Consider the following 72,089-nt stretch of genomic DNA (forward strand, 5'->3'; position numbering starts at 1 on the left):
TGACTGAAACACTTCTTTAGGTGCGTATTAATTAATATGGTCCATAAAATACACTTTTGAATGTTCAAACCTCTAAGTCAAAGAGAGTGTGTGAGTGTGTGTTCCATGTGGAGAGATGAGAGAGGATGGGGCTATGGATATTTTGTCTCCACAGCTTTTTTGCTCAATATTTTGAAAAAAATATTTATGGAAGCCAAATTTGTAAAAGTGTTGTCATGAAGTAGCAATGATTTTTTGCAACGAATAGGAGCATTAGTAGGCTGAATATGCACTCACAATGTTGTTCTTGTCTTATTATTAGTTGTGAATATTAGTTTTTGATGCTAAGAGGTGCATCCATTGAGGTCCTCTAAGGGGGTCTTTAATCTCTCTTGAAGCCCAATAGAGAATGTGAGTAAAGTACAGTACTCGCATGTGCCATGAACTGCCAGGGGTATACCGTGCATGCTGAACACTCCCAACCCCCACCATTGTGGAGGAGAAGGATCCGGTATTGGGGCCAGCCACTTCAGAGGGATAGAAGAGTCGATGTCGTCTCTGCCCCTCGGATCCCAATAAGGCCTCTCTTCTTAGCATCAGGGCTAGCACTCTGAATGCAAGACAATCTCCAAGTGACCTGGCAGAGCCCGTACGCAAGGTTCCCCAATGATACATGTGGGCGAGCCGCCCTGAGCATGTGACCCCACGCGTTAGATGGACCAAAGGATTCTACATTAGAGGTTGTCGGAGCCGCTCCTCGAAGGCTTATGGAGCTGCCTGCTATATAGGGCCGACATGCAAGATACTAGCTACAAATCTATCCTCAAATGCTCGGCTAAATCCATGTGCCCACATCTTTGGGAAGATCCATCTCATACTCTGAGAACAGGGGCGTCCCAGGATCGGAGTGCGGGTGGAGATCCTAGCCCGGAGGAAGTCTTTCTAAGGCTCACCACCCAGAACAAAACCTTGAATAATCAACTTGCCCATGGCTTTGAACAGAGAGGTTGATGATGCCCAGGCCCCCTCTACATTGCCAGCGAAATGATCACTCTCTAGGCCACCTTGGCCCTGGTAGGTTTCCCATCACTACAAGCCTACATAAAGTTCCGCAACAAATGCTAACTAAACCATGGGAGAAAGACCAGACTAGGAGGTTGTTGGCGGCCACCCCAACAGTGGACTGCTGCCAACAAGCATATCCATTGGGCAACAACTCTAGATCTTTCTTGTAACAACCTTGTAATTGTTCTTGCCAACGAGTAATACCCAGGCGAATGTAAAAGACAAAGAAAGTAGATAGAGAGGGGGTGTGGCAATATACGGGCTAAGCCTTACTCAGTAATACAGAGGATTGTTGGCATCGTCTTCATCTATAGTGCAAACGTGTGTGATTCTTAAGTTATGTCATCACTCTCTCTATTTTGAACATGTCTTTTAACTTGTGTTTATGTCCAGAGTCAATCCTATCCGAAAGTGACTCCCTTCCATAGACAGGATTAGGAGCCATGTTTAGAATCTCTCTAGATGCAAGAACTAACTATGGCCCTATTGCAACCAACTACCTTAACCTAGGAAAATTAGTGATGCAACGCGTTAGCGTTATCTTATCTTGTTGGCCATAATAGTATTAGTCGTGTCTCCTCGGGAGCCGACTAGGTGGTCTGGAAACATGCAAGGGCCGCGAGTCTCGACCGGGCAGCACTGACACTTTTGGCGATCCTGCTCGGGAATGGCAGGCCAAGTAGGGAGTAGAAAGATGAAGGCTAGTATATGTTAAGTCATGCATGGTCAATAGGAAAGCACACACTAACTAGGGTTAGGAATGCTAACAAAAGAGGCATAAGAGCACAATGGAGCAGGAATGGAGAATGAAGGAAGCTCAAACAGGAAAATGCAGTACCACGGTAGACAAGTTTAAGTTGTAGAATAGAAGCACCACTGCATCGTCCTCTATGCCGACCAAGAAGATTGGCAATTGGGATTCCACAGCAGCTAGAAAGACTTATTCCAAAACAACAGAGAAATCAGGAAGAAAATCATGAGGAACCTTACAAGAATCCACGATAGCAGAAAGACCAATTTCGAAACCACTAAGGAATCAGAAAGAACATCGTCTAGACAGGAGTCTGGAAGCTCAAGAAGGGGAAGAACTGGTAGCTGGGGGCAGGATGTCTCTCAAATACCCAAAATTCAAAGGCAAGAGTGAGGAGGATCTAGATGCTCACATCTCTGCCTTTGAAACCACGTTCTAGACAAACAGAGGTCTGTTGGGGCAAAAGATGGAATATTTCGCCACAACATTGGGCGGCAAAGCCACTAGCTAGTATGCCCAGTATAGTCTGGAACACTTTCAAACATTTGAAGAGCTGAAGAATGCTTTCCTAAAAAGATTCACGAAAGACAAGACCATAATAGAGGTACTAGAAAATCTATCGAGGATGACACAGAAAAAGAGGCCGATAGAAGACTATTCGACGAAATTTAGAGCAATGCTGATGCGCCTGTTGGAAAGGAGATTATAGTAGCAAGAAACCTAGAGTAATAGAAGCATCGCAAGAAAAGAAGAAAAAGAGAATCTGGAGAGCATCCGAGATGGAAAACTGATAGGGGAAGTTAGGAACAAGGGAAAGAAGCAAATCAAGAAGAAGAAAGAACATGTGGAGATGAGCCCACTAGCAAGGAGAAAGGCAACAGTTCCAGAAAGGAGTATGACTTATGGGAGGATCTCAGCAAGATGAAATTCAATATCACTCTGGAAGGATGTAGCTTCACTGCTGTGTTTATTGTCTTCAAGATGATTGAGGTAGCAGGTGCATATCCTATGCTCCTAGGAAGGCCTTGGCCGCGGAGTGAAAGAATAAAGCATAACTGGGAGATGGATAAGATCACCATCAAAAGAGGCAAAAAGAAGGTCTTCATCTCAGTGGTGGTAGGAAGAGACAAGTTCAGCCTAGGAAACTGACCAATGCATGTAGAAGGCCTGAAGGTGTCGAATATAATGATGAAGAAGAGAAGATCTTGGAGAATCCAGATCTGATTTCCCTATTTAAAGTGGACATAGAAAGGATCGTGCAAAGGTATGACCCAGAGGTCCTACTAGCTGATCCTGAGGTGATAGAGTCAATAAGGAAAGCGAGTGTGAGGAGGAAGAGGACGCTTAGGATGATGTGGAAAAGCTGGAGGAAGAACATGAAAAAGACATGGTGGCTCGAAAACAAGAAGAAGATGAGCTCAAGAAAAGAAATATTAGGGTGTAGGAAAACGAGCTTGAGGGGGTGAATCTGGGGGATGATCAGGAACCCAAAACAATTAAGATTAGTGTTACATTGAATTAGGAATTCAGAGGGAGGCTCCTTGCATTGCCGAATTCCTATAAGCTTAGGTTGTGCATTGACTACTGCAAGCTGAATGCTTCCACTATATTCGACCCATTTCCACTACCTTTCATTGATTCCTTGCTGGATGCAGTAAAACGGGACATGAAACATATTCTTTCCTGAATGGATTTAGTGGGTACAATCAAGTACGAATGGCCAAGGAAGATAAAGAAAAAATTACCTTTGGTAATAGAATGGTGATATTTGAACTGAAAAATGCTCATGCTACATTCTAGAGGATTATGTAGGAAATATTCTATGAATATCTGACCACCTTCATGAGGGTGTTTGTGGATGACTTCAACGTGTTCGGGAAGAAATAAGAACACATTACACACCTCACAATGTGCCTGGAAAAGTGCAGGAGGGCTAGACTAAGCCTAAATCCAACCAAATATGCCTTCGTCTCATAACTAGTGGATCTCTCTTGGGACACATAATGTCTATAGAAGAACTGGAGGTGGATCCGGCCAAGGTTGCAGTCATCGTAAAACTACAACCTCCCAAGAATGCCAAAGATCTTGCAAGGTTCCTAGGGCTAATCAAGTGACACAGTAGGTTCATCCTAGCTAATGTGGTAGTGCCTTTATATAGACTAATGGTTTGAAGGATGTAGAATATGTCTGGTTCGAATCCTGTCACGAGGCATTCCGAAATTTGAAGAGGATACTGTTAGTCACACCCATCTTGCAGCAGCCTAACTATGACTTGGTGTTCCATGTGTTTGTCGATGCCTCGGATGTGGCCATTGGCAGCATCCTAATGCAAGAAGCACAGGAGGGATGGTACAGACCAATGTATTAGTCACACCCATCTTGCAGCAGCCTAACTATGACTTGGTGTTCCATGTGTTTGTCGATGCCTCGGATGTGGCCATTGGCAGCATCCTAATGCAAGAAGCACAGGAGGGATGGTACAGACCAATGTATTATGAAAGCAAGAGACTGTCTAGATTAGAAAATAACTACTCCACGACAGAGAAGGAGTCATTGGGAATGATCTACTCCATTAAGAAGTTCATGCACTACTTGCTGGGTGTAAGATGTTTGAGTTTCATGTAGATCATAAAGCTCTCCTATACTTCATAAACAAACCAGACCTAGCAGGAAAGTTGGCCAGATGGATGCTCTTATTATTACAGGAGTTTGAGTTCAATATAAGGCACACCCCCGGGAACAAACATGCATGGCAGACTTCTTGTCATGACTGGAAACAGGAGAAGAACTGGACGGGATGGAAGACGATTTCCCAGATGCACATCTCTTCCTCATAGAAGGAGAAAGGCCAAGCTAGCATGATGAAATGCTACAATTCCTATCTCATCTTTCCTTTCCAGAGTACATGTCTAGAGATCAGTGGAAGAAGGTAACTCTCCAGAGTAAGTCATTCATGGTAGTGGCTGGGTAGCTATACATAATGGGCATCGACCAGATTTTTAGGAGATGTGTCCCCCAAGCACGAGCAGCAAGGCCATGTTAGTAGAAGCACATCAAAGTGTAAGCGGTGGGCAACTGATGCGCATAAGTTCTCAAAAGAGTGTAACATGTGCCAAAGGATGGGGCAACCAAGTGATGCAGACAGAATGCCCCATAATCTAGTCTTGCCACTCGAGCCATTCCAGAAATGGGGTTTGGACTCTGTTGGCCCATTCAAACCAGCTGCTCACAGGACATGAAACAAATACATTTTGGTGGCCACCCACTGATTTTGGTGGCCACCCACTGATTATTGCACTGGTGGCGACCCACTGATTATTGCACAAAATGGGTAGATGCCAAGGCCCTTAGAGACTGCAAGGCATCATCTGTAGTAGCAAAGTTTCTTTATGAAACCATAATGACAAGATTAGGATGCCCTATATAGATAGTCAATGATCAAGGGACCCACTTCATCAATGAAGTGATTAGGAAATTGACGGAGCATCACATGATAATACACAAGAAGTCAACAATCTACTACCCACCATAAGCCAATGGGCAAGCAGAGTCCACCAACAAGATCCTCAAGGGAATCCTGATCAAGATAGTAAATGAGAACAAGAACGATTGGGGCACAAAACTGCACTCGGCATTATGGGTAATCTGGACAGCTTATAAGAATGCAACAAGACTTAAACCGTTCAGTATGGTCTATGGACTAGAAGCAGTAGTGCCCATGGAATTCCTAACACAGAGTCTTAGGATAGCAATGGCTGAAAGGCTCTCTCTGGAAGAATCAAAGATGCAAAGGATTGAACATCTCCTAAAATTTAATGAAAGAAGACTGCACAGTGCTTGGACAGTAGAGATTGTACATAAGAGAAGAAAGCTATAGGTAGACAGGAACACAAGGTTCAGGATCTTTGATGAAGGAGACACAGTACTACTATTTACATCAAAAATGGGACCCCACCTAGGAAAATGAGATGGACAGGCCCTTACAAAATTGTCAGGAAGCTGGGGATAGAAACTTTTGAGTTGGCAAGTCTAGATGGTGAAAAACTCAAGAAGCTGGTAATATGGTGCTGGCATTTGAGCTCCTATTGTCCATGGTATACAAAGAGGTCGACAAACATGCATAATGGTTAGAAAGGATGGGCCTCAAAGAGTTCGCTGAGCTACCATAGGAAGAGCTTCAGCAAAACTACAAAGTAGCGGAGCAGCTCTGCAGAAGACCGATACAATTACAGGTCACAAGAGCCGAAGGGGGTAAGATGATGGTTAATGAGCGGATCATCGTTTTGAGACGACAGCTCATGCCGATCTAAAAAGAGACACGAACAGCTGGAAGCTATGAAAAAGCTCACGCCACGGAGGTGAGAAATAAAGAAAAAATTATTGAAGACTTTCAGGAGTGGGCAAAAAGAGAGAAGGCAAAAAATAAGGAAATACAGAAAAGGCTCCGGGAAGAGGGGAAGAATGGAAGTAAGGAATTCTGCAAGGAGAAAACCCTCAAACACATGAGGAGTCTGATCCAGGTTGTAAAACAAGCGAGAGCAATGCAGCCATCCAATTGGAATGAAATTGCACTATTTATGAACCAGTTAGACGAAGGGGTGGAGAAGCAAGGGCATAGAAGCTCACAGGAAGGGGAGTCAACATGCAAGAGGAGCCCCTCATCCAGATCTCGGGCTTTATGGGGAAGTAGTGGGGGAATCTTGTGACTCACGGACCCGGGTGAAGAGGCAACAACTCATGCACAGGGCGGAATTGCCAGTGCCCCTCGCCAACGCAGCTTCCTGGTAGAAGGAGAAAAGACAACAACCCTTTTGAAACCAATAGGCAGGCCACCCTATGGGTGGAAGTGGAGCCAAGGAGGAAGAAGCAGGCCAAGAGAGCGTGAGCAAACAATATTCGAAAATGCTGCCATCCTCCTAGAGCTAACGAAGCCACACACTTTTGCTACGGGGTTGGCCATCAAGGCAATAGAAAGGTCCACAAAGAAGTACCCCTATGCCAAGCCCATCGAAGTGCAATTCCGAAGGGCGGATGAAAGGATAGGGGTTGGCCATGTAGGAGTAAGCAGCAGGAGGAGGGCCAACAACAAGCCCAGGTATGGCCTGGACAAACCAATTAAATTTGTCTCTAGGGGCTTTGCCACAAAAGAAGGACCGGAAGAAGCGAGCTAGAATAGGCCTTAGGAATCAAATTTGGATTTCAAAAATGAAAGCCAGAGGCCAAAACAAGAAATTATGTGGGCTTTGCTGCTTGCACAATGTCCATTGTGATCGCCAAGTGTTGGTGGCCACCCCAGCAGTGGACTACCGCCAACCAAGCATACACGTTGGGCAATAACTCTGGATCTTTCTTGTATCAACCTTGTAACTGTTCTTGCCAACAAGTAGTACCCAGGTGAATGTAAAAGAAAAGGAGAGTAGAGAGAGGGGGGGGGGGTGGCAATATATGAGCTAAGCCTTGCACAGTTATACAAGGGATTGTTTGGCATCGTCTTCACCTCTAGTTCTTTGCAAACCTGTGTGATTCTCATTGCTCTCTCTATTTTGAACATGTATTTTAACTTGTGTTTATATCCACAGTCAATCCTGTCCGAAAGTGACGCCCTTCCAAAAACTGGATTAGGAGCCATGCTAAGAATCTCTCTGGATGATGCAGGAACTAACTGTGGCCCCATTGCAACCAACTCCCTTAACGTAGGCAAATCAGTGGTGCAACGTGTTAGTGTTGGCTTCTCTTGTTGGGCATAGTAGTATTAGGCGTGTCTCCTTAGGAGCCGATTAGGTCATCTGGAACCAGGCAAGTGACGGGTCTCGACCGAACATGGTGGTGGGTAAGAAGAACCTGGATCGCCACTACCAGCTAGGGAAAGTCTAACTAAACTCTAGTATAAGAGCTTATTCCAAATGATCAAAAGATTGGGGGCGAGCTACTGCTTAGGAGAGATGTCAATGCCAACTTGGCATCCAAGATAATAAAATTGAGTTTCCCCCTCAGGACCATTAAAAAGCCTTTGCTGGAAGTTGGGGCAGGCGATGAGCCAACCCGAAATCCACACAACTTATGCTAGTTGATCTGTGCTCCGAGAATGCACAACAAACAATCTCAATTGCCTCCACGAATCTTTGGAGGTTACGCTCAGTCCCCCCAAGAAGTATGCCACTATGTCATTGGTGAACTTGAAATCAAGAAGCTCCTCCTGCGAATGGGAAGACATAGTCCTTGGGGGAGCCCGGTCTCTTGGGCGGAGAGAAAACTTCTCATGGCCTCAATGAGATGACGAATAGGAAGAGATATAGTTCTAGAGGGCACCCTTGCAGGACTAAGCAGCACGAAAGCGAAAATCTCTCACCTCTAGCACTTTGAATAAGAATCTAGCTTTGAGAAGCCGAGTAGAGTCTCAATACGGACCCACTCCTCTGGGAAACCCATCCTACACATCATCTCCTCCATAAAGCCCTAATCTACTCTGTCATAGGCTTTCTCGAAATCAAGAAGGAGCACAATCAGATCCGGTTGCTCACATCCTAGCCAACAAGGTTGTCTCCTAGAAGGTGAAGATGTTGTCCAGAGAATACTCAGATCTTGAACAAATCTATCTATGAACCATGAATTAAGGCAGGGAGAAAGGTCTGCAATCTCCAGCTTATGGACTTGGCCAAAATTTTGTAGATAGGGTGATGGGTCTCCACTATCAGATCTCCAATCTATTCACTGCCCTCCTTGGGTAGGGAATCAAGTGAATCAAACCCTCCAACAACCTCTCTAGCATGACTCTTGTAACCATTATCTCATTGAAGGTATCCTTGAGGCCACCTTCCATGAAATCACAATGCCACACAGAAATAGAGGCTAGAAGACTATCCTCTCATGGGCATTTTCCCCTAGGTAATGCCGTCGTAGCCCCTTCCAACTCCTCAGATGTGAAGGGGGTCAGGATGAAACTCTTAAGAGCATGGGGGACTACCTCCCTCGTGTGCCGCCACACCTGCTCATGCACATTCATCATTTGTGAGGAATTGGGGCACGGATGAGAAGAGCGCTGAAGAAAACTCTGGCAAAATGGCTCTCACATGAGGGGGTCTATAACAAAACGGATCGATCTGTGCCACACAACTTACATATACCCTCTCTCTGTCTATGCGGGCTTGCAATCTCAAAGAAATATCAGGTGACCTTGTCTCCCACTTGCATCCAAAAAGAGGTTTTGGCATGGTATCTGTACTCCACTGTTGCTCCTCTATGGATCTGAGCTGCAGAGCCAACTGACTCTCCACGGGCTTTTTGGTGCGCACTCTCGTGAAGCCACTTTAGAGAGGCAAGATCCCTGCGAATACTCATCTCATGCTCTTGGAAGCCAGCCAATCTGATTTGCACTGCTTCCTATAAAAGATTGCTAATATTGGCAAGACCTATATCCAAGGCTGCTCTTGAGTGAAAATTAGGCCTCTCCCAAATCCCCTCTATCCTACTACAATATCCTACTACAAATCTTTGGGTTTTGAATGAGGCTATCTAGAATATGGGTACTCACTTGTCTCTATCCTGTCTCCAAGGGCCATCCAAGGAGAGAATAATCGGTGTGTAGTAAAAAAAAGTAGTGCCAGCCAAAATACCAATCATGTTCCTACGCCTACCACAAGCCCACTCGTCAACATAAAATTGATAGAGTCTGGATAGGTTGGGGCTGGTATTTCTCCTGTCAAATCTGGAGAAACATAGGCTCTCTAGACTACATCCAAACTCTAGAAGGTGCCAAGGGTCATGTCCCCTGATGAGGGCCAAAATCAACTCCTCCCATGCCGAATACGCTGTACTTGATATAGTAGCCATCCACTTCTGAATATATCGTCGGTTGACTCTAGCATGTTAAAGTCCCACTCATATACTAGAAACTGCCTGGGGCGATAGGTAGTGACAAACTATACTCTAGAAGGTGACCTTGCCTGCTACAACGTTTGGCACGTAGACATTCAAGAAGCTGACACAATCCTCTCCTATCTTGATTGTGGTCACCCACCACTGAGCCGTCTAGTGACAATAGTGCTTAGATTGACCACTACCAGCAAAAGCTGCTTACTGTGACGGAAATGCACACTCCACCCTATGCCCCAGAGTGGTCAAAAGAGTGGGACCTGAAGGTGTGATTCCTACCTTGCAAGATCTTCTTGCAGACTCCACCCTATGCCCCAGAGTGGGACCTGAAGGTGTGATTCCTACCTTGCAAGATCTTCTTGCAGAGGAGTGGGTATGTCCCTTTAAAAGACAGTGCTCCTGTAAAAGAAGAGAATATCAATGGGTCCATCCCTCTGAAAGACGGTGCTCCTGTAAGAGAAGAGAATATCAATGGGTACACCAACTAATTCTCTATGGAGCTCCTCTCTAAGGAAACCACACCTCTAGAAGCACTATGGGGCCCCTTACCCCTAGATGTTCCATGAAACAGTTTGCATAGCTAAGTGCGGTGGGAAGCAAAACTATCAGAACTACCCTCCCCTCGAAGAGTCTTGGGTGTGGGTTTCGATGGAGAGTAGTCAGTGTTGGTCTTGAGGCAAAGTCACGCCAGATGGGGACGTATCCTAGCCTCCATGTGGACCCACTCTATACAAGCCCTAGAGTATGCATACTCTGAGCTCCATCTGTCATGACTGTGCAGGTATCTGTAGTAGGAGGGGGAAGTGGTACTACCACTGAAACATGAAGAAACACAAAAGCATTACCTCTAGATTGGAGGACACCATCTCCCCTACTTGATCCCTGAGGCCCCGGAGCCGCCCAACTCCATCCTAGCAAAAGGCCAAAGGTGAGTAAGCACATTAGTGATACGCAGGTCGTATAGATGATGCAAAAGCTCAATGGACTTCCCCTGTATAACGGTGGTGGACACTCACTCTACGCTCTAGTCCGTCCCCAATAATGCACTCAAGGGTAAGGAGAAGATCTTTGCTCCACTCTCTGGGGGGTGGACGGCCTGGAGTGGCATAAGATGACATAAATGTGGATGGGAGCCACCATCTCCTCGAACATGCTAGCTCCATCAACGAGGAGGCACCATAAAAAACTAGCTATCCCAACACCCTAGGGGGGCCCACTTGGCGACTCTAGAGGGAGAGCTTGGTCTGGAGGGGCATCGATGGTCATCTCTATTAGCTTCAAAAAATGATGAATCAATCGGTTTACAGAATGGAGTTGGTTGGCTGTATGTCGCCTGCTCCAAATCAGGCGTAGTTAAAGGGTGGCGAGAGTGCTCTAGGGAGGAGGGAGGGGGTTGGAGGTATCGTTGGAATAGAGGGATCTAGATGGGGAGAGTCGGGATGTTGAGGGAGGGGGAGGAGGCGGTGGGGGGGTGGGGTGGGGTGGGGTGGGGTGGGGTGGGGTGGGGGGAGAAGGGTTTGCCTGCAGAGGGAGGGAGGGAGGAGATACCTATGAGATCGGGCCCACTGGTCTCCCGATGAGGTAACGGTCCTAGAAGGTGGGGAGGGGGAGGGCTCCTTGAAGGAACAAAGGGGGGATCATCACCTTCCCTGACGACACAACTTTATGCTCCTAGATCCTACCAGCGTGACGTTCCTATCTCAACCGACAGTCCCACCTCGGGCCAATGGTTTGCCACTCTCTTATGCCAGCCTCAGCCGAGGCCAAGTTCTCTGGAACATGGGGGCATGTGTCCCACCCACCCCCTAGGGAGTGTCTGAACTAGGGCTAGGGGGGACAATTAAAGGCGGCCTCCTAGATTACCGCTAATGACGGAAGACTCTAGCAAAGTGTCCCATTCGACGACAGATGAAACATTAGCTTGGGAGCCTAGAGTACTCAACTCTACGAAATCGGGTCTCCCCACGCAAACTAGGTAGCCAAATGGTGTGAGGCACTAAGTCTAGGGAGGCGATGCAGATATCAAGGGATGGAATCCCAGTCATCCTTGCAAGAACCAAAGCGATGGTGGGGGGATTCCATTACTCTCCCAATAGCACCACCTATCATCACTGTGGGAGGAGAGAAAGGTATTCCTTCCTAAGACCTCGAAAGCAAAGTGTCATAGGAAAGCCCGAGATGCCAGCACGGGTCAACTTCAAGTCAAAGCCGTGTTGCCACCTCGCAAAGATGGCCTAGGCCATATGTAGTGCAAGGGGGCTTAGCTGCATGACTTTGTTTGAAGCTACATGCGAATCAAACTCGACCTCGTAGAAGCCGCACCCTAGAGGATGAATGTTAGTGATATTTCTGGGTACACCGTGAAGGCTTTCTTGTAACAAATCCCTAAACTGCATGCGTGCCGGGCGGATACCCACAATACCAAGGTGGAGCCCTCCAGAGAGGCAATTGTCCAAAGGTGAGGAGCTAGAGAGCCTCTTTAAAAAGAGATGCAAGGGATGGTGGCAGCCTCAATCGAGGTTGATGGAGTAGTGGCTGCATGGAGTCCCATGGAGGTTCAAGACCAAAAGATGCCGAAACTTGCCACAGATTAAAAAAACCCTGTTAAGGATAAACACTTGGATTGGAAATAAGGAAGCATGGAGGGTAGGGAAGAGGGTAAGGCAGGGAAACAACAAGGCTTAAGGATTGAATGCTTGAACTGCAAGTAGACATGGTTACTTTCCCAATCATGAGACCATTTTAGCTTTGTGTGTGAAGTTCTTCATCTTCATCAAGGCTTAAAGCTCTTCATCGCCTTCATCTCATCAAGAACATGTAGAAGTGAAGATCATCATTTCTCATCAACATCTAGGTGCTGCGGCCTCCACACCGCCACCTGCTGGAAAGCGTCGACCTTCTGCCATACTAAATCAATGCCGTCAACTGCTGTTTAACGCCGCCTACGACCGCCTATGTTGTCACCTGTGCACCTACGTTACCATCGCCTTCTGGCAATTGTCTACGCCTGTGCACCGCGTGCAGCTAACCACGCCGCTTGCACTTGCTGATGTACACCTTGCACCTGGCTGAGCGCCACCAACAAGACCTGCTACTACTTGAATTGCTATCCGCCACCTGGTCGCCTCCTGTGCCTGCTGAACACAGCGTCGTCACCGCCAAGTACTGTTGCTGCTGCCAGTGTTGCCCCCCGTTGCCTGGCTATCACCTACAAGAACTATGCACGCCTACATAGGTTGGTCGCATATTTGTACAAGTTTCCAGACATCATCGTTGATTCTATGGGCTGCCCAAAACAGGGAGTACCGGGTTGGACAGCAGGTATATAAGAAAAGCAACCAGGTTTATCGCATGTGTGCTTTTATGGTTCTTTCCATCCCAGAACTTATATAGGGGTTGCCCCCTATTTGACAAGTGGATTTAGAGATGTTTTAGACAGTTTGTTCGTTGGAAAGCAAGTTGCCTTTGTGGACCAAGGGTGTTTTCCATATCCACATGTTACTTCAGAGAGAGAACTCATGCCCTATTTGGAGCAACAATGTTGCAACCGTCCTTATTAGAAGATTTAGAATTGGGTTCTAGTAGGCAGGTAGAACTATGTGCCTCTATGGGGAGACCTCCATTTCTTGTGGGGCGTGGGTAAGAGCCATGGATAATAGCAAGACTGCATGAATTTTAGGTGCTATTGGATGCCCTATGTGTATCATTATGTAATACTAGCATGGGAATGCATGATTGGAGAGGCTATGTGTTAGGATGTGAAAAGTCATCCATGCATGTTGAGAGTTCAAGATTGTTAAAACCCTAAAGATCTCTTTAGCTAATCACTATACATAAACATGCATAAACCAGGCATATATTCATCATCCACCCATCCACCCCTGAGCCCAAGGGTGCACACATCAATACAATGAAGTACCACATACCTAACCTTGGTGTCCCATACCACCAAGAGGTATGACTTCAATCCAGTAGCACATAGCTCTAGCATGAAATGGCAAGAGAGTAGATATAATGCTCTACACAAGAGAACATCCCTTGAGAGTGCCCCCTGCCCCTATTATATATGAGAGCACTCAAGTGATTCTTAACGCCCCATGCCCCTATTATATATGAGAGCACTCAAGTGATTCTTAACGCTCCATTTCCATGTGTGAGCCTTGGTTACCTGACCCTAACCTCCTCAACCCAAGGTTAGACCTCCATTCCCCCACTAGAGTATGTTCCCATGAAAACATGCCTAGGGTGGATTAGCCAGGCTCCTAGTATATGCACATTTTATGTGTACATATAATGTGCACATAACATACTTCCCCTCTCTCAAAACATTGCACTCTTAGAATGAAAAGAAGGAAACATGCACTGAACGTTCTCAACTAACTCCCAAGTCGAATCCTCAATTTTCCTTTCTTTCCACTTAATTTCAACCTCAGGGATTAAACGGCTACAAAGGTTCCTTTCCCTGAATTCAAGTACCTTTTCAGGTTCATGTGGAACATAGGATAAACCTTCGACTTCAACGAGTTCTTGAGGAGTAATTGTGTTATCCTCACCTCCCAACTTCTCTTTCAGTCTACTGACATGTGAAGGTAGTTTTAGCTCATACGCAACCGTGCCAATCCAATGTATAACTTGGAATGGCCCACAATATCTAGGAGATAATTTTGAGCACTTTTCCTATTGACAAAGTCTGAGAATCTTTAGGAACTTTCAAATAAACCAACGCTCCTGGCTCAAAAGACGGAGGTGAGCATCCCCTATCAGTATAAAACCGTGCTCTATCCTGACCACTCCTGATAGAATCCTAAGCTTGGGTCAACATTTCCTGCTAATCACGCAAGAAATTCCTCAATGTATCAAGCTCAATGTCCTTAAGACCGGCATCAATAGGTGTCCTAGGTTGATACCCATACATAAGCATGAACGGACTATAGCCAATAGTCGTATGCTTAGAACTGTTATAGGCAAATTCCATCATGGAAGATATTTTTCCCAACTCGATGGTTTTCCAGAGACATATGCATGAAGCATATTCTCTACAATCTGATTCACACGCTCTGTTTGCCCATCAGATTGGGGTGATTAGAGGAACTCGTACTCAAAGTAGTTTCCAATTTCTTGAAAACTTCCTGCCAAAAATGAGCCGTGAACTTAGAATCCCAATCGCTCATAATATCAGAAGGTAGACCATACAGTCTAAAGAGTTACTCGACAAATTGGTAAGCCAATTCCAACGTTTTAACTGTTATCTTTGTGGGTAAAAACCTAGCCATCTTTGTCAATCTATTCACGACTACCCAAATGGCATCATGACCCTTGCTGGTACATGGAAGTCTTGTAAATGAAATCCATGGAAATACTTTTCCACTTTCGAGATGGAATATCCAAAGGATGTAATAACCCAACAAATTTAAGACGTTCCGCCTTGTTTATTTGACATTAATGACATCGGACCACATAACTCTAACTTTCATTTTTTACCAATAAAATGTCCTTCTAACCAAAGCCAAGGTACGTTGTATGCCAGGATGTCTTGCTGATGGTGCATCATGTCACTCAAATAGAATCCTCAGTTTAATTTCTGACACACAAACCTTATCATTTCGTAATAAGAGACCATTCCGAATAAAAAATTGGTTGGCTTTTCCTTGATTCACCAGATTTTGATCTACCTTAAAGTTAGACCCTGATTTTGCCAAATTCTAATACTTTCCAAAGAAAATACATGTACTGCATTTTTCCCTGAGTGAATTGTACAAGTTAGAAGTAATTTCCATGAAGCAAAGTTCATTAACTTCACCAATTCGACTCAACGCATTAGCAATGTGATTCAAGCTACCTTTCTTGTATTTAATCATGAAACCAAAGTCCTACATCAACTCAACCCATTTGGACTTTTTACCTTTCAAAACCGGTTGATCACAAATGAACTGCAAAGACTAGTGATCTATCAAGACCATAAACTGAGATCCGTAGAGATATTGTCTCCATGCCTTTAAAGCTTATATGATCACATACAAGTCCGATTGATCACATATTTGGACTTTTTACCTTTCAAGTCCGGTTAATCACAAATGAATTGCAAAGACTGGTGATCTGTCAAGACCATAAACTGAGATCCGTAGAGATATTGTCTCCATGCCTTTAAAGCATAAATGATCACATACAACTCTTTCTCCTGAATTGGGTACCTAGTCTGCGCATCATTGAGTTTCTTACTCGAAGGCCACAGGCTTCCCATCCTAGAACAAAGCTACGCCTACCGCAAAATCACTAGCACCAGTCTCAACGATGTAAGGCCTGCTAGGATCCGCAAGGCTAACATAGGAGCATCTCGAACTTTATTTTTCAAAGTATCGAAAGTTCCTTGTAGCTTCTCATACAATCTGAAAATTGACTTCCTTCAAGATACGTAATATTGACTTCAAAAAATTTACCTTGAAGTTCTATAATGTGCACAAATTTCCTTGGTATAAACTTCTTCAGTGTCCCCTTTTGTCCGAAGGTGCTGTAGCTCCATTCAAAGGACATAATTTCTTCGTGTGTCCCTTTTCTGTGCATTTGAAACATGTGATATTATCCTTACTCACAAATTTTTGCCTCTTATTGACGTCGTCATTTTTTTTTAGTTTTGGTGTGAAAACCAACTTTCTTTTTTGTCCACTATTTGAAAACATAAACGTGGATTTCTTTTTATTAGACGATGGTTTTAAAGTGTTGGCACTGACCATAGTCTTATAAAAAACCTGAGCTGCCTGAATAGCATCCTCGGCCATTTTGACCTTGCATTTTTTAACCTCATATTGATAGTCATGAGCTAGACTATTGATGAAAATCCCACACAAGGTATGATCATCTTGGCAGCCAATTGTCTAAACTTTTGCACATGATTGTCAAAAGATTGATTCACCCCCATCCACTGTTCTTCTCAAATCCTTCCTCTTTTCTCTGATTAACAAAGAGCTTATGGCATAATTTTGATTATAAACTAATCATAATTAATCTCTAATTATGATTAACATTAATCAAATCTTCCCACCTAAGAGGTGTTCACACGCGAGAAAGAGAAAATGAAGGAAAATTCAGATTAGAGAGATGGAAAAAATGCCGCGCACATGGGAGAGAACCCAATGCATCAACATTCTGCCCCCTACTGAAAATTAGCATAAAATCGATAGAAATTTGATCGCATGCTCGCGGGAAACCTACAAAAATGCATTAAAAATGCTCTTAAAATTCCTAAATAATTAGAAAAAATTTCTTTAAAATTGTAGAAATTTAGGGAATCCTTTCTACTAAAAAATACCCACAATAACATATGCGGTATTTTGGTAAAAAAATTCCTAAAATACTTATTTTAACCATAAAAATAACATTTCCACTTATAAGGAATTTCCCCGTAATGTCGATACGTCCATCCAAGTCGAGAAGCACCGCGTTCCAACCACCATATTAACGTTCCAAACACATAGGCCACCAAAACAAACCCAAAAATAAGTAAATGTTAAAATTTACTTTTAAAATGCTAAAAAATTAGAATAATGAGAAAAAATTAAGAGGAGGAAAAACATCAAAAATTAACTAGAGATTGCTCTGATACCACTGTTAAAACCCTAAAGATCTGTCTAGTTAATCACTATGCATAAACCATGCATATACTTATCCACCCAACCACCCCTGAGCCCAAGGGTGCACACATCAATACAATGAAGTACCACATACCTAACCTTGGTGTCCCATATCACCAAGAGGTATGATGTCAATCCAGCTGCACATAGCTCTGGCATGAAATGGCAAGAGAGTAGATACAATGCTCTACACAAGAGAACATCCCTTGAGAGTGCCCCATGCCCCTATTATATAGGAGAGCACTTAAGTGACTCTTGACTCTCCATTTCTATGTGTAACCCTTGGTTGCCTAACCCTAACCTCAACCCAAGGTTAGACCTAACCCTTGCCCCACTAGAGCATGTTCCCATGCTCCCATGCTCATAGGCCTAGGGTGGGCTAGCCTCCTAGTATATGCACATATAATGTGCACATAACAAAGATTCACTATTTTCTTGTGTCTGCTAGCATCATTGATAGAAGAGGGTGAAAGTCAATACTTGTTGGAGGTTGTTGATAAGTGAACGACCATATACAAATTCAAAATATGTAAAGATGGTGTTAGCATCCCCTTTGTGTTATAGAAATTTTGTTCTATTGGTGCAAGAATTAAGTAGCATGGGTGATGGCTTGTGGATTCTAACATATGACTCTTTCTTTTCCTAGCATACATCAATCATCCATGCACACTCGTCTCTTTTTGGATTCTTTCTTCTTCTAAAAATTTGGCAATTTGAGTAACATTCGAATTGGGTTTTTTGATTCTCCTATCTAGTATAAGACCATGATATGGCTTGAGCCATAATCCATTAACTAGCTTGTTGAGGGCTACTCCATCCCAATGTCTACAGCTCAAAGGTTCCAATCCCTAACTTCCTTTGGATTTTGTATGGTCTGGTCCACCTCATCTTCAGTTTGCCAGTTTGTGGCCCCATTCTGGAGTTGAATGATAGGACCGTGTCTCCTTCTTCAAAGAACCTTATTTTCACAAATCGGGTGCATATGTATAGAGCTTATCTCTCGAGTCCGTGGCCCCATCACTTGGATGGGAAGCCACAAAGACCACCACGCCATCACCAGTATATGTAGAACACCATCACCATGAGAGCATAGATCACAATCATTAAGAATGGCCACATCTTCTTCTTTCTTTGCTTTGTGTTGTGACAGATATAGTGGCCTTCTTCTTCTTCCTACGCATCTACAAGAGTCGAAAGCAACATTATTTTCTTCCTCCCATGAGATCGTGGACGCAATCGATGGACTTCGTCTCCTCTCTCTTTATCTGGTAGAAGGCCAAGGTAGGGTGTCCTCCCGTGTGAGACCGTAATAGATAGCTACTGCTCTAGAGCGATGGACTTTGTCTCCTCTCTCTTTGTTTGGTATAGCAAGACAAGGCATGGAATCCATAGACTTAGGAGCATCGTGACCTCCCTTCCTCTTCCTCTTCTACCTTCTTCTTCATCGTCGCCATGTTGGGCCAAGACACCTTACTGCACCTTCCTCCCTTCAATCTTGGCCAAGGCTACCTTGTATGATACATGCCTTTTTTCTTATCTCTTTGCTCCATGCACCACCACCTTCTTCTCTAGTGTTCCCTCTTTAGTTCCTCTATACATGCCTTATCATTTCTTGCTCTTTCAGCTAATTAATCTCAACAAATAGGGATCATGTTACAGATTGTTGAAATCAGCCCCTATTCTTCTTGCAAATTTGAGACCACCTCTTTCTTTGCAAGTCCTATGGCTAGCCTTGTCCCAAAAATGGAACCAAAACGACGTTTCTCACCCTTCTTTTGCAATAAACACACAACTTGGGTATTTAGGCAATAAAATCTATGCTTAAGGCTTATCCCTCACCATGAAACCTACAAATCAAGCTCTCTTACCAAGAAAACAACCCACACACACTCACAAGAACTTGGGCACAAAGAATATATCATCATCCTCACTCTCACCCTCTTCTTCCATGATTCAAGAAACAAGAAACACAAAGAGAGGAGAAAGGAAGAGTTGTGCCAACCAAGAGAATGAAGAAAGAAGACACAACTCCCTTTTCATGAGAAAGGAGTCGTACACAACTTCCTCAACCATCTCCTTTTTGGTTTCTTGATATTATTAAAAATGAGTACATCCTTTGCCTAAGGTCTAAAAACCTTTCATTTTTGCAAATAAAGAACTTTAAAAAGTATCTTCAAACCTTCTAAAAGTTGGAAAAACTTACACACATTTATTATTGACCGTGGCTTTTAAAATTTATGTGGGCCTACTAATAAATTACCATGTCAATGGATTTTATATTGAAAGCACATAAAAATTTTCAATAGCCAAAATGCTACAAACGTGTTGATGTAGAGCCCATAAATGTGCCAAATAATGCACAAATTTGGAGGGCAACAACTCCACCCCTTGGATGCTCATCATCCCTTGGAACCTTTTCCTAAGAACCTTTCTTGGTATGCCGCAAATGGCATTTGACTCTCAAAGAAGTCAAAAGATGAGTGTCAGCATATGTGAAACATGGCACCATATGAAGCACATCTATTACAATTTGAAAAAGATACGAAGGCTGAAAGATGTTTTCAACACTTACATGAGAGGAAATTTGAAAAGGATTGCCAATCATCCCTTGCACAATTTGCTATTGTGCTACACATACCATCCATTGGAAAGCCCATGTCAGACTATCCCAGATAACAAAAGCCTCTTAGCTTCATAGTTTCCAACACAATATTGGAACGAGCCTTTTAGTTGGGAATTCACAAATTCCATGGTAGAGGTTGTAAAAGGGAGTTTATGGCAAAGCATATCAAATGCCACATTTATAGCCATCTCTCTTGATGAAGTGACTGATCATGTGACAACAATTCATGGGCGTGCATTCATGCATACTTTGTGGAGAACCATACTTAAAAAGTATGTTTTGTGGGGTGTTCAAGCTGCAAAGTAGTGCAACATCAAATTCATTAGTGAAGTTGGTTACTGATAGCGTGACAATAACTATTGGAATGACTTTAGAGGACATCTCCCAAAAGGTTGTTGTGTGCGAGTTGATGGTTGTTCTATGATGCACGGACATCAAGCTAGATTGTGTGTCTAATTGTTGAAATAATATGCTCTTATGCTCTAGGAATACATTGCATGTCACATCACACAAACTTAGCATATAAAATGCTCATAATTTTTTATGGTGTGCAAAAAGTGGAAGAGTTATTCTGCAAAGCCTATACATACTTCTCAAAAAATCCAAAACATTTCAATGCATTTAAGATGTTTGCTAATGGAATTTAAAATCCAAAACATTTCAATCAATTTATATGTTTGCTAATGGCATAAGCCACGGTAAGAAGTTAACGAAACATATTGATAGAAGGTGGAACTCTCTTGTTGGTTCTATGCAACACTTATATGAAGAATCTAAGGTAGTCATTAGTATGGTTTATGAGCTTGCTTGAGTGAAGGGTAAAGGAAGAGAAAAATCCACAAAGCTACTAGATCTTCTCAGTGATGCATAAACACATTATAGAGTACACAGTTCAAGAAAGTTGACATGTCTTCAACTAAACAACTTGTATGGAGAAAGCTCAAGCTTTTCTATAGAAGAATTTGATGAATGGACAAGTCTTTTAGATGTTTTAATAGCAAGAAATGCATTCTAAAGTATGATGGTAAAGGCAATCTTTGCATTGATGTCAAGGCCAAGCTAATAGAACTTTATGTCTTGCAAAAAGTGAAGGGAGTTAATAAGTCTTAGAAAGTTAAATAATCAACCTTTTTGCAACTCATTATCTTTGTGAAGACAGAGCTTGTCTCCATATGTAACACTTTGACTAGTGAGATTTGAGAGAGATTTCCTAAGGATGAACTTCTTGAAGCTATGTCCATTGTTCACCCTCTTTTTGGAATAACATAAAAGATAAACGGTATCTTTTCCTTGATTTCAAGGATACAGTGCAGGTCCTTTCAAATCATTTTGGAAAAAGTATGGAGCTCCATGGCGATAATCTGGTATTTTTGGGCAAACAATGTGGGAACATCATAGTCACACTAGGGAGCCTACAAAGCCAGGGGCAATGACTAGATTGTGGACCAAATTGGACCTAAGTGTATATTGAAAGAGCGTATGTCAGAATACTTTAAGCTTGCAGATTTATGTCAGACAATGATACTTGGATCAATTGAAGATGAATGGTTTCTTAGTAGCTTAGCCTTCGTTAAAGAATAGTCTATAGAATCGTTTGATAAAAATCTAGAGATATGTCTGTGCTTGTTTTCTGCAAAGCCTAACTTGGAGACATTTCCATATGAGGAGGCCTATGCAATATGGGATTCCACATTGCCATAGAAAAAGTGGAAAGAGTTCAATTATGGATTTCAAAAGACCATGTTTTGATTTGGATAGTTTCCAAATCCTTGATCTTTAATATGGTGAGTTGTGTGCTAAAAAATAGTATTATTTCTTGGCCTTAAGTGGCTTATGATTTATTTATATGTTTTTAGAAAAAAAAATTGGTGTGAAAATAAAAAACTTTTTAGTTTATATAATGATATATCTCATTTTTAATCAAATGTAGATCCCTTCATGTTGAGTAAAACTTTATGCTTTGATGTGCTGTTTGTAGGTTTTTCGACCTCCAAAATTTTGGAAATTCTTTTAGTAACCTTATTATTAGTATATGGTACATAATCCCATATATGTAAACAATATAAATTTTGCTAAAAGTTTATGCTTTGATGTATTGTTTGTAGGTTTTTGGAAATCCAAAAATTTGAAACTTCTTTTTTAGTAACCTTTTCACGTCAACTATTAGTATATGGTACATAATCCCATATATGTAACCAACATTGCTAACCCACATTATTTTTTATGAGGGCACCTTTGATTTAATGTATATGACATGTTGGTGTGTGAAAGGATGCAATCTCCTTCTTCACTCTTGTCTCCTCCCTCTTGGATAAATTCTAAGGCTCATAGATACGGTAGGATTACTTTGCCATCCACAGATTGTGGCCATAGACCTTCCATCCAACTTGTCTCAAATCATCTTATGCACCCTTATTGTCTCACCCACCAATCAAGTGCTCCCAAAGATTGCTTTCCCACATTTTTAAATATATACCTGGGATCTAAGAAATGATTATCCCAATAAGGGAGTTGATGGATAATCTCTTCATCCCAGGAGTTAATTGTTCTTGTCCGCTAATAGATGGTCACCACAATGCTTGTAAAAACTTTTACACTTATGCATAGTCACCTCATGTGGTACTGTAAACCTGTTATACTATAACTGTATATGAAAGAGTCACACAAACATACATCCACCAATATCTTGCAAATCTTATATTCTATGTACAAACTATCACGTATCCAAATTCTATGTACAAACTATCACGTATCCAAATTCTACTGCAACTTTGTACCAAACCAGAAATTGGGCATATGTGGTCAAAATCCACACTTTCATAGAGTGCATGCGAAATCATTTGTAGAGCTAAAATGGGGCTCGAAATGGCCTCAAATCTAATTCTGAAATCCCTGAGGTCCTATAAACACGATTCACACAATGTTATGCAACCTTGCTTCACCATAAGGGCACCTCAAAATGTGACAATGCATCTTACTGGTGTGCTTGCCTACTGCTCTTGCCTTGTAGCTACACCTACAAAGATTTGCTTCCAAATCAAAGGGAAAGAGATGGAGTTACCCTTACCTATGTACCGCTTCCTTTACTCGCCTCTTAACACAAATTGATGCTTTGATACCATGAGAAGAATGGAAAGTTGAGGATGAGCTTGACCTCCTTGTGCGCGCGCGCGTACACACACACACACACACACACACACACACAAGAGAAGACAAGCACATAAGAGAGATTGTTGTTTTTCCCTTTTCAAAAAGGATTATTTTTAGGTCACATTTGCTTAACGATCTTCCCTCTTAAATGTATTTTATATAAACAAGTATTTAGATAATAAAAAGATTTGGAGTTATTTTAGTGTCACATTTACTTAATGATCTTCCCTCTTAAATGTATTTTATATAACAATAAAAAGATTTGGAGTTATTTTTCAATCTATACTTAAGTAAATACAAAGTGATGAAGAATATGGCCTTATCAGTTACTTAAAGTCAACAAGTTTATGTTCTAGTATGGGTCAAACAATATTATAAAGGTGGGATTTGGTATTGGAACTGAAGATATGAAGATTGGATGTCCATTTCAAGCTTAGAAGTTAATCTCTCTCTCTCTCTCTCTCTCTCTCTCTCTCTCTCTCTCTCTCTCTCTCTCTCTCTCTCTCTCTCTCCATCCACACAGACGCATGCACATATGATCTATTAACCATGGACAACCAAGGCACAAGGAGAAGAGAGAAAAAAGAATCTTGGATTTCTAAAAAATAAGAGAAAAAAATCCCTTCCATTGACCCTTTGTATTCAAAAAAGAAATAAAATAAGAGGAAAAAATCCCTTCCATTGACTCTCTTTATTCCGATTGACCCTTTGTATTTGATCGACCTTTTGTATTTCGATTGACCCTTTGGCTTCTTAATGTCTTTTACATACCGCAACAACAACGCGGAGGTTGAATACTAGTGTATATTTATGTATATGTATATACATACCCTTGTGAGCATGCCTTTGCTAACTACAAGACAAGTTCAAGGGGTGAGGCTGAGGCTTGTTGAGCTAAGAGCATGGTCAGCTTTTAGCGGAAGGGTTAGATTCCAACGTTTTGTCTTTACAAACACTTTGTATGCCACCAGCATGCGCTGGATTGCACCACTCTCACTGTAGCTGCTCTGTAGATACGATGTTGGCTCAACACAACCTCTCGCCAACAGCTCCCTCGCACCACCGCAGAGAGCTCAACACCCCCCTCTCTCTAACTCTCCACTCTGCAAAGTCTCGCCAATCGGCCTGCGTATCGAACCTTCTCTCTTGCAAAGGGTTCTTCAAAGCCGAGAGGCTTCTCAGTAGCACTGTGCGATGGGTACCCACCCGTGGGAGGAGCCTGCTTCCTCGCATCCGGGCCTCCTTGCCCGCGTACGAGGGTGCTCGCATCAAGGTCATTGGTGTGGGCGGCGGGGGCAACAATGCTGTAAACCGAATGATTGGAAGCGGTCTTCAGGTGTGTGTTTTTTGCTTTCTGTTTGTGCTTCTGCATTTTGCTGGATTAAGCACTGAACACAAGGCTGCTGTCAGGGTTCATCTCTGCATTTTGGATGTAGATTGGATGTTCTATTCTCCTAGTCCCTCACACTTTTAAGGTCCTTTAAAACTGCTCAAATGGGACTGGCTATGGACACAAAATCCAGAGACCTTTTGTGGTTGAGTGAGATGCATGTGTGGATTGCATTGGGACTGTCTTGAATCAAGACAACCATGCCAACGCCTATGAGAGCCAAACTACATAGTCGACCCTACGAATTCATGAGAAAGAGTCGATGGCAGTAAGTCACATTCTTGACAGCATTATTTGCTCGAGACTGTCAATTGTCATTGAATCTACTGTCATTTGTCATTTGCATCATGCACTTGGATGCTGTGGACATACTACATCAAGTGCAAGGCCGTATAAGGCCGGACACCAGGCATTTTGTGAGCCCTTGTCTAGGGATGAGTTGTCAGTGTACTAGTGTACTGCCAAGGGATATTCAGGGTTGTGCACGTCCTCCCCCCCACCACACCATTGTAACCCTCTTGTATGATGTAACGTGTCGTGTTGTCCTAATTTGAAGATTTGTGCTTATCAAGTAAAAGGTTCCATAAGCTTTCGCATGTAACGTTAATATAGATCATAAAAGCTTACTCTATTTCTTGACAATTCCTATGCTTCATTTCAAGTTACAAGAATATATATTATAGCCGCCATTGCTCTACCTTGAGGGCTGCAGGCATCACATATATGTGTTGTTCATCATCATGCTTTATTTGGCATGAAGTATTTATATTGTACGGATGAGGATTTCAATTTGCTACAAGGAGTTGCAGATTATTTTTATTTGACTAGAGATGAATTTCGTCATGAATCTTTGCCTATATGCGACTGTTGCACTTTGGGAAAAGGTTATGTACAAATGCCATGCATCTTTGATGGTAGATTGTAGGGCATAGAGCTATGATACCAAGTGTCAAGGCAAGTCAATAGTATTTCTTCTGGCCTCAATTGCGTAAGGCCATTGAGAAGTGTGTTCAAGAATGCCTAGTTTGGCAGGAAGTTAAGCATGCTTGATGTAAGGCTGTAGGATTATTGTAACCTTTGTAGATTCCCTCTTCCCAAGGAAAACCATTGCTATCGATTTTATGATGGAACTGCGGAAGACTCACAGTAATGTTGTTTCGACTATCATCGACAGATTTAGGCTTTTAGCAAGCAAGCATATTATAATCCAAGATTTGCAAGACCATCAAGGCAGAAGTTATGGCACGAATCTACGTCTTGTGGATTTTCAAGCATCATCATGGGATGCTGAAGTCCATGATCGGTGACTAAAATCGTTGTATGCTTGTCATGTGCATGCCCACTCATGGACATGGTTTTCTGTTGAAGCCCCCTACAAGTGAAGATCCAAGGGTGAGTGGTGCGATTTGGGCAGTTTTGACAACCCTTGTGCAGATAAAGGATATGTATGGACCGCCAAAATTTGTTTGATCAACCCACAGTCCTGCAAAATCCTTAAGGCAAAGGGACAACAATGCAACAATTTGGTACCCATGGAAGACGAAGTGGAACCAGACATTATTGACGAAGCTGGAGTGATGGTTTGCGAGCAGATCCTTCTGCACCGCTTCACGGTTCTAGCCGAAGATAAAACAATTCCTCACAAAGTTTCAAGACCAAGGGACACATGAAGCAGTTTGGCTTCATAGAATTTTTCGACGACTATCCGGCTTGGCCCACAGCTATAAGAAGAGCCCCCATTGGCACATGCTATAGGAACTTCAACTTTCAAGTCTTCAAGTCTGCAAGACTCATCTCGGGCCTCCTTGGCACTTGCTCTAGCCTCTTAGCTCTTGCCTCTTGGCACTTGCAACACTCCTCAAGCCTCAAGCAAGGCTCAAGCTCAAGCCTCAAGGCTCAAGGCTCCTCAACTTTCAAGGCTCAAGTGGGAAGCTCATTGGCTCAACACTCCTCAACTTTCAAGGCTCAAGACTCAAGTGGGCATTGGGCAACCCGGCAAGGCTCTAGCTCTCCTCAAGCCTCAAGGTTCAAGTGGCATTGGGTAAGTTGTAATTTCAAGTTGTCACTTGTAGTCTTGTTGCTCTCCTACACTCACTTCTTGCTCTAGCCTCTCCATTGGCAAGCCTCTCCTACATCTCTCTCCTACTCTCACCTCCATTGCTCAAGCCTCTCCTACACTTACGGTCTCACCTCCTCTTGCTTTAGCCTCTCCTACATCTCTCTCCTACACTCACCTCCATTGCTCAAGCCTCCTTGGCACTTGCCTCCATGGCATCTTCATCGCGACCATCCCCCGCACCTCGTTCCGGCGGCGCCAATACGAATAGAGGAAAGAGGACCGAAGGTTGGTCTTGGTGGGAAGAGGTCAACTCCGATCATCCCAGAAGTGGAGGAGGCTCTCGCCAATGGTCCTGCAAGCTATGTCCATATAGGCGAAACGGGTGGGGTGGATAAAGTGAGAGCTCACCTCTTGCGTGAGCCCAGGTTGGAGTCTTTGCAGCTGAGCTGAAGAATCAGCACTCTTCCCAGTCTGCTTGGGACACTTCCTCCAATAGTGGCCTTTCTCGCCACAATCATTACAGGTCCTCTTGGCCTTCAGTTTCTCTCGGTTTGAATCAGGCTTCTTCTTAGTTTACTTCTCCAATGAAGACTTCCCTTTGCCCTTGTTGTTGTTGTTACGGCCTTTCGACCGTTGGCCAGTCAAGGCCTCAGAACCTCCGCCTTGTGGAGGGTTCGTGAATCGCTCTTCTTGGTCCAAGACCATGGGCACAAGCTCCTCCTCCCATGTGATGGTGCTAAGCTTGCCACCACTGGTGATCAAAGGGGAGTAAAAGGCTGAGTACTGAGAGGGCAAGTGTGACAACAACGTTATGACCATATCCTCTGACGATATCTCTTTCTCGGCTCGGAGAACCTCCTGCTGAAGAGCCTGCAACTTGTAGATGTGCTCCGGCATCGTCGACGACTTTGCAGGATTCATCACCCGCATCTGAACTTCCAAGGAGATCCTCTTCATGGGTGATGCGGAAATCTGCATTTTCTACTTCATGAAATCAAATAGCTCTAATTCCTCATAGCTCTAGGGGTTTTCAAGCATTCTCTACAAGCTGGTGAAGTCAGAGGTAACTCCTCATCTTCCAACTCTGGCCGTGGAACCCCAACAACAATGAAATCAGCCAAGTCAGGACTCCAAAACAGATTCCATCATTACCTTCCATATACCGTCCATATGCCGTAGTTGTTCCTGTCCAACTGTCGGTCCACCGAGAACGTGGGGAGTATCGGGATCTTCACGTGTTTCTCAGCCATCTCAAGCAAATCTGCCATCTCAAGGGTTCACAAGGTCTTGTGAAGTGAGGGTGGGTGGGAAAAAAGAAGAAGAAGAGGTTGCAAATAGAATGCAAGGTGGCTGTCCAACGGTGATGGCCGCCTTCTATCTAATCTCCAAGTCCCGTAAAGCCCAAAACAGTCTCCAATTAGCACCTCAATCAGCAAACCCTCAACGTCCCACTGTCTCCAAGCTTCAAGCCACCTAGGGCTCTAATACCATGTCGGAATGCATATCAGAAATGAAGACAACTGCAGTAGAGAGCAATACATAGATGAAAGAGAGAGAGAAACTTGTGTAACTCTGCTATATACACCAATAAAATCCTGGAATAATACATGGAAGAGTGTGGGGGCAATGGGCCATTTTATATGGGCCCTGGCTGCTGGTCGGCCAGCCCAGAGTCAGCTGGCAGCAGCCCACGACCAATAAATGCACAGTCGGCCAGCAGAAGGGCAGTTGGCTAGCACTAAAATACAGTCGGGCATCACCAGATCAGTTGGGTAGCACAGACACAGTCGGACGACTATGAAGATGTAGGTGTGCTTTAGGTATGGGCATGGGAAGGCTATGGGCCACCCCAAGGGGGCCAGGAAGGCCCTAGGCCTTACCCACCAGCCCTAGTATGGGCTGGGCAGGCTGTCAGCCAGCCCAAGGCAGCTGACAGGGCTTATGGGCCAGACCAGCCAGGCAGCTAGGCCAAAGGGGCTGCCCAGCAGCCTGTGCAGGCCTGGACAGCAGCCCACAAGGCAGCCAGGCCAAGTCTGAAGGGCCAAGGTGAAAACGTTGGCTTTAATAGCATTAAAATGCTATTTTCACTAGTCGTGGGTCTTTTTCAGCAAACCGACCCCAGATAATCACCCAAGGCATAATTTAGTCCAGCCCATCTCATAATTCACAAGGTGTTGCAGCTACTCAAGGGCCAGGACAGCCAAGGGAGAAGCTAACGCAAGGGTGAAGGATTGAAGGTCAAGGGCAGAGGTCTATCTCAGCCAAGAAGGTTCACCAACAAGGTTCAGGTTCAGTCTTTTATTTCAGATTTTGCGTCATTCTAATAAAAGCAAATACACCATTCGTGGTGGGGGCCCTATGTAGGGTATTCAGGACCCAATACTGTGGCCTCTTCTCCCTCCCTCCCTCCCTCTCTCTCTCTCTCTATTTTCTGCACATCTATTTTCAGTTTTGTGCGTTATTCTTGTCGTGAAGCGTGTGCTGATTTTTGAGCATCTAAGTTACCGATCTCCCCCGAAGTTTCCGCATATTACAGTGGTATCAGAGCCTACTTCAAGTGTAAAGATTCAGTAAGAAACCATACATTTTTCTTGCCCGTGTGGTTGGTTTTCAGACTCCGGTGGACCACTCGTTTCGGAGTGACTCCTGTCCCTCGAAGGACGGTTGGTTTCAGCCTTTGGAAGCCTCCGGAAGTCTCCCACACACAGTGGATGGTCAGATTGCGCTCTGGAAAGGTAGTGCATTTTCTTGCTATGACGAGCTATGACGGTGAGAGACGAAGAACCTTGGGACACCAAAGTGCACCAGGCAGTCTAGCTAGGGCATCAGGCAGGAGTGTACAAGAGATGTTCCAACAGATGATGTGAGCAATTGCAGACCAGAGTACCAAGTTGGAAGAGTAGAAGGCGCAGATACTGGCTCTGGAAGAGGGCACCCGTTCTCCAGCTCCTCGTTTTTCATCTTCTCCTCTCTCTCTCTCTCTCCTTCTGGTCCCAGATTCCAGATCCTGTACACAGGGACCCCTTTGAAGGGTCACGACCGTAGCGAGCTCGATGCTTGAGTTTCAGATGCGTGCATTGGAGATTCGACAACGTGAAGACGAAGCCATGTGACGTGTGGAACATGAGCGATACCTTGCGGCTTTCTGATGCAAGATTGACACCATCAGCTTCCTCAAATCATTTTCCTGAGAAAATGAATTTCAGTAAGTTTAATGGTAAACTCGACTCCACAATTCTTTATTGATGGTTGCATCAATTTGAAGCTTACTTTGCCGTAGTTCGAAAAAGTGATACTTACAGGGTGATCTTAGCTAGTTGGTACTTGGAAGGTGAGGCCATTCCTTGGTGGACCCAGTGGGCTCATGCCCACACCAGATTAGGTATGGCGGCTTATGTTTGGGATGAGTTTGTCCGCGACCTTAAGCAGCGGTTTCTACCGCCCCATTACCTTGAGCGACTCGAAGACGAGTTTAGGGGAGCGCGTCAGAACGCGCAACCAGTCCTTCAGTTTGCCAATAATATTTCAAACTTATGTTTGCAGTTGGGCTTATCTAATATGGACAAGAAAGGGCAATTCCTGTATAGCCTTGACGCGCAAATCAGTGGGAGGTGCGAATGTTTAGGCCAGCCACCTTCGAAGACACACTCTCGCTTGCTCAGAGTGTTGAAATGAAGCACAATGGCGGAAAGCCCAAGACTTCCTAGCCGGCTACTCCCAAGGCTACCACCTCAGAGGAAAAAGGCCAGAACCAGATGGGGTCTTCCCCAAGATAGAGCGCGGGAGTCTCTGGCTCCAAGAACTTGACCACTGTGCCCAAGCTTACTCCAGACCAGAAAGCAAAGGCAAGCAAGACCGGTGGCAAGTTGAGTGCTGAGGAGATTGCGCAGTACAAGGAGGGTCCAGAAGATTTTTCTTTGGGACAATCTCCCTTACCAGCGCCCCCCGTCCAGATCGGAGGACCACAAGGTCGACTTCCTCCTAGGCTCAGAACCCCCGAGCAAGTTCCCATATCACCTTTCCAAGGCCACGGAATCAGAATTGGACTGCCAACTCCAAGAATTGTTTCAATCTAGCTTCATCCGCCCCAGCGTGTCACCATTTGCAGTACTGATCTTGTTTGTCAAGAAGAAGAGATGGGTCTTCTCGTTTGTGTGTTGATTATTGTGCACTCAATAAGCTGACTATCAAAAGTAGATTCTCGATGCCTCGAATAGTATATTCTCGAGAGAGAGAGAAAGAAAGAAAGAAAGAAAGAAAGTTATATTAACGTCCACGGGAGGCCGAATCCGACCTATGGGACAGATCAGGTACATCCATTTACATTCCACTCTGGGTATCGATGCCAAAGAGGCATAAAACTGAAAAAAAAATAACTCAAAATGAACTCTTAAGACTCTTAAGAGTTTAAATTACAATGGGTTCTATTGCATCTAGTTCGAAATTGAGGTTCAAAATAAAAATAGCTATATTTCATCCATGGATGGATTTGCTCTTGAGGGGAGTGGGGTACGGAATTCTTTAATGATTGCTTGTCCTCCTCTGTATATTGCCCATTTGCCATTCTTTCTTGCTTCTTTAACTTTATTCAGCTCTGCCGATTTGTTCTTGAGTTGTAGCGGGGTGAGTTCATCAGCTATCCATACCTTTGTCCCTTGGAGAGACCTTGTTTGCTTCATCACTGCTGTTTTCTCATTGTTGTCCATATAGGAGACTTTTGCCTGTGTACCCTTTACTATAATAGAGATAGGGTCTCCTAAGTCCACGAAGGGGACTACTTTGCTCAGTTGTGCTGTAAGTACATCTGTATCTAATATGTAGTCTTCTCGAAGCTCTTGAGCTATGTCTGCCCCTATCCCAGCCTTGAGGAAGACCACCGACTCTGATTACCTTTTTGTTACTTTCCATTCGTTCCTTTTCTTTGACCGCTGATATGACTTCTTTAACAAAATCTTGTGAGTTAACTGAATTTACCTTTGAAACATGGTTTGTCGTTTCTGTTTGTAGTGTTGTAGGTATGGGTCCTTCTCGTGCTTCCTCTTGCTTCGTCTTCATGGCTTGCACTTGCACTTTCAGTTCGTTGATTTGTTCATCTTTCTTGATAGTCTCGTGTTTCAGTGCTGCTAATTCTCCCTGGAGTTTCTTCAGTTCTTGCATGAGGTAGGCTTCCCATCGTGTCGGCTTGCTCACGGGTGGAGGAATGGGCGGTAATCGTGAAGCGGTGACTGAGGCAAAAGACTTCTTACTTTCCATGTGTTGCTGCTGATAAAGGAGAGGGCTGTTGGTGGAACGAGTCCCCCCTCAAGGGTACCCTCTCCCCTTTAGGGGAGACTCAAAAAATGCGACCTACAAGATGCTCAGCTACAGGTGCAGGGGAGAGTTATGTTGCTGCCTTGGGGGCCTGAGCAAGGGTGGGTGGAGAAAGGGGATCGAAATGCGCGCAGAGAGAAGCGAAGAGAGAGAAGGCGGGTGGGAAGAGAGAAGCGAAGAGAAAGGGGGCGCAGAGGTGCAGGCGGGCGAATGGTATTAAGCAGGCAGAGAGAAGCGAAGAGAGAGAAGGCGGGTGGGAAGAGAGAAGCGAAGAGAAAGGGGGCGCAGAGGTGCAGGTGGGCGAATGGTATAAAGCAGGCAGAGAGAAGCGAAGAGAGAGAGAGTGTGTGTGTGTGTGGAGTGCGTGTGTGAGAGCATATCTTGATAGAGAGTTCTACACCCACTATTGGGCACTGATGACGTTAGTGGAGATGTCGTAGTATCTAGTCCATACTATGCATAATGGAGTTGATAGTTATATAGTTGTGGGTTGACTGCCATGAGTATATAACATGCACGTTTCTCAAAGGTGAATTTGGGCATGTTCTTGGATTCATCTAGGTATATATATTCTTGAGAGGCTGAATGGGGCTAAGATATTCTCGAAACTCGATTTGAAGAGTGGGTACCACCAAGTGAGGATTGTTAAGGGGGACATCCTCAAGATAGCCTTCCGTACAGAATGGGCCCACTATGAATTTGTGGTCATGCCTTTTGGCTTGACGAACGCCCTAGCCACATTCACCCGCATGATGATGCGGGTGTTCTGGGAATTGATTGGAAAGTGTGTGTTCATATTCTTGGACGACATACTGGTATTTTCAGCTACGGTTGAGCAGCATGAGATTGATGTGGAGAAAGTCGTGAAGTTGCTGGAAAGCAACGAGCTCTACGTCAATGAGAAGAAGTTGGAATTTTATTTGTTCGAGGTTCATTACCTTGGATATATAATTAGTGCAAAAGGCATTTGACTTGATCTGGCCAAGGTGGCCGAGATTGTCAATTGGGAAGTACCACAGATCGTTTATGACATCAGATCCTTTGTGGATATATGCCAGGCATACTCCACCCACATAGACAAGTTTTCTGACCTCTCGACGGATCTCACCGATCTGCTAAAGGAAGTCAAGACGAAAAGGCAACGGATTCGAATGACTCCAAGACCGTTGGAGGCAATCAATGACCTCAAGGTGGCTTTGTTAGAAGTGCCTTGTCTAGTGCTTGCATCGTGGGACGAGCCATTCCAAGTGATCATCAATGCGAGTAACATTGCAATTGGAGGTGTATTACAATAGAATGGCCATCCAGTAGCTTACATGTCTCGTAAGTTACTGCCCGCGGAAAAGAATAACTCGGTCTACGATCGGGAACTCCTCGCAGTGATTCAGGCCTTGAAACATTGGAAACATTTTCTTTATGGCCGTAACTTTGAGGTTCGCACATTGACCATTAGACATTACGCTAGATTTAGACACTGCCAAGTGCACAGTGGAGTGATTGACAGCACCGCCGGAGCCAGATATTCCAGCAATTTGGTAGTATGATTGAGTACCTGCCAAGAAAGGCCACTCCAGTGGTCGATGCTTTCAGCCGGAAGGGACAGGTTACTTTGATTCAAACCACTAGCCTCGACCTTGTTGGTGCGAGACTAGACGATATGAAGCACACGTATGTGGATTCCGAGGAATTCGGTACATAGTGGGAACTGGCATTGGATGCCACAGGACCATGCCACTTTTTGATACGCGATGGTTGGCTTTTCTACAAAGGCCAACTGTGTGTCATGAAGTCGTTGAGAGAAGCTCTTCTCCATGATGCCCATGACGCCATTACTGGTGGTCATAGGGGCATGAATTTGACTTTGGAGAAGTTGGAACGATAATATTATTGGTCAAAGATGAGGCGAGATGTGTTTTCATATGTACAACACTGTGATATTTGTGAAAAGGTGAAAGCTCCTCGTGGGAAGAAGATAGGGTTGTTACAACCCTTGCCAATTATTGAGGAACCTTTCCAAGATATTTTGATGGATTTTGTCACGAATCTGCCTCCCAGTTCGGGTAAGCGTAATAGTCAGTGCTTGACTATAGTTGATAGATTTAGCAAATTTGTTATGCTTATTCCATGCAAGGCCAATGTGACCGTCCAGGATGCTGCCCATTTGTTCAGTCGGCATTGGTACCCAATTGGCGGGATTCCTAGGACCATAGTGTCAGACCGAGATGCCAAGTTTACCAGTCATTTTTGGAGGGCATTGTTTGAATTACTTTGGTACTAAATTGAATTTTTTCAGTGCATTTCACCCACAGACGGACAGCCAGACAGAAATCAACAACCAGTTGGCCTTTGATGTGCGGAAGTGTTATGTACACAATCAGCAAGGTAAGTGGGAATCATATTTGCCTTTAGTTCAAGCTGTTTTGAATGATTCTTTTCTTCAACTAGTGGAAGGACTCACAGCATTTGGAAGACCATTCCAATCGCTATTGACTAGGACCTCGTCTTCAATACCTGAAGCGAATAGATTGACGAAGTCTTACCAGGAGATTTTGGAGTCAGTAAAAGACAGGTTGGCTAAAGCGCAGGAGACCTACACTCCACAGGCCAATAAAGACCGAAGGGATATGAAGTTTTCGGAAGGTGATTGGGTTTATCTTCGGATTATGAAGCAAAGGTTGAAACAAGTGAGCAAGCGATGCCCAAAGTTGTCATTCAGGAGCTTTGGACGTTTTCCCATCCAAAGAAAGATTAACGAGGTTTCAATGAAGTGTAGGGTTGAGCTGTTAGGGTTAGGGTTTGGAAGGCACACTAACAGGAAACGTGAGAATGAGAGAGAGGAACACGCTTGCTCATATATTGATAATGATAAAATGAAGTACAATAGCCACATAGAAGATGTAACCTAATAGTGTGTTCACATGGTCCGGCCATAAATAGTGCCAGGTGGACCAAACCACTTATAAACCTTTATAAGTGAAACTAAGCTAAACTGGGGGAAAAAACCTCCACTAACTGAAGTAAAAAGTGCCCCTGTAACCTATTGATGATCACTAGCACTCCCCTGGGTGCATACACAGCATAAAACCCAACAAACCCCCCTGGAGTGATATGTGATCACTGTACATCATCCACCAAAAGGAAACAAATTCAAAGCAGTCCGGAATGCTTCGAATTTCGGACGTGGTAATGCCTTGGTGAAGATGTCTGCCACATTCTGATCTGTAGGGCAGTAAATCAGACTGATATCACCTGCCTGGAGTCTCTCTCGAACAAAGTGATAGTGAATCTCAATGTGTTTCGTGCGAGCATGAAACACAGGATTCTTGGCCACGGCAATGGCACTCTGACTATCAGTATAGATAGGTGTAGGCTCCTCCACTGAAATATCCATATCAGCCATAAGACGACGCAGCCATACACACTCAACGGTAGTAGTGTAAGCTGCTCTGTACTCTGCCTCACAAGACGAAGTGGCCACTGTGGTCTGTTTCTTGCTTACCCAAGAAATACATGAAGAGCTAAGAAGAAAACAATTTCCACTAGTGGAATGTCTGGTATCAAAATCACCAGCCCAATCTGAATCGCTGTAATAAGCATATAGCTGCATGTCACCCCCCTCAGGATAAAGCAATCCAAGAGATAAGGTACCCTGCAAATACCGAAATACACGCTTCACAGCTTGCCAATGTGACAATCGCGGGCTGTGTATGAATCTGCTCAACTGAGATACGACATACTGAATATATCTGGCCGTGTAGTACACAAGTAAATAAGGCACCCAACAGCCTGAGCATATGTAGTGGCATCAAATAAAATACTGTCATCTTGTAGTGACAGTTTCATCCCAGGCTCCATAGGAGTGCTGATAGGCTTGCAATCCTGAAATTTGAACTTTTCCAGAAGTTTAGCAACATACCGAGATTGCAACAACCCAATGCCTCTGTTATCCTGCACAAATGTGATACCGAAGGCTTGCGGCCATGCCAAGCCTCAAAAGGAGTAATGGAAACCAATGCCTTTGTGGGACATCGATTCAAAAGATGACAAGCATACATAATAGCTTCCACCCAAAAGACATATGGTAGCTTCTTTGCCTTTAACATACATCTGGCCATCGCCATGAGCGAATTCTTCCTTTCTGCAACCCCATTTTGCTGTGGAGTATAAGGAGTAGTATACTGATGCTTGATACCTCTACTCTCAAGAAAGGAATTCAACATGTGTGACACATATTCCCCCCCTCGGTCAGAATGGAGAGTCTTAACCTTGCATTCTGACTCTGTTTCAGCAAGTGCTACAAAGGCCAAAAATGCATCATATACCTGTGATTTCCGTGTCAACGGATAGACCCAGCATATACGAGAGAAGTCATCAATAAATGTAGCAAAATAGAAGCAACCTCCTAATGACTTCGTTTGCATGGGACCACAAAGATCACTGTGTATAAGCTGCAACTTTGCAGTTGCTCGTAGAGCCTGATCACGTGGAAAGGAAAACCAATGCATTTTTCCCAAAATACATCCTTCACATATGTGATCTGGAGGCTTCTCCATAAGAGGTAGGTCTGTCAACATGTTATGTCGCTGCATAAGCATAGGACTACCAAAATTTACATGCCCCATGCGAGCATGCCATAACTCCGCATCAACCATAGCTGGAGTAAGAGTGAATGCATTATAAGCAGACTGATCCACTGGCTGAAATGCATCCAACTGATAGAGTCCATGACATAATGTACCAGTAAGCATCAAGGTCAAGGCATTAGCTTTGTCTCTGACCATGCATTTGTCATCATCAAAGTTGACTTGCATACCACACTGTGCTAAAGAAGAAATGGACAACAGATTCTTCTTTATCCCTGGTACATATAAGGCATCTGTAAGGCGAAGAATAGAGCCATCAATGGCTGTGAGCTGAATCTCCCCAATGCCACGAATTGGATATGAAGCATTATTGGCACATTGAACGGTTTTGCCAACAGGGGCAGGGCATACATTACAAAACTGCGAGATGTGATATGCTTTGAAGCACCACTATCAAAATACCAAGTACATGCATGCTCAGTCACACTGAGTGCCTGTGAAGACCAAGAGGCATCATAACTGCATGTGTAGAAACAGTAATCCTTGTCTTCAACAAAGGAAGCAGTCTCCGGAGGAGCTTTAGAGGCATCGTTTACAGACATCCCAGATTCCTTCGCCTTCTCTTTGGCAGTCCTCTTCCTACACTTTGTGATGTAGTGACCTGGCTTCTTACAGTAATGGCATTTGCCCTTCTTCTTGGGCTGTCCATCACCTTTCTTGGTATCCTGAGATGAACCACCATCACCTGAATTCTGATTTGAACTCTTTGGCTGAGATTTGCCTTTCCCTTTTTGACCTGTCACAAATGCTTGTTCAACACTTGTGTTCATGTTCATGTTCTTCCTGATTTGCTCTTCCTGTAACAAGAGAGCAACAAGTTCCTGATACTTTAGGGGCTCAATAGCATTCCTCATGCTGAGGTTCAAAGAAAAGCCAAGTAGGATCTTGGCAAAGAGTTTAAGATGGTGGATACAAGCTGTGTCTCAGGAATAATCTCATCCACATTGATGAGTTGCTCTCTCAAATCCTGCAGCTTGTTCAAGTGGCTGGACATATCATCTCCTTCATGCATCTTCTGATTTTCCAGCTCTCTTTTCAAAAATGAGATCTGTGCCTTGTTACGAGCAGCATACATCTGCTCCAAAGTCACCCATGCATTCCGTGAAGAGTCAGCTGAACGAATACGAGGTATAATAGACCTCTGTAGTGACAATGCAATAAGTGATAAGGCTTGTGCATCTTTGGCATCCCATGTCTTCTGAGCATTTGTTCTTTGAACAGGCAGTGGCTGACCTGGTGCCTGTGCCTGTTGTCCCCTGTTGTCCTCTTCCACGAGCACCCCCTTGGGGAGGAGTCTCTGGAGCCAATGGACCTGGACGTGGTTCATCACCACTAACAAAATCCCAAAGGCTTTTTGTCACGAACACATTTCTCAGCATGGAACTCCACAAGGAGTAATTCATGCCATCCAGCTTGTCTTCCTTAGGCAAGTATGTGAACACATCACTCTGCTGTTGATTTGCCATTATGCCAGTGCACAATGCTGTACCTGTGTATCAAAAAACCCAAAAACAACAACCCTGAAAGCAACTGTACTCCACTGAGTACAGCTTACCCAAATATGCTTGCACTCTCAATCCTTTGAATGTGCAAAACAATGCACCACTGATTGAGTAGAGCAACACAGGTGGCTCACACAGTGCCAAAAATGCCCAAAATTTCTGCACCCAAAACCTTGCAAAAGCCTGTAGAGGTTTCTTTGCAAGAAAACCTCCCTGTATCTGCCAGAAAAGCTTTCACAGAAAAAACGCCCAAGTTTCAAAACATGTAAAGCTTACCAAAATGTGATTTTGCAGGTACAGGTCGGCTGTAGGCTGTACGGAACAATAGCAGGTACTGGTCGACTGTACGGAACAGACTGTCCGGAGTAGTGTACGGAGGAGAAACGACGATTGTACGGAGCTGCAGGTACTGTATGGAACTGCAAGGATACGCAGCAGGTGCTGGTCGCCTGCTATTTGCTGTACGGAACAGCTGTCGCTTGTATGGATAGACAGGTGCTGGTCTGCTGCAGGTATACACAGCAGGTGCTGGTCGCCTGTTGTCTGCTGTACGGAGCAGGCTGGTCGACCAGTGTACAGAGCATACTGCTATACGGAGCACAGCAGTCTGATGGCGAGGGACTGTACGTGCAGCTGACGGCAAGCTGTACGGACAGCTGCAGGGTACGGAACAGAACAGGTGAAGGCAGCTGATGGCGTGGAACTGTACGCGCAGCTAGGCGAACCTGCTCTGATACCAAAATGTAGGGTTGAGCTGTTAGGGTTAGGGTTTGGAAGGCACACTAACAGGAAACGTGAGAGTGAGAGAGAGGAACACGCTTGCTCATATATTGATAACGATAAAATGAAGTACAATAGCCACATAAAAGATGTAACCTAATAGTGTGTTCACATGGTCCGGCCATAAATAGTGCCAGGTGGACCAAACCACTTATAAACCTTTATAAGTGAAACTAAGCTAAACTGGGGGAAAAAACCTCCACTAACTGAAGTAAAAAGTGCCCCTGTAACCTACTGATGATCACTAGCACTCCCCTGGGTGCATACACATCATAAAACCCAACATGAAGTTGAAGCTACCTGCGAGTTGGACTATGCACGATGTGTTCCACGTCAGTTGGTTAAAACCATATGCAAGTCCGATCACTTCATAAGTTAAAGACGGGGCGGAACAAGATATCAGCCCATAAGGTGGCCAAGCCAAGTCTGAAGGGCCAGTGTGAAAATGTTGGCTTTAATAGCATTAAAATGCTATTTTCACTAGTCGTGGGTTTTTTTCAGCAAACCGACCCTAGATTACCAGCTGACCAGGTGTAGGTAAGAGGTATACAAAGCCAAGGCATAGTTCAGTCCAGCCCATCTCATAATTCACAAGGTGCTATAGCTACTCAAGGGCCAAGACAACCAAGGGAGAAGCTAACGCAAGGGTGAAGGATTGAAGGTCAAGGGCAGAGGTCTATCTCAGCCAAGAAGGTTCAAGTTCAGTCTTTTATTTCAGATTTTGCATCATTCTAATAAAAGCAAATACACCATTTGTGGTGGGGGCCCTACAGAGGGTATTCGGGACCCAATACTATGTCCTCTTTTCCCTCTCTCTCCCTCTCTCTCTCTCTATTTTTTGCACATCTATTTTCAGTTTTGTGCGTTATTCTCGTCGTGAAACGTGTGTTGATTTCTGAGCATTGAAGTTACCGATCTCCCCCGAAGTTTTCGCATGTTACATTTGCCTGTCAAGGGACACTTTTTGACGACGCGTCTTCACATCCTTGAGTAGATCGGTGATCAGTGAGAGGAGTTGCAAGGTTGGAAAATTTGTCCATGTGGGTTCTATATGCTTGGTAGAGACCTATAAAAGAGTGGATCTCTTGCGCATTCTTGGGAACATTAGATTCGAGAATTACCCTTACCTTTTTAGGGTCTAGGCTAATTCCGTCAAAACTGATGACATATCCCAGATAATGGATTTCTTCTACTCCAAATTCACTCTTTTTTGTATTGATGTAGAGCACATTGTCTCGCAAAAGTTGCAAGACCTTTTCGACATCCTGCACATGCTGCTCTGCGGTTACAGAAAAAATGAATCTATCATCTAAAAAGATGAATACACACTTTCCTATGAGCTCCACAAATACCCGAGACATCATCTTGTTAAATGTCATAGGTGCATTGGTGATACTGAATGGCCTCACTACAAACTCGTAATGGCCACGTTCAGTCTTGAAGGCTGGTTTTGGAATGTTAGCCGTAAAGATCCGAACCTAATGATAGCCACTTTTGAGATCTATCTTTGAAAAGAACTTTGCACCCTTGAGTCGCACAAGGATATACTCAATCTTGGGCATTGGGAACCTATGCTTCACTATGAGCTTGTTAAGAGCCGTGTAGTCCATGTATAATCGTGCGGACTTGTCTTTCTTCTGCACAAACAAGATAGGTGTAGCAAAGGGTGAGAAGGATGGTTGGATAAATCCAATGTGGAGTAGCTAGGAAAGCGGATGCTCCAGTTTGCTCTACAATGCCTTAGAAAGGCGATAGGGGAACTTACTGGGTGGTTCTGTCTCGGGGACCAACTCAATGCGATGATCCTCAGGACGACTGGGTGGGAGCTGCGGTGGAAGATCATCCTTTAGCATTATATATATATATATATATACCTAGATGAATCCAGGAACATGTCCAAATTCACCTTTTAGAAACGTGCATGTTATATACTCATGCTAGTCAACCCACAAGACTATATAACTATCAACTCCATTATGCATAGTATGGACTAGATACTACGACATCCCCACTAACGTCATCAGTGCCCAATAGTGGATGTAGAACTCTATATCAAGATATGCTCTCACACATGCACTCCACACGCGCACACGCGCACACACACACACACACACACACACACAAGAGCATATATTCACAAAAAGCCCTTCGTATTGAGTTTCTGTCAAACCTCCAAAGATGCAGGGCATACTCAGCCATAATGAAGCCTAGCACTAAGGGAAGTAGCAAATAGAAAGAATTAGTACAGCAAATAAGTAGTTGATAGGGCAAATGCACTGCTAAAGATAGAAAGAATAAGCACAATATCAACTGGCCGCAACTCGGACGAAAACTTCACAATGTGAAATCTGCATGTCCGCTAATACGGCTAAATTATATACCTAGATGAATTTAGGAACATGCCCAAATTCACCTTTTAGAAACGTGCATGTTATATACTCATGCTAGTCAACCCACAAGACTATATAACTATCAACTTCATTATGCATAGTATGGACTAGATACTACAACATCCCCACTAACATCATCAGTGCCCAATAGTGGGTGTAGAACTTTGTATCAAGATATGCTCACACACGCACTCCACACACACACACGCACACACACACACACACGAGCATATATTCACAAAAAGCCCTTCGTACTGAGTTTTTGTCAAACCTCCAGAGATGTAGGGCAGACTCAGCCATAATGAAGCCTAGCACTAAGGGAAGAAGCAAATAGAAAGAATTAGTATAGCAAATAAGTAGTTGATAGGGCAAATGCACCACTAAAGATAGAAAGAATAAGCACAATATCAACTGGTTGCAACTCGGACGAAAACTTCACAATGTGAAGTCTGCATGTCCGCTAATACGGCTAAATTATATACCTAGATGAATCCAAGAACATGCCCAAATTCACCTTTTAAAAACGTGCATGTTATATACTCATGCTAGTCAACCCACAAGACTATAACTATCAACACCATTATGCATAGTATGGACTAGATACTACGACATGTCCACTAACGTCATCAGTGCCCAATAGTGGGTGTAGAACTCTGTATCAAGATATGCTCTCATACACGCACTCCACACACACACACACTCTTTTTTTTTTTGGTAATATCCAGTGCAGTATATTTATATGCTCATAAATTTACATGATGGGAGGTCTCCGAAATGGAGAGTATCCCAAAGATCAGAAACATAAAAAGAAAAGCTCTATGCAAGAAGCATCCATATCACCCTCATGGCAGGCATCATATAAGGATTGCCGCAATGAGGCTCGGAAAGATTCATATGACTCGTGATTTTGCCGACCCAAGTATGCCAAATTATGCTCACTCCAGATTGTCCAAAGAGCGCAATATCTCACCCAAGAGAGAAACAGTGAGTATTGAGACAAAGACCTCATAAATCTGCCAAAGAGCCAGAAATGTTTCCCAAATCTGTGACTCGGGAAACGGAGCCGAAGATAATATGAAATTCTCCTGAGGAGGATCCTAGAACACGGGCAGTGCCAAAGCAAATGAAGAACAGTCTCTGAAGGAGCCTGACATCTTAAACATGTGGATGGTGCAATGCGACGTTTAGCAAATGTGACCCCCACTGACAATGTGCCTGTCATACATCTCCAAAGAAAAAGTCTTTGTTTCAATGGCATTTTACACTTCCATAACATCCCGAGATTCTTCCGCCACCATGAGAGGGGCTTCCTTATATGCCACAGAGAATCAGCATGTTGCTGAATCCATGGAGCAGGCTGAAGAAGCCTGTAAGCTTTGATGGAGGTTAAGGCGGGAAGAGGAACAGGATGAGTGCATGTAGCAGAGGGTTGCAATTGCCAATCCGTAAGCCTGTCTGTGTCAGCCATAGGAGGAACAGGTAGAAAAGGATGTAATAAATCAGCAATTTTCTTCCATATAGACCTATGATGCATTCCCAATGCATAGGAAGCAGTGGCCTGAGGAAAAGATAAAGACATAGCCCTGATCATCTACCACATCATGTATGTATCTAATTCTCAATTTCATGAGATTGTATGTCCGAACAGGTTCCTGTAAAGCAAGTGGAATGTCAAAGATGGCACTCCAATGAATACTTTCTTTCCTCATTGAGTTTGTCCCCAAGCAATTATCAGGAGCCCATTTGACCTTAGAAAGTACTTGTTTCCAGTCAAGTATCAGAGCAGTAGAGAAAGGACAGCCAGGTATCTTCCCTACAAATCTCCCAATGACAACCTCCCAATGATCAGTAATCCAATGACCATAAGCAGAAGTCCTCATGTTGACACACATGGATGCTAGCATACAAGTCCATGGCTGTTGTTGGTGGAAAAAAGTATGCAACATAGTCGCCTTCCTTGCAAGTACATGATATCTTATATTGAGGACATTAAGTCCACCATGCATCCTAGGAGAGCACACCATTTCCATCTTCATCAGTCTCAATGCTTTCACAGCAGTTTTTGTCCTCCATAACATCTCCATAGCTTGAGACATAAAGGCTGAAATATCCCTGGAGGACCAATGCAGCAAAGGCAAGTAGAACTGGACATAGGACATTACAATGGACTGTACTATTCTGAGCCTGACATGAAGAGGCCAAGTAGAAATCTTCCAGTATTCCAGTTTATGTTGAAGTCTTTGGAAGATCCATTTTAGCTGCTGCTTCCTGGTGATATGCCATCCTGTGGGATATCCCAAATGCCTGATTACATCTTTGGAATGCACCACCTGACCCGGCCAAAGAATAGAATGCCAGTCACATTGTTTCAGGGGAAGTAATTTAGATTTGTCAAAATTGACATGTAATCCCGCTGCCAAGCCATACAATGAAAGAGTGGTCATAAGCATTTGAACTTCCCGGGAAGAATTCTGTGGCATAAAGGAGGAGTCATCAGCATATGCTTGTGCCAAAAAAGATGCAGCTCCAGGGATTTTAAGACCAGTCATCTGTCCTGTGTTTGTAAGATGATCAAGATACATTAAAAGGGAATGGGTCGCAATGGCATATAAGAGAGCACTAAGAGGACAGCCTTGTCTAACTGATCGACCCAATGTCCATGACCGAGACAGATGACCCCCAAGAATGCACTGAGAAGTAGAGCCAGAATAAAGCCAGTAAACTGCATTTGCCATCTTGGGACCAAAGCCCAATTTGGTCATGATTTGAGAAATAAAATCCCATTGAACAGTGTCAAATGCCTTAGCAATATCCACCTGCAATATAAGCACATCTTGATGCGAATACTTAGCATATTCAATTGCAGTCAAGGCATTGGATATATTGTCATGGATTTGTCTTCGCGGCACAAACCCATACTGATGAGGATGAAGTCCCACATCCAGTATCCTGTGAAGCCTATGCACAATCATTTTGGTAATGAGTTTGTAAACTACAGGCATCAAAGTAATAGGCCTCCAATCTGACATATGGTCACACAGATGTTTTTTGGGCACAAGTTTGACTATGCTATGCTTCCAAGAGTGCGGCAATTGATTTTCTTGCCAGGCAACATTGATCATTTGCAAGAGGACTTCTTTCAAATCATCCCAAAAAGAAATATAAAATTCCACCGTAAGGCCATCCCAGCCAGGGGACTTGTATTTGCTGAGGTGGATCAATGCATTATCAAGTTCTGTGTCAGTAAAAGGTCTCTCCAAAGTAAGAGCTTCATCCATTTCCACTATTCCAGAAACATATTGGAGAAATTTAGTCCTAGCCTCAGTCATTTGATTTGATGGGAAACTAGGAGCGGAGAATAATTTTTGGAAATAATTCTGGCATTCATCTTGGAGATCAGAGAAAGAGTGCGTCCAAGAGCCATCTAGCTTCCTTACCCTTAGGCATGAGTTTTTCTTTCGAGTAGCATGCAAGTCCTGAAAAAAGGCTTTTGATGAGCAGCCCTTATCCATGAGGGGCTTCATTCTTGCCCTAATCTGCCATTTGTGCAATTTCCTCTGATCATTAATAGTCAATTTAAACTGAGCATGTGAAAGGGAATCCTTTTCTGAATCAGAGAGAGGCCTTAACTGAGAAAATTCAGTCAATTGTTGTGCTGTCCTTTTTGCCCATTTAACCTCATTCCTCCATTCAGTCATATGCCAGTTACCATACTCCCTAATGACATTCTGCATACGAGAGACAAAGTTGTCCCAAGCATAATTCATGTCCTCCTGGGCATGCAAAGGCAAGGGATGAATTGCAAGTCTGATCATTTGCTGGAAATAGTGATGTCGGAAATAAGTCTGATTAACATGCAATAATCTACTGGAGAGGGGTGGCAAATCATCCAGAGGCATGCCAAGCTGCAAATTCATCCACAATGGGGCATGATCCGACAAGCCCAATGAAAAATCTATAAAGAGATGAGGGCTAAAATCTGCAAATTGTTGAGGGTAAAACAAATACCATCTATCAAGCCTTACCCAGTATGTAGTAAGTGCATTATGATGAAAAGTATATCCAGGCACTGACCCTTGGAGAAGCACCCATAAATCATCAGCCTGCACAGAAAGAAGCATGCTGTCCCATTTCTGCCTTTCCAATGATAGCATATGAGATCTTGAAGTGGTGTTATCTCTTGGCAGAGGGGAATTATTGAAATCTCCACAGATGAATGCATTGGATCTCCATGGATATCTGCATAAAGAATCCCATAATGAAGCCCTCATGGCAGAGGTCTGGGAAGCATAGACTGATGCAAACTCAAGAATATCACCATTGACATTACATTGTATGACCATCCATCTGCCACTGCTGTCATTGACGGCTAATTGAGGCTCCAGCTCATGTCTAACCAGTAACACACACACACACACACACACACACACACACACACACACACACGAGCATATATTCACAAAAAGCCGTTCGTATGAGTTTCTGTCAAACCTCCGGAGATGCAGGGCAGACTCAGCCGTAATGAAGCCTAGTACTAAGGGAAGTAGCAAATAGAAAGAATTAGTACACAAATGCACCGCTAAAGATAGAAAGAATAAGCACAATATCAACTGGCCGCAACTCGGACGAAAACTTCACAATGTGAAATCTGCATGTCCGCTAATACGGCTAAATTATATACCTAGATGAATTTAGGAACATGCCCAAATTCACCTTTTAGAAACGTGCATGTTATATACTCATGCTAGTCAACCCACAAGACTATATAACTATCAACTCCATTATGCATAGTAAGGACTAGATACCACGACATTCCCACTAACGTCATTAGTACCCAATAGTGGGTGTAGAATTCTGTATCAAGATATGCTCCCACACATGCACTCCACACACACACACACACACACACACACACACACGAGCATATATTCACAAAAAGCCCTTCGTACTGAGTTTTTGTCAAACCTCCAGAGATGTAGGGCAGACTCAGCCATAATGAAGCCTAGCACTAAGGGAAGAAGCAAATAGAAAGAATTAGTATAGCAAATAAGTAGTTGATAGGGCAAATGCACCACTAAAGATAGAAAGAATAAGCACAATATCAACTGGCTGCAACTCGGACGAAAACTTCACAATGTGAAGTCTGCATGTCCGCTAATACGGCTAAATTATATACCTAGATGAATCCAAGAACATGCCCAAATTCACCTTTTAAAAACGTGCATGTTATATACTCATGCTAGTCAACCCACAAGACTATAACTATCAACACCATTATGCATAGTATGGACTAGATACTACGACATGTCCACTAACGTCATCAGTGCCCAATAGTGGGTGTAGAACTCTGTATCAAGATATGCTCTCACACACGCACTCCACACACACACACACACACACACACACACACACACACACACACATGAGAGCATATATTCACAAAAAGCCCTTCGTATTGAGTTTCTGTCAAACCTCCAGAGATGCAGGGCAGACTCAGCCATAATGAAGCCTAGCACTAAGGGAAGTAGCAAATAGAAAGAATTAGTACAGCAAATAAGTAGTTGATAGGACAAATGCACCGCTAAAGATAGAAAGAATAAGCACAATATCAACTGGCCGCAACTCGGACGAAAACTTCACAATGTGAAATCTGCCCTTGAAACTGTGCTAGGAGACCATCCAACTTTAGCATTAATGGGGTTGTTGACTGAATAGCAGACTGCTAGCTACGGACATAAATCAATGCATACCCGGCTCCTTTTTTGATAGCTTGCTGGGCCTGGATGTATGAAATTAGGGGAATACGTGGAATTCTCCTATCCCCGCGAATCAAGACAGGCTCAAGAATACCATCAACAATCGTGAAAGTGTTTTGCCTCCAGTCAGGAATGGGTGCATACTCCCTAAACCATTGAAGGCTGAGAATCATATCACACCCCAAAAGGGGTGAGACAATGAAGTCTTGTTGAAATGTGGCCTTTTGAACCATGAATGAGAATTGTTGAGCCTTATGAGAGATGTGTGCGCGAAGACCGGGTGTGGACACGTCTACGTCCAGATGATGGGGTACAAGAGTACAACTCATCTTTTTAGCCAAGTGAGGAGAAATGGCGTCCTCCTCAGAGCTAGCCATATCTAAGAGAACAATGAACTGTTGTCCCTTTGCTGTGCCATGAGCATGAATGAGGGCTTTCTTTTGCTCCTCAACCTTGCCCTCCTGCTTATCGTCAAATACCACGGTGGGCATGGCATTTAAGGCGGGCAAGAGTTGGATTGCATAGGTGGCTGATGCGGAAGGTGTAGTTGTAGCTATTGCGGTGGCTACTGTGGAGGCAGAGGCCTTGGTTGCTTGCGTAGCCTGCCACTTGGTACAATGTTTCTTACCATGCCCCACGGTGTGGCAGAAGAAACATTTGTTCCCCCCCTTATACCACGTTTTCTCTTGTGGTTGGAGATATCCACTAGTGATGCCCTCCTTGGCCTTTTCCTCATATGTTTTCTTAGGCATGAAGGTTCTATCCTTCTTGCCTCCTGAAGTGCTCTGGGATTCTTTCTTACTATCTTTGCTATTCTTAGCCCCCTTTCCCCCCCGGAGATGATCACTGTTGGGTTGTGGATGATTGTTATTGGAGTTTGGAGCTAGTTTGGGGTTGCTTGGGTTTACCTTTGTTGAGCATCATTACCTGATTCTGAGCAAGAGTCAGAGCCCTGTCATAAGATTGTGGCTCAGAATTATGTATAGTAAACCTAATATTTGTATCCATACCTCTAATGAATTGTTTCAATTCATCCTCCTCGGATATACCTAACTGTTGTGCTGATGTGATTACTTTATTAGAGTAAGTTAGCACGGGTGACCCATTTTGGGAGAGTTTGTAAAACTCATCCTCAAGCTTGGTCATGTACTGTGGAGGGAGAAACCTTTTCTTTAGGTCCGGACACAAAGGTGTCCCATACATACTGTGGAGCTCCCGTGTACGGGTCTACATGTAGACTCGACCAATGCTGCCACCAAGTGACCACTTCGCTTGAAAGGTGAGGTGCTGCTAGGTGGATCTAAAAGCTTAGCCAAAGGAAAATATGTGACAAATTGATGAATGCATTGTAAAACTGCAACATGATCACACTTACCATCATACTTACTGAAGTTCAGTTGAGCTTGTATGACTGTGGTGGTAGGGGTGGTGCAGGAACTTGCACCTTGGTTCGCTAGTGTAGGGAGAATAGACAAAACATAGCAGCTATCAACTATTGATTTTGGAGTTGCATAGCCCCACGATGAAGCCTTTTGGAGGTAGCTTGGTTTGCTTGCTTTCGGTCTTCTTCATTAACGCAGGCTGATCTAGATGCTGTCCAAGCTCCTTTGAATGGCACTTCAATGATCACTATGCAACCCCAAAACTGAGGAATGCACATATGCTGGCTGAATGTTGAAGATGCCCTTCGTGGAGACCTGGGAATGCTTGGAAATGATCTTATCTGGTGCTGAATTTGCTGAATACGTGAATGAATGAGTGGGAGGGATGCACATGCTTTTATATCTACAAAAGCATGAAGTCGGCTGGTTCATACCCTGTCGGCCAACTGCTTGTGGACAAATATTAATATTTTAATGTTTTTGGTGCTAGCCGACCTGATGCTTTCCACAACTAGATCCCATCCTCCTAATCTGCTGGCTGACTGCTGCCTAAAGGCAATGATGCTGGTCAACTACTCATGGGGATGCTGTTATGCTGGCTGACAGCCCATGGTGAGGCTGTTGTGTTGGCCGACAGCCATTGGGCATGTGAAGGGCAGCCGACTGGCCGCCCAAGCCCTCCTATGGCTTGGATGATGCCCTTTATGGGTTGACCATGCCATGGCCTGGCCCAAGGCTTACCTAATGCTCCTAATGCAAACCTAATACTAAGGCTGACACTGTATGCACTATCTGATACATTCTCCAAGTGGGGTAAGAGAGGACTGACACTTGACCGACCTCCAAGGCTTAGAGAGACTGACCTACGTAGTTGGTGCTTGATTGTCCGTGGATTGAGGGCTCACAATGGGGCTACGACAAAATATTCCTATTGATGAATGGTGCACTGATGTAGAGCCAGTGTGTCACATAGCACTCCAGTGCAGGGTGTATGTGACACATGGTACTCTCACGGTTATGAAGGGTTGAGGGGTGCCAGTCATTTGGAAGATATTGTTTGCTATTGTCTTCACTTGCATTGTGGAAAGACCTGGTAGTTTGACAATGTTGGGCCGTGGGTTGCCCACTAGTATATAAAATGGATGGGTGGTTAAACAAAGTATGCCATGCTAGGGTTTCATCTTTTGGTAGCTTTCTTCAACTCTTTGTAGCAAACCAGAAGCATAAACCAAGAGTATTTGCACTTAAACATTGTAATTAACGATTGAATTCAGCATAAGCATCAAAGCATCATTTCACAAATATACATCAGAAGATTTGCTTCTTTCCATCAAGACACATTTGCACAACATTAGGGACCATAAGATGGGGCTGGTCCCCTCCCCTTAAACTGGCATTTTCATTACCATTGAGGAGTGAAATACATCAAGCATAATCAGTGACGCCAAGCCACACGCCATACTCACGCACCCCTTGCATCTCTGCTGGCAGCCCCGTGCTACATACCACTAGGTCTTTGGCCTTCAACCACCACTCATGAACGTTACCTGTTCACACTTAAATCTCATAAGCAGTGATGTGCAATCGTGTGCTGCCTTTGGGTCCCATGCATTACTGGTGTGTCCCACACTTTGCCATTGTGTCCCACACTCTTCCAGGGTGTACTGGTTGTAACACCTCTTAGATCAGATGGTTGGATTGTACACATTCCAAGAGCAGAGCATCCTTCGAGCGCCTCAGGATTGAAGGTCAACACATAGTTTAAAGACATGTTAGCCTCTTCCCCTCTGAAAGCAAGTTTGAAGTATTTTGAGGAAACATTCAAGCAAGTACATAGATCTTTGTAAGGGCAGACTCTCTGGTGTTTTGGCCTCTTGGACAAAGTTGAGCGTCTTGAGTTGTTTTTGCTTTGCTAAGGCCTTACATGTTCTTGCTGTTTTGTTGATGGGATTGTATTATAAAATGGTTTGCTGTTTGGATGGGATAGGGTGTAGAGTTTTGGGCCATCAACACAGATGCTCAAGCTTTGGTGCAGTCAGCTGCACCTCAACGATTGCAGATCGGAGAACAAATAACACGAGGGCTGGGTCGGTTCACGTCTCTTTGTAAATGGTAGTCCTAATTGTGCTTCATCATTTAATGCTGAAAGTAGTGAGGCTTCTGATGAGCAGGTACTGGCGGCAAACCTGAGCTTGGTGAACAGGCAGCTGAGGAATCTAAGAATGCTATTCAAGATGCCGTTGCAAACGCAGAACTCGTGTTTATTACGGCTGGAATGGGAGGAGGCACGGGTTCTGGTGCAGCACCTGTAGTTGCTCGGATGTCAAAGGAAGCAGGGCACCTCACTGTAGGGGTTGTTACATATCCATTCAGTTTTGAGGGTCGCCGCAGGGCTGTGCAGGTACATTCTTTTACAAAGGTCATGACAGAAATTTAGTGATGGTCCTTGACTTTATGGAAGTGATGTAGCCACACCAAATATTTCTTCAATGATTTTCAGGCTTTGGAGGCTATTGAAAGGCTTCAGAAATCAGTGGATACACTGATTGTAATACCAAATGACAGGCTACTTGATATCGCGCAAGAGCAAACTCTTTTGCAAGAGGCTTTTCTTCTGGCAGACGATGTGCTACGCCAAGGTGTACAGGGCATTTCTGACATTATCACAGTACGAGTGCTCACCTCCAGCCAATGTACTTGCTGCACATACTCCTTCCATTATGAATTGTATGTGTAGAATTTAGGTTTTCTATTTTCCTGTGCAGGTTCCAGGCCTTGTAAATGTGGATTTTGCAGATGTGAAGGCAGTGATGTCGAACTCTGGCACTGCCATGCTGGGTGTTGGGATGTCTACAGGTAAGAACCGAGCTGAGGAGGCAGCTCAACAGGCCACTTCTGCACCTTTAATAGAGCGATCCATTGAAAGGGCTACTGGGGTAGTGTACAACATAACAGGTGGCAAGGATCTTACATTGCAGGAAGTCAACAAAGTTTCTCAGGTATTGTGGTTTGCATCAAATGCTTTCTCTTTTGACTGCTCGAAGTGTCTGTTGACTTTTGACCCTAGAATAAAGACACTTCCCCTTTGACCAAGTCATTGGATTAAGGTTTATTTGGATTTTGAACCTAGACTAAAGATGCTTATAGCATTGATTGCATCATATGATGAGTTGTAAGGGATGCTTGCTAAACATGATGATGTGGTATACTGACTTAGCATGATGATGTTGCATGCTAACGAAGCATGTTGATTGGACCTGCTGACTAGACATGGCATGTTGGAAAGAACATGCAACTCTGGACGATCTCTACTTTCATGACACTAGTTACATGACAAGTGCATGACATAAATGAGAGTAACTAAGAAATATTCCAATATCTTTATGGCATGCTGCATTCTTTTTGTCTGGCTTGTAGGGTCTTCTCTGAGAGTAGGGTAGACAATGCTACAGAAGAGGAGTGCATGACATAAATGAGAGTTACTAAGAAATATTCCAATATATTAATGGCATGCTGCATTCTTTTTGTCTGGCTTGTAGGGTCTTCTCTGAGAGTAAGGGTAGACAATGCTACAGAAGAGGACCTTACTTTAAGTTGAGATCCCACGATACATTCTTAGAGGGTCTTTGAGAGAAGGAAGAGGGAAGGTGGGTAATGACATGGAAACCACTTTTGTGTGAGCTGTCGAGTTAGCATATGGAGGAGTTGCAGGTCGGAAGCTTGATACAGCAGCCCAGAAGTCCATTCAACAGTATGGATATGTGTACAATATGATGCATCAGCAGTAGTTGGCTGTTTTGAAGCACATAGAGTTTTGGATGGATGGCCTTGGATGCTTATCCGTTTGACAGTCAGGGAGCTTTACAGGAGTGGAGCCAGGAAACACATACGTGTAGGGATAATAAACTGGATAATGGTCCATACTTTATTTTGTGGATTGTAAAAGTTGACATTATGTTTATGTCCTTTCTTCTGCAGACAGTCTTTGTCATTCAATCTTTGAGCAAAGCTGAGGCTTCACTACGTTGAATGTGCAGGTGGTCACCAGTTTGGCAGATCCAGCAGCAAATATCATTTTTGGAGCAGTGGTGGATGATAGATATACCGGGGAGATTCATGTGACAATTGTTGCTACAGGCTTTTCTCAAACATTCCAGAAGAGTATAATAGACCCAAAAGCAGCAAAGCAGGATGTGGAAGAGGCCAAGTCTACAGATAGCAATTGGAAACGACCACCTATTGCTTCTGCAAGACCATCACAAGGTCTTGGCAGAAAGGGTTTTCTGTAGAGAGTTCAGAATTTTTGAGCTGCTGCATTTTGGGTTTACATCAATGTCTCGTTTTTTTTTTCCACTTCTACTTGGCAGTCAGGGATGTTTGGACCATGATTGAGCAGGAAATTTTTGTGTTTGATTATAAGGTTAGAAGTTGTGATTTAATAAAAGTTTCTCTATTTAGGTGAGAACTACATCAAATATTCTTTCATAGTTTTGCTGCATGGTGCTTTTAACAAAGATTTTTAAAGAGGGAATGCAAGCATGGCAATGAATGGCTGTTGCAATGCTTGAAGAAGCCAACCATTTAGTCTTGTCATAAGCACACACAGCTGCTGAACTGGACAGGACAAAGCAACAAAGAAAGGTTGGTATGTTGTAATAAGCGCACATGGCTAGAAAACTTTACAGGACAAAGCAACAAAGAAAGGTTGTTATGCTGTAACGTGCTCCTCATGCGTCCACAATTATTTAGTCTTGTCATACACACACACGGCTGCTGAACTGTACAGGACAAAGCAATGAAGAAAGGTTGGTATGCTGTAATGGGCTCCTCATGGGTGCACCGGTGGTCAAAACCATAATGTATTCAAATGCGTAGCATCAGCATAAACATCAGCATGTGAGGGTAGACATCTAGCATATAAGGGCTTTAACATGTTATTTTATCATCAGTAGCTACTTGCCTGGATGCATGCTAGTGACGGTGGTTTCATGAACTATACTTCGAAATGCATCATTATGCTACTAATGTCATAACCCTCTCGATTTGATACCTTGACTTCTTTTTTTCTTGGGAGGAACTCCATGAAATAAAGTTAATATTGTGTGCATTTGAATGATGAGTAAACATTAGTGAGTTTGTGTGTGCAGAAGATCCATTCACGTGGCAATCAATTAAAATCTAATGCATCATTGCTTCTCTTCTGTGCGCAAGAGATTTTTATCCCCTTGTCGATCTAGCCTTTGCTTGTGGTTTTATATATAATTTGTGCATGTGAACACCAAGCCCTAGTATGTGTATTGTTTTACCATTGTAGATCATGAAAGTGTTCTTTTGCAGCCCCTCAAAGCTCATATGCAAGACTGTGACCTTGGGCCTCTGCAAGATTGACACTCAGGTCTCTTTCCTTTCAGAGGATTATAATGAGATGTTTTGCAACTGCTCTCCTTTGCATGATAGAGGTGCTAGGTAGTCTCCATAAAGAAGAATATGGAGTCTCGGTCTAAGATAAGGTTGAGCCCTTGTCACCTAAGTGGTTGGTAAAACATACGAGCTCATCTATGCAAAGCCTGAATAGTTAGGCTTAAGAGGGCGCAGCCTTGTTTGACCTTCCTCATGCTATGCATTGGCTTTGATAGTTTTTTCTCTTTGTGTACATGACCAACCTGCTAAAAAGTACAATGACCTCATCCTCCATGCCTATTTCTTCAAGTCCCGTGATCGGTCTGGTTTGTGAACTGTATCAAAGACCTTATGGAAATCCACAAAGAATCACTTTAGTTTCTCCCCTCTATGTTTGGTGGCCTCATTTATAGCTCCTAGTGTGACATTTGGAGTGCTCTCACTGAGTCTATGTGAACCATGAATCAAATTCCCTGGGCTATGCCCACTCTCTGAAGTATGCTTTCCCTGCTGATCTAAAAATCTTGGCCATGGGATTGTTAACTAGGTCTCTTAATTTTGTGGATTCATTAGGTCCCCGTGCAGATGGGTACGATGGTGCTCTTTAACCAATTTTGGGGGAGGCCCTTGCAATAAAACTTGTTGATTGTAGGCTAATCTTTTGCCATACCATTCTTGAAACTTTGGATGGACTCCATAACTCTTTGCAGATGTTATATTCTGTCTACCTTTTACAGAACTCTTTGCAATATGTAGTGTACTCGAGAAATGTAATTTTTTTTTCTGAGATATCATCTGTACGGACTGGGAAAGGAGAAACGCTCTTTTGTTAGGGTTAAGGTGTACACATGTCCTGTAGAAACAGGTTAGAAGAAGAAAGACAGCATTGGCTTTTGATGTCAGAAAACCCCCATCCTGGTAATTCTGTTGATAATGATCTATGGGAGATAAGCCATGGTGATGGCCGTGATGGTGGTGTCATGTTTGAGGGCTATGAGAAAAAGTTGAAGAGTGGAAGAGCGATGGGGTGAATCTTTATAATGAGGTTGAAGGGAAAGAAGATGATGCTCAAACCCGGCGTTGCAGGCAACAGAAGGAGACGACTAGAGCAATGCCATTGATGGTCAGACTAAAGATGAAGAACATTACAAAAGAAGCTGCGAACCTTTGAGAATAGAGAAAACACAGGGATTCCTGTAAGCAAGGGGCTGTATTCTGCTGATACCTTTAAACTTACAGTGGAGAATGTGGACATGTTTCTGAATGATGTGCGGCCCTACCTAATTGCTGATGGAGGAAATGTGGAGGTTGTTTTCATGGACAATGGCATTGTGTCTCTTCGGCTTCAAGGTCCTTTCTTTTGAGCTTCTCTTGAGCTAAAGTGTGTGCAATGCATTGCAGGCCAGGTTGGAGTCACTGTTTCTGCTTGTGTCCAAACGTAAGGTGGGGGGTCGCAGGAGGATGCATCTGAGCCGTAGATCTTCAACTTCTTCAGAATGGGAATGTTGCCTGCAACTCTGCTGTCAACGTCAACCAGCTTTGAAATTTGACGACTGTAACTCTGCTGTAACCATCAAGTAGTGCCTTTCTGCTGGACAACAAATACATGTACCATTGCTGTCAGCTCCAGCAGAATCCGACATGTCTGCCCTTAGCTACCTGCCCCATCGCTATGAGCTTGAGAATGTGAGATGCTCCCCCTAGCCTTGACGCGCACGGGAACATGCCCAAGCTTTACCGTAACAATGAAGATGGTCATTGAAAGGGTTTTGGAGAAGTTGGCTGAGGCAGTTGTGCAGGTTGATCAGCAGCAACTAGGAGCACTTGTATGTTAGCAGTCATCTCCTGTCTGTACATTACACACTAGGGCCTCTGATGTGGGTGTGCCTGCCCAGTTAGGTGTGTCTCCATTTTTCCCCACTTTCCATGGTGTTTTCCCAGTTTTGCCGGATGTGGGAGGGCTGTTTTCGCTGTCGGCTGTTGTCTTCTGCTGGCCGACTGGACGTGTTGTTACATGACTTTTTTCAGTGCTGGCCGATTGCTGTTTTTTCTGGTCATGAGCAGTTGGGGCAGCTGTCGGCCTGTTTTGGGCTGGCCGACCAGCAGCCTAGGGCCATATATATAGATGGCCTTGCCCCCACACCTTTTGTATTGTATGTACCTGATCTATTGTATATAGCAGAGTTTATACAGCTTCTCTCTCTCTCTCTCTCTCTCGTCTGTGTTTGTTCTTCCACACCTAGTTCTGTGTTTTCAGGCTGGTGGTTCTCTCTTGCGTTTGTTCATCTTCATCATGGAGTCTTGCTGCGTATGCTCTCAGCTGTTTGTCCCATATCCGCTGCGTATTCCGACATTATACGAGTATGCTCTAGAGATCTCTCAAATGGTTAAGAGAATAGAGAATCTTTGTGTTTCAATGGTGGTTTTGCTAGCTATGCCTTGTGTACATGTGCTTGCTTTACCAACAATCGTAGCTTTTTGGGAAGACCACTTTTCTTAGGAGATCTGGTTTTCTGCAATTTATGTGATAGATATGGTTAGCTCCTATCAAGATGCATCTCTTTCCTGTAGGCAGCGATGGCAGGCCTCTTGGGTTGACAACCATTTCTTTCTAGGCTTCTAAGATCATATAATGTTTTAGAGAGAGCTTATCTACGCAAATGAATGCTTAAAAATTTCAGCAATGCTTTGCAAAGTACTGACATAGATCAAAGACCATTGCTGCATTCTTGGCAAGGGTTACAGTGGAAGGGAGTTGTAACAAAGGATATGTATACAAGGACTCAGCTATAGCTATAGATATGGAATGCAATGTGTAAAAAAAAGGTGGTCAAAGAAAACAAGCATGTGGAGTGTATGGTTTCAACTCCTAGATCTAGAAAGGAGAAGAATATGAGGTGACAATTGATGTTCTCCCCTCATGCACTAAAAGAAAAATGGGAAGAGCAGAGCGTGATGCATCTTGCAAGCACCTGTATTACATTCTCTTGAGGCATCTAGGCCTAGACATGGAAACTACGCAAGTCGTACAAAAGGAGAGCTTTACCAAGGACGCAGCACGTACAAAAAGAGAGCTTTACCAAGGACTATCAACAATGCATTAATGTTTAGTAAATCATGTTGGATTCATAAGTGTTGGATTTTGTCCACTCTGTGGTTGATTGAGGACACTTGAGATACCATTGTACCATGCTGGTGGTTGTTATCATGGGTAAAACCACATTAATACTGATGATCTAGTGTTAGTGGTATATGCATTTGGGGCCATGCTAGTGTGTTATTGGTATTGCAGGTGACTTTCTGTGTTAAATATTGAGTTAGTGTTATTGGTGTTACGTGTTTGTGCCTATGAACACAATCATGTTGGGATAAATCGTTGATGAGTCCGATTAATTATTGTGACTTGTGCGGTTCATGTGTTCAATCACATTTGTGAGCAATAGGTGATGAGCAATGTGAGTGCCAATTGAGGTGCAGAGCACGGATGGTAGCTTTGTACATAGCTTGTGAACATTGTGTACGATTAAAGTCGAACATAATATTATTTTTAAGTTGGCCATGTGCCAATCTTAATATTTGGTTTGGTTTCATGCCTTATTTTGGTGGCGGCATATTTATACAAGTATCACATCTATATACCATGTGTGTTTTGTCTCATATTTAATTTCAAGTGCTTAAGCAAGTGTATTTGGCTAAGGGCAAAGACCCAAATTTGGATGTTCAAGCTATTATTGGCTCCAAGGGTTAAATTTGGAAATATAATATTTAAATACACAAGTGAGGGTGAAGGAGAGAGAGAGAGAGAGAGAGAGAGAGAGAGAGAGTTGCAACCATAGCTTTTGTCTTCTTCTTGTGCTTTTATTATGTTTTCAACCTTTGATGTATGGTGGCTTCAATCTTGTGATTTTATTGTGTTCTCAAGCTTTAATCTATAGTGTTTCAATCTTTGAAGTAAAATATGGAGCTTGGTGAAATCTCCAAAGCCAAGGCCTGCCCTCGCAGGAGACCCCGATCTTCATTGCAGCAGCAGGCCCCCGATGGCCCGCCCACAGATGCGGCTCGGCAGGCAGCCTCCGGGACAACTACTCAGTCCACAGAGACCTCGGAGTGGCAGCCTGGACAGGGGCACCGTAGAGGGAGACAGCCACAGCAGCACGCCCAGAGACCGATGCAGCAGCAGCCAGTCTCAGCATCACTGGGTTCCAGTGAGGAACAACTTTGCTTCCCTCCAGGAGGAGACCCCAGTGCAGGCTGAGGATCAGGAGATGCCAGCACCCCCTCCTTCGCCCCCACCCCCACCCCCACCCCCACCCCCACCCCCCCTCCCCCGTCCCCCCTCCCGCCTCGCTTCCACCTTCGCCTCCTCCCGTTCCCGCTCCCGTTTTGTCAGCGGCTCCTTCTCCACCCCCCTCTCCCCCCCTCCTCCCCCTCCGCTTGCCTCTGCTCCCCGGGAGGCCCTGGCAATACCCTGGCGCTCACCTGCAGTCCGGCGGGCACTGAGCACCGACCTTGCTCGAGCACCGCAGAGGAGACTTACCATGCCGATTCGGGCTTCACGGATATCCTCTATCCGTCGGCTGAGTAGTCTTGAAACTAGACAACGCTTGGAGGCTTTTGACTACTCCTTCACACGGCTTTTTGGAGCGGAGGGCCCCCATGAGCCAGCACCCATCAGAGTTCATGTAGTGATACCTCCGGCCCGAGGGGAGGAGGCACTTGATTCAGCGGTGGCCTTCTCCTTTGCTCTCTGTGGCCCTAGCGACCGGGAGTGGACTCTGGATCTCACTCTTAGCATTTTGAAGACTCAGGCAGTTGAGTTTTCTCACCATGTGAGCGATCTGGAGGTGACAGACGTGATAGGCCGACTCTGGGAGTTGGCTCATTTTTTCTTTGATACCGGGAGTGTGGATGCCTCCGGGATTTGACATTTGGTGGTTCGCATAGTGGCAGACCTAGCACGCGACCTTGGTTATGTATGCATACACGAGGTTGCTCTCTCTGAGAGCGGGAGGCAGTCGCCATGGGACACAGGCACTGGTGCCTGATCCGAGATTCTTGCAACACACCGGGTGGGCAGATTCGTAGCGGCTCGGATGGGGACTATTCTCCATCCAAGCCGCTTGCGAAGGCCCGCCGTACGGCTGAGACAGCCTCCACCTTAGCAGGTCATCCATGAGGATTATCTCATGGAATATACAAGGCCTTGGCGGCGCACACTATGTACGTTATCATGGCTGCTTGAGGCAGGAGCTTCAGAGATGTCTGGTTGGGGGCAGTATTGATATTCTGATGATGCAGGAGCACCATTTGAGTGAGAGCAAGATCCGGAGATACGGTTTGGTGATTGCCTGGTAGATGGGACACATTTTGGTCTGCAGGGTTTGGCCCCTTGGGTGGGCAGGGAGGAGTATGTATGGTCATTGCGGATGTATGGCGGGCATGCCTTGTGGATCGCGGGGTCATTGTGCCTGGTAGAGCACAGTACGTTATTCTGAGGATGCATGATGAGCTCTTTGGCATGCTCAATGTCTATGCGCCCAACCATGCTAGTGCCAGAGTAGAGTTTTGGACCCTTGTTACGGATGCATTGCTCGAGGCCGCACATTGGTGTGTCGGGGTAGACTTTAACATGCTTGAGGACCCAGCCGATAGGGTGGGAGGCAGTCATGTTACAGTGCACGGCACGGAGCTTGCAGCTTGGGAGCGATTTTGCATGACACTGCGGATCACCGATGCATGGCAGCATGAGGCTTTCTCCCGCTCTCAGGACAGTCTTAGTTTTTCTTGGTCGGATCGCCCTAGCAGGGAGGGACTAATCTATCACGGATTGATCGCTTCTATGTGGGCGACAGGTTTGGGGAGCGTGGGGGCTCCGTTGGCATTCTCGCTGGCACCTCTTTTTCAGACCATGCGCCAGTTATTTTGACACTTGAGGAGAGGACACGGGAGACCAGCTTGCAGTTGAGGATCCCAGAGAGGGTACTTACAGATCCTAGTCTTTCTGAGGACATTGAGAGGATATGGCATGATAGCCAGAGCTCTGACCAAGATGCAGCAGGCCAGTGTGCCCAGGGACTCATCGAGCTCAACTCTTTTTTGCACGCTGTAGCCTTGACACGGCTGGGAGAGACACGAGAGCGGGAGCGTCGTTTGGAACGTAGCCTTGCTTCGCTCCAGCGCCTTCAGCAGCAGCAGCCTACATGTGAGTGGGTGGCGTCCCAGCTGAGCCAGGCACGCCAGGAGGTTAGAGAGGTAGAGGAGCAGAGACATGAGTTTTATTATCATCGCCAGGTCTCTGAGTGGACGCAGCTTGGTGATAGAGTGACTGGGGAGTTATTTAAAATTACTGGACCCCGCCATGCTCGAGCAGGAGTACGCTAGCTCAGGAGGCAAGACGGATCGTTAGCCCACTGAGCCCGGGGAGATCAGAGCCATTGCCATTGAGTTCTATAGAGACCTGCTTTCAGCGGAGCCAGCCACCGAGGCACGGGATGCTTGCAGACACACTGTGTGGGCCCATGTGCAGAGGAGGGTCACAGATCGTATCCGCACAGTTCTGGGTGAGCCTCTTTCAGAGGTTGAGCTTGCTGAGGCTTTGAGGGTCCTTCCGCGCCATAGTTGCCCTGGGAGGACGGATTGACACCTGCCTTTTTTATGCGCTATTGGGACCTTTTGGGGCCAGGCCTCCGCAGGGGCTTTCAGTATGTTTTGGACACTGGGGTGATGCCACAAAGCTTTTCAGAGGGCTTGAGCTTTCTTATCCCCCTAAGGGGGAGGGAGTGTCAAATGATATTCGACATTGGAGACCTATTACGATCCTCAATACTGTCTACAAGGTCTTAGCAAAGGCCTTGAGTTTGAGGATCCAGCCCTTCCTTGGGGAGTTGATTCATCCTACCCAGACATGATTCGTCAAGGAGCGCAGTATCCTTGACAACATTTTCACCTTCTGGGAGGCGACAGCCTGAGCTAGATTTCTCGGTGAGGACTTGGTCGTGATGCTTCTCGATTTTGAGAAGGCATACGATAGAGTCGATTGGGGTTTCTTAGAGGGCACTATGCTTCGCCTGGGCTTTGAGCCAGTTTGGATTCGAGGGGTGGCGGCTCTATATTCCACAGCTCGTAGCCAGGTGCTGATGGCAGGAGGTTGGGGGCCGAGTTTTGAGTTGACCAGATCAGTCCGTCAGGGGTGTCCTCTTGCCCCGTCTCTTTTTCTCTTCTTTGCTGAGGCTATGAGCATGTATCTGACGGCAGAGGAGGTTGGTTTCCAGCTCCCAGTCCGGGGTGAGGACCTACTCGATGCTGAGTTTGCTGATGACACGGGATTGTTTTTGCATGGCCAGGAGGCCAATCTTCAGAGGGCAGAGCAGTCGCTACAGGTTTTTGGTGCCGCTTTGAGAGCATTGATCAATTGGCGCAAGACAGTGGTCTTTTGGATCAATAGCGCTCCCACTCCGGCATGGAGCCCAGACCCGGGTTTTAGATGGATTCCTCTTGGCACAGCAGTGCGGTATTTGGGATGCCAGATTGGACTAGATTTGTCACCTGAGCAGCAGATTGCCCCGCTTCTTCTGAGCATTCGGAAGAAGCTTTTGTATTGGAGTACAGCTCGGCTATCCTTGGCTGGGAGGGTGGTGGTGACAAATAAGGTGCTTTTAGCGACCATGTGGTACATCACGTCTTGCTGGATCTTCTCGAGCTCTTGCATCAGCCAGGTACAGAGGCTGATCAGGAACTTTATTTGGTCTGGGCGGGATGGTCAGCCAGCCGGGCTAAGGTTGCTTGGGCAGTTATTACTCTTCCACTGGCCCAAGGAGGCTTGGGTATTATAGATCCAGTTGATCAGTGTAGAGCCTTATTGGGGAAGCTTATTGTTCGGGGGCTGCTTTGAGGCGCTGAGCCTTGGAAGTAACTTCTTTTTCAGCGACTGCAGGCTAGGGCTCCCCCAGCAGGAGGCACTTGGGTACCAGAGATACGATGGATCTTCATAGAGCTGAGGAAAACAGGCCTCAGTAGAGGATGGGAGGACAGATTTGCCTTGAGCATCGTGCGAGCTTGGGAGTTGCTGAGACCGGGGCTTTGTCAGAGACCTCCTACTTGTGATGAGGAGCGGGCCAGACAGTCGCTTATCTGGAGCCCAGCAGTACGCACAGAGCAAGGTCATATGCTGGGATCTCGGCCTCGTCTAGCCTTGGGACCATTGGCGGCCGGCAGGCCCAGCATGCAGTTTTGGAGACTGGCAGGCCTTCTGCAGTCTCCCAGAGGAGATCTAGGGAAGATCCAGGTGGAGAGGCTGAGTCACTTCAAAGGGGGGCTGATTCTGAGGGATGACATTCAGGAGGCACTCACTGAGGAGTGGTTCACGCCTCTCGAGCCAGCGGCCCCACGGTGGATGGGAGCCTTTACACAGTTGGAGATCCTGATTGCTGTCAGAGCTTGCACTGAGGATGGTAGATGCCTCTACTATGAGATCCAGGATGAGGGCAGACTTGAGAGAGTGGAGGCAGAGTCGCCTTTGGTTGCAGAGTGCATCTTTCAGAGGATACGGGTAGTGGCCGCCGCTTCCCGAAAGTGGCATATTGATCCAGACCCTACAGATGTGGACTCTGATTGGCACATATGGGCATATGCTGCGCGCCCCTTGGCCCGGCTCCAGTGGGACCCTGGCGAGTACGAGTGGCATGATCCTTATGCATCCCCCGAGGCCATAGAGATCACCTTTTTCCAGTACACTGTTCGGTTGGGGAGAAATATTTTGACTGTGAGGAGGATGGTCTCTCCAGCTGCATTGGCGGTGCATTGGCGGCTACTACAGGGACTCTCACAGGAGTTCCTCGAGGATTTGTGGACCAGGCTCTGGGCTAGTCGACAGGCACGCAGGATCTCGACTTTCCAGTGGGCTGGTTGCCCCCACAGGGGCTCTGCAGTTGGCACCTGGCTTGTCTACAGTGGTCTTCCGGCGGCCTGCGTCCGATGCGACCACCCTTTGGAGACATACAGACACTGCCTATGGGACTGTCCACAGGCGCAGCAGATTTGGCTGCAGATGCTGCGCATTCTGGTCCCCCTCTCTCCAGAGGGCATGTATACGTGGGGTGCTGCTGCTTGGTCAACTTCGTCAGGGCCTGCTTTGGGATACGAGACGGAGCAGGACAGCCAGGCCGTAAGATTCATTAGGGGCCAGCCTCGCCTTGTTCCTTCACCGGATTTCTCGTCCGTCGGGGCTAGACACAGGAGAGGGATCTACGATGGGAGCTCCTCAGCAGCCTCACCATCTGGTTCACCTGGAGAGCCCGGTGTTTCAGGGCCTTTGAGGGGAGACTGGAGCCACCAGAGATTGTTCGGGGGATTTGGCAGGAGTTGATCCACACCCTGCGAGGACAGTATGACCGCATCCGGGGCGACTTGGGGATGAGGCGATCTTGCGGCGCCAGGCCTTTCACACCACTTGGCGCAGCGGCCCCTTCTATACCCTACACGACGCGGGTACCCCCGCTGGCACTACAGGCCACCTGTTTGGCTTTTCCCCCCTCCTATTGTGTGATATAGCCTCTCAGTTCTTTGTACTGATATTTGTACCTTTTTGCACCTAGGGAGAGTCTCCCTAGCTACCTTGATTGGATCTCTGCTCTGCCTTCTTATGAGCAGGAGAGGGTTTTTGTAGCCCAACGGGCGTTTTTTTATATAACTAATGAAAGGATCTTTTCTCTCGGGAAAAAAAAAGATCTGTCAAGATGCAACCATAGCTTTGTAGAAACATTGCATAAAAGCAAGAGCTTGTACATCTTTGTACACTGTGCAACCTAAGGACTTTCAAAAGTCAAAGTAAGAGTCCTTGTTTTGGACCATAGGGCAAAGAAAAAGCAAAGAAAAGGCATTTGGGCAAGGCATGGTGCAATTTCAGCCACACTATGTGCATGAATGACCATTTCAAGAGAAAAAAAACATGGGAACCCTTAAATAAAAAGATGCCTCTTGCATAACGGCCAACACAAAAATGATTTCTTTGCCTGTTCACAAACAGACTACATGGGGGTGATCTTGCAATCCATGTATTCAAAAAAAGTACCTGCTTGTGACCAAGGTAGCCATCTTGGTGAATTTCATAGTGGGATTACATTTTATAATCTCAAGACCTTGATTAAGCCTTTTACCTATTATAAATGTTTTAAAAGTCCCATCTAAAGTGTGCAAAACTCAAAAATCTGCTAAGAGGGAGGTGGTTCCTGCGCAGAGCTTTGAAAGTCTACAAATTGAAGAAAAACTCACTGGTTTTCATATTTATGATTTGGGCTCTCTCCTATAACATAAGGATGAATTCTCTCCAAGTGGCTGGCTTTTTGTAACTCGAGTGATTAGCTTTGGAGTCGAAATTGAAGTGCAAATTATAACTCAAGGCATGGCACAAGTGTCTTTCTGTCATTTCTAGAGATAGATAAAAGAACTTTGTGCCTCATTCATATTTTTATCCTCATCTTTTTTTTTTCTTTTAAAATTCTAGAATCGTAGCATGCACTTTTTTCGGAAAAATATCTCTACCACTATTTAAGAGCAACTCCACGCACTTCAAAGTAAGACAAGCAGCTTCAAGAAGCTTTTGAGCAAGATTATTTTTTCGTGCTCTTCCGACTAGCAAACTTACTAGGTAGTTTTTTGAGCAAGATTAATTTTTTCGTGCTTTCTTCCTACTAGCAAACTTACTAGGCAGCTTTTGGCTTGCCAAAGGCAAAAGCCTTAGTGGTGGTCGATTTTACAATTTCCCTAGGGGAACTCTCGAGAAAAACTATGATTGAATATTTAAAGCCTTGGGGTTCTTCTAGGAAGAGTGATGATAAATGGGATTTGTGGTTGGATTATATGTTCACTTCTCTTGGGGTTTGCATTCTCATGATATGTGGTATGTCACATTTATGTAAGAGATGTAAAATACCAAGATGAAGAGACTTTTCTCTCTATACCACTCTCATGAGTCTTCCTTATTTTATGAATTTTATTTATTTTTTAAGGCTCTTTCAATTTATTGTAGTACGATTGATTCAGAATTTTCACTTTTTAAAGCCCCCTTATGGATTTGACACACACACACACACACACACACACACTCTCTCTCTCTCTCTCTCTCTCTCAATCTAGTTGGATTTAATTTTAAAATTTTAAAAATCCCTCATGGGTTTGACAATCTTTGGCTCATGCGCGTGCGTGCGTGCACACACACACACACACACACACTCTCTCTCTCTCTCTCAATCTAGTTGGATTTAATTTTAAAATTTTAAAAATCCCTCATGGGTTTGACAATCTTTGGCTCATGCGCGTGCGTGCGTGTGTGTGTGCGTGCGCGCACACACACACTCACTCTAATTGGAATTTGGCAGGCCATCGTGGAAGAATTTCCACTTGTTAAGTTTACTCATATTTTTGAATCTTTTCTAGATTGTTAGTGGCTAGTGTTTATAATTATCTCGATTTAGTATGTGATTTGACATTGTGATGAAATGACATCAAGACACTTATCATGATAGGATATAAAATTAAACCTTATGCTAAACTAATCTCAAGAACACCCATGCTAAGATTTCATAGACTTTCTTGAACCGATCTTTATCAAAATTTGGAGTCCTACTTGTGTTGATTCTAGCAAGCATACTTGGTCTTTTATAGAGTGTAGCTTAGCTGCACACAACATTCAACATTTCTGAATTTGTAGTCGATGAATAGGGGCTTTCTATACTTTCCTTGTATTGTTTATTAGTGATGTTGTGATTTCGTTTTTCTTGTTGGTTTAGACTCCTATGCTGCACTGATGGAGATGTAAGGGTAAGCCACATGAATAGTATGAATGGTGGCATCTCAAGTGGCAAGGGCTTGCTTGAGGTACATGTAGACTATGATATAGTTGAAAGATGCCATGTGGACTGTATTGGTTGTTGGGCATGTGTGAGAAAGCTGATAGTAGGTGAACGTCACTACTCGATGAGCGAGGGTCTTCAAGGCCAACATGGACGAGTGAAGTAAATCTTTTCGGAATGGGAAGTGGTGGCCATGAGGTCAAGGAAGTAATCTTCCTTGGTAAAGAGTGTAGAATTTACAAGCAAGCCTCACCATGTGGCGAGGTTAAACACAACCAGATGGGATTCAATGGAGTACATAAATATGGTGTCCAAAAAGGACATGGCTTGGTCGAAAGAAGAAAAGGGTAGTGACAGTGGGTTTTCGCATGGTGTTGATATGCGAGCTAAGATTGTGTGGAAGGTAGGGATTGAGATAGGGTATGATAAAAAGATATTGAATTGAAGTAAGTAAAAATGGCCAGGGTAAGGGTATCCATAAAAGACCAATTCATAGTTGGTAGAAGCATATCTAGCTTCTTTTGGTCACGCCTCCTTTCAATGGCGGGGTGTCATCCGAGAACATGGTTTTGAAACTTATGGACTTCAGCATGTGTTTGGGTGATGAGGGCTTCTTTGTGGTAGAGGAGTTCTTGGTACATTGCTTCACGAGCATCCCCTTTGGTCATGGCTTGGTGTACTCCTCATGGAAAAATCGATAAGGGATTTAGTTGCCTCTTCGGTTTGCTACGAGGGAACCATTACACTCCTTTGCAAACTGGTTATCTACACACACATGGCTTGGCATTCTTTAGCTATAGCCTTGCTTGAGCTTAGGAACTTCCTCATGAGTGGATTGCAGTATGGGAATTGTGGCTTTTGGAGGTAGTGATTGTGGGTTTGGGCTAGTGCCACGGGCGTATGGGTCATTAAAGGTTCCTCCATGGATCCTGGTGAGGAAATGTATGGGTCATTAAAGGTTCCTCTATGGCCTTAGTAAGGAAATAGATGGGTTTCAGGATGCCTATGTTATATGCACATTATGTGTGCATATACTAGGAGGCTAACCCACCTTAGGCTTGTGTACATGGGAGCATGGGAATAAGCTCTAGTGGAGCATGGGCTAGGACTAACCTTAAGGGTTAAGGTTAGGGTCAGGCATCCAAGGGTCACACATGGGAAATGGAGAGTCAAGAGTCACTTAAGGGCCCTCCTATATAATAGGGGCATGGGGCACACTCAAGGGAGGCTTGGAGGCTAGGTTATGTTATGCTCTCTTGTGTAGAGGATCATAACTACTCACTACCATTTCACACTATAGCTACATGCTATTGGATCGGAGTTATACCTCTTGATGGTATGGGATATCAAGGTAGAGGTATGATGTATTTCATTTATAATTCATGTGTGCATCCCTTGGGCTCGGGGGTAGTCAGGTGGATGAGTTTATGCCTGATTTATGCATGTTTATGCATAACAATTATCTAGAGAGATCTTAGGGTTTTAACAGTGGTATCAGAGCAATCTTTAGTTAATTGTTGTTGATTTTTTTGAAGTAAATTTTAATATTTACTAATAAAAATATTATTTTATTGATTTTTGTTGATGATTTGCACGTGGATCGTCGATATGGCAATTGGGAATGCATGTTACTACAATTCAATGGACGAATCGACGTTGCACGGGAATTCCGTGAGTTTAATGCTATTTTTTCCTATTTTTTGTGGTTTAAAATAAGTTTTAATAGAAATTTTTACGAAAATACCACATATTTTATTGTGGATATTTTTTTGGTAGAATGGATTCTCTAAATTTTTAGAGTTTTTAGAAAATTTTTGAGCATTTTTATGGTTAAAATATATATTTTAATACATTTTTGCGAGTTTTTTCGCGAGTATACGATCAAATTTCCGTCGATTTTCTGCTGAAATGTAGTAGGGGACAGCATGTTGATGCATGAAATGCTCTCCCGTGTGCGTGGGACCCTCTCCGCCTCTCAATTCTGATTTTTTCCATGTAAATTTCTCTTAAAATGGATGTTTTAAATATTAATCATAATTAATGTTTAATTATGATTAGGGTCAGTTTAATTAAAAAAAGATTAATTAATGCCTAATCAGCCTCCTCTCTAACAGAGAAGAAGGGGGTGGAGAGGAGCCATGAAATGGTGTGAAGGAGAGAGGAGAGTGGAGAGGGAAGAGAGATATCTCTCTCTTGGGATTTCTGCGCACAGGCGGCGGGAGAGGGGGGGGGCTACGTAGTAGCCCGTTGGCGGAAAAAAGTTCTCCCCCCCCCAATTTTTTTTTTCATAAGCTTTAAATTAAAGCTTTTAAATATTGTTTTTTTATTTTTTTTAAAAAATGAGTTTTTTATTAAAAAAGAAAACCTTTTGAAAGCTTTTCAAAAAAGCTTGGAAAAAAGCCCAAAAAAAGAGGAAAATCCGAATTTTGAGAAAAAAATTTCTCTGAAACTTTCTACAATTTATTTTCTTGAAAACCTTTGGCTTTCCGCATTCCCGGGAAACCTTTTGGCTTTCCGAATTCCGGAAAATCTTTTGACCTTCCGTATTCCGGGAACTTTTGACTTTTCACATTCCGATTTTTTTTGTCTTTTCATTTTCCTGAAACTTTTGGCTTGCCGTATTCTGGGAAAACCATTGGAATTCCAAAATTTTTTGACCGTTTCTAAATACGTTCGAGGTTAATTAAAATTTTTAAAAAATTTCCAAAAATTTGTGGAAAACTAGACAGGTTATTTTAAATTTCAAAAAAATGTGGGGTTGGTGTTTGGCATGTGGTGTGTCCGTTCGGGCGCCCGTGACCATTCAAATTCCTTTAAGATATATTTTTTGATCCAGAAAATTAAAAAATCCATTAAAATTAAAAATTTTGATTAGATTTGAGAATTGTCGGGTGGAATTGGAAATTTCGTGAATGATGGGATTCTCAGAAAAAATTAGAAATTTTCTAGAAATTATTTTTAAAAATCTTGAAAATTAGTATTTTTAAAATATTAATGGTATTTTAGCAAATTTATTTGCTGGAAATTTTTTGGAAAAATATAGGTTTGGAATGCCATAAGATAGGTTTAGTGGAATTCAAAATTATCGTATTTTGAGGTCCTATAAAATTAGAAAAAAAATCATGATAATTATTTTTCTCGAGAATTTAATCTTTTCGAGGGTTATTTAATATTGAAGTACGTTTTCTCGTGCGCTGACATTAGATAGATGCGGGTTATTTGCATATTATTTATACGATTGTACCTCGTATTAGTAGTTATATCTGTTTGGATTAATTCTAAACAATGTTTTCATGATTTTTTACCATTGTTTAGCCATTCTTTTTGGACATGTTCCTTAATTTCTTTTGATGGCTATAATCTCCGTTCAAAGTGTGTTTCACCTTTGACACTTTTCCATGATAATCTATTTTGCACTTATTTAAGTGTGGTCTGTGCTTAATTTCTTAAGCTTAAGATAAATTCTATCATGGGTTGGTTGATCAGTTTGTTTTGGTGGATTTTATTGGATATTTTCTAATTTTTATATGGACTCATCAGGTTCTGCCTAGATCACTTGTGTCTAGGGGTTTTTTAATGAGTGCTACACACATGTGCTTCACTTGCTTACTTTGGAGTTTTGCTTGAACGACACCACGTTCATATACTCCGGATTGATGAGTTGGCCACTAATTTTAATGCTTCTTTTGGTATGATTAATGACCATTAGATGGCATGCATTAATTTTTATGATCAACTATAGTTTTCATGGATTTGAGGAGCTTCTAGGCTTTTATCCATGGTTTTATAAGGATATTTAGAAAAAAACCATTCATCATAGAATGGGGTGTTTTTGCATCTAATGTGATGACTTTTGGCCCGAAAATGCCTCAACTACATTTCAAAGGATGGTCTATGATATCTTCTACGTGACTATCTGACTAAATTCATGAACGTATTTATGGACGTATTTGGAAAGAGGAGTGAGCATCTTCACTACTACTATTGTGTTTGGAAAGATGCAGATAGACAAGGTTGAAGTTGAATCCAACCAAATGTGCCTTTGTAGTTGTTACAAACGAATCATTACTGGGGCACATAGTGTCACGAGAAGGGTCGGCAATGGACCCAACAAAAATTGAGGTAATCAGCACTCTCTCAATGCACCTAAAAACTTAGAGGAGTTGGAAATATTTCCTGGAAAGATCAAATGGCACATGTTCTTGAGATAAATAGCTCATGTTGCTTATCCATTGTATTTGCAGACAAAGAAAGATATTGCTTTTGCATAGACATAGTAATGTGAGGAAGCCTTTTAATGGTTGAATAAAATGCTTACAGGTAATCCCAATCTTAGTGGTGCATGATTGGATGAGACCTTTCCATGTCTTTGTGGAAGCATCTAATATTTACATTGTCAGTGTTGTACTGATGCAAAAATCAGAAGAAGACGGGTATAGGCAAGCATTATGCTCTTAGGAACTGAAAGATATTACAACACTATTGAAAGGGAAGCACTATATTTGATCTATTCTATTCAGAAGTATAGGAATTATCTATTGGGAAACAAGCTGTGGATCATCAAGCATTACCCTACATTGTCATCAAACCAAAGATGACATGAAAATTCATCCGGTGGATGCTACAAGAATTTGACTTCACGATTGTGCATACCCCAAGCAATGAGCATGCATTCATAGACTTGAATTTGATGCTACAAGAATTTGACTTCACTATTGTGCATACCCCAAGCAATGAGCATGCAGACTTTCTCTTAAGAGTGAAAAATGGGGAAGGTGCTGACACGGGGTCTAGGATCACCCAATTAATGCTGACCTATTTTCTATCACCAGTTGATCAGGTCGAAGGCGATTGGTATTATGATATGGTTCAATTTTTTATCAAGGGTGTTTTCCCTAAAGGTATGACCAAGTATCCGAAGAAAAGGGTAGCGTTAAAGAGAAGGGGATGATACACTACAGTAGCTAGTTAGCTATGCATGATGGGAATTTGATCAGATTTTGAGAAGGTGTGCCCCAAATCATGAAAAAGGAAGATATGATGACAGAAGCACATCAAGGCATCAGTGGAGGTCACTTTGGAGGATAATTGACAGGAGGAAAAATCTTGGAAGAAGGATTATGGTTATTAATGGTAGAAATACAAACACATAGGAATACACAGGCACAAGAGAGATGCTTGAGAATCATCATGCTACATAAATGAATCATCATCCTCACGTACATCAATAGGCATATGATTCCTCATAGTGCCTCCTCATATCCCCCTATGTGAATAATCCCTAAAGTGATAAGAGTGTGTGCACATGCCCTCAACACTTGGCACACCCAGTGGGAGTCAGCATCCGCTAACAGTCAAACACACTCCGAGGTTACCATATGTGACTGCCTTATTAAATTACAGTGCAAAAAGTAAACTGAATCATCATCCTCACGTATATCAACAGGCATATAACTCCTCATAGTGCCCTCATATCACCCTATGTGAATAAGCCCTAAAGCGATAAGGGTGCATGCACACACCATCAATAATGTTGGCCCACAGTCTAGAAGGATGATGCATGGGAATTTATAAAGAAGTGTGATATCTACCAGAAAGTGGGTCAGCCAAATATTTATGTTGACTCAACCTATAAATCACGAACCCTTTTCTTCCTTGTTCCACAGATTCTCCAAGTTCCGAAAGGTAACCCTCTTGGATGTTACTTAAGCCTATAGCACAAAGGGGACAAATGCAAAATACATCTTAGTGCAACAGACTAGGGTGGAAGAAAGGCCTTGACGGAAAATTCTATTTCATCAACATCCAAGTTTCTATATTAGCAGATTTTTACTTGAGGTTTAGACATCCTAAGCAAATTATTTGATGTGGTGAAGAAGTTAATAGAGTCTAGACAAGCCTAACTTATTCTCCATAGGGCTTATGGTCATACTGAATCTACAAATCAAGTTGTTTTGAAAAGAATTCTGCATGCCCGACGATGTCAACCTTGAGAAACTAGTGAATGGGTTTAGATTGAGACTCTACTATGGTAAGGTGTGTCAACTGCACGAGAACTGACAGAAAAAATATAGTATGTGGTGTCTACTACCCAAAAATCCCATGTTTGACAAGGAGATATCAACATTAGCATCAGAACCACATGTTTTGCTATGTCAATCAGCAAATCATAACCATAAACTTAACCACTAGGTATGGATGTTCATTGCACTGACAAGGTTGTGGGGATGTGCAGGCAGTGCTAGTTGAATGTGCTGAAGAAAACCTTGACACAAACACAAGTGCAATGTCAAACAGATCAGCTAGTAAATTCATCTACAAGAAAGGAGTATAGGATGATGTTCCAGCCTCCAGCAAAGAAGAAAAATGATGGTAACATAAAAAAGGATGATAGTAGACAAATTAGAGGCTGTAAGCAAAAAACTGCCAATGCTCAGAGACAGTAAGTCCAAGAGTTGACCAGAGCAAAGCTATAAGCTCTCAAGACAGAGCATCAGAACTACAAGTTAAGAAACTGCAACTGAAAAAAGAGAACAATCATCTCAACAAGAAGATTGAAG

At 43.9% G+C, this 72,089-nt stretch overlaps 1 protein-coding gene and 1 pseudogene across 1 annotated transcript; both read left to right on the top strand.

The window, feature by feature from the left end:
* The first annotated feature begins 24,001 nt into the window (after positions 1-24,001).
* On the top strand, positions 24,002-52,999 carry LOC147603950 (cell division protein FtsZ homolog 1, chloroplastic-like). Its single transcript, XM_086795969.1, has 6 exons — positions 24,002-24,404; positions 50,268-50,367; positions 50,452-50,681; positions 50,781-50,948; positions 51,046-51,279; positions 52,318-52,999. Exons 1-6 carry the CDS (start codon positions 24,030-24,032, stop codon positions 52,567-52,569), a joined length of 1,359 nt encoding a protein of 452 aa, XP_086652095.1. The 5' UTR covers positions 24,002-24,029; the 3' UTR covers positions 52,570-52,999.
* A 1,308-nt stretch (positions 53,000-54,307) lies between these two features.
* Positions 54,308-55,176, top strand: LOC147603951 (uncharacterized; annotated as a pseudogene).
* Positions 55,177-72,089: the final 16,913 nt, after the last annotated feature.

This window comes from Cibotium barometz, chromosome 63 (assembly GCF_041138505.1).
Source record: "Cibotium barometz isolate CiBa-2024 chromosome 63, ASM4113850v1, whole genome shotgun sequence".
Classification (NCBI taxonomy): Eukaryota; Viridiplantae; Streptophyta; class Polypodiopsida; order Cyatheales; family Cibotiaceae; genus Cibotium; species Cibotium barometz.

Coding starts and splice junctions, on each gene's coding strand:
- LOC147603950 (XM_086795969.1), top strand. CDS start 24,030: ATGCCACCAGCATGCGCTGGATTGCACCACTCTCACTGTAGCTGCTCT. Junction 24,405..50,267: donor TGATTGGAAGCGGTCTTCAG/GTGTGTGTTTTT, acceptor TGGATGGGATAG/GGTGTAGAGTTTTGGGCCAT. Junction 50,368..50,451: donor ACAAATAACACGAGGGCTGG/GTCGGTTCACGT, acceptor TCTGATGAGCAG/GTACTGGCGGCAAACCTGAG.